Raw genomic sequence first — 70,558 nt, forward strand, 5'->3', positions numbered from 1 at the left:
TGACGGAAATGGCACAATGTATGGTCAAAAGTCAAGCTTTGCCGCATTCTTTTTGGCTTGAGGCCATCATGTGTGCCACTTATGTACTTAACAGGTGTCCTACGAAAGCTTTGCAGTCTGTTACTCCATATGAAGCATGGCATGATAGAAAGCCTTCTATTGAGCACATGCGTGTTTTCGGCTGTTTGCCATATGCTTTGGTGCCACACAAACACAGCATAGAAAATTGGATGATAAGGCTGTCAAATGTATTTTTGTTGGTTATAATGCTGAAACCAAAGGTTATAGGTTATATCATCCGCAAACGAAGCGTATTCTAGTTTCATAGGATGTAGTGTTTGTGGAAGATTCTGTTCAGTCCTTGTTGTCATGTACTAGAGACAGTAATGTAAGCTCACAGAACATTTATGACACTTTGTTGCCTCTTTTCAGTGGTGGAAATACGAATGTAATTTCCAATGAGGCAAATGTACAGCCAATGGGGGTTTCTGAAAATGTTACAGGTCAGCCTATTACTGATGCAGATGTGCATGATGTACTTGATGAGGAAAGGGCTGAAAATGAGCAGGCTAGAGATATGCCAAAATGGTTGGTGCACACTTTGCGTGACAATAAATTGGATGCATCTTTGTCTAGTCGTACTTGTTCATGCTCTCACCATGCGTCTTATGCATCAAATTGTTATGCTTTGGCTGTGTCTAGCTTACATGATGTTGAGGAGCCTCTGTCTTTTGATGAAGCATAGAATTCAGAAAATTGGACGGCTGCCATGTAATCAAAATATGATGCACTTATATAAAATGACACATGGACTTTATGTGGTTTGCCTCCTAGCAAAAAGGCGATTGGTACGAAGTGGGTTTACAAGTTGAAACGCAAGCCAGAGGGTGAGATCGATCGCCATAGGGCTCGACTTGTTGCAAAGGGTTATGCACAGAAAATAGGCATAGATTCTGAAGAGACTTTTGCTCCCACTTGTCTTATGACTACTGTGCGTTTTCTATGTGCATTGGCAGCTCATTTTGGTTGGGATGTACATCAATCAGACATTGTTACTACTTTCTTGAATGGTGACATATTTGAGGAAGTTTATGTAACGCAGCCTCGCGGTTTTGTCATAAAAGGACAAGAGGACAAAGTGTGCAGATGTAAGAAGGCTTTGTATGGGTTGAAGAAATCTCCTCGTGCTTGGTATGAGAAAGCTGACACTCATTTGGTTAAACGAGGCTTTCATAACAATCCAACAGAAAGCACATTGTATGTAAAGTGTGAGGGTGATGTACTTCTCATTGTGGTTCTTTATGTCGATGATTTGCTGATCACTGGACCAAATGAGAGAGATATTACTGAATTTAAGGCTGATTTGAATGCCACTTTCAAGATGAAAGATTTGGGGTTGTTGCATCATTACGTGGGTATACAGTTTAAGCAGTGTGATGGTGGTATTGCCTTGTGTTAGAAAAGTTACATAGAGACATTGCTATGTAAGTTTGGACTTGAGGATTGCAAACCTATTGCCACTCCCATGGAAACAGGTTTGAAATTGAGTCTACATGATGCTGGCGATCCTGCTGATGTCACTCTTTATCAAACTACTGTTGGTTGCCTCATTTATGTATGCAACACGAGGCCAGATATTCAATTTGCAGTCTCACAGGTCAGCAGATTTATGCATAGCCCAGGGTCTAAGCATTGGCAGGCTGTCAAGACGATTTTCCACTACCTTAGTGGCACTTTACATCTTGGCTTGTTTTATCCCAAGGGGGGATCATTGCCGCCAGACTTACATGCTTTTTTGAACTCAGATTGGGCTGGTTGTTTTGACACGCGAGTGTCCACAAGTGGTTTTTGTTTCATGCTTGGCAGTTCATGTATATCATGGTTGAGCAAGAAGCAACCTACTGTGGTCACTTCGAGTTGTGAGGCTGAGTACAGGGTAGTCTTCACAGCTACGGTTGAGTGTGTATGGTCAGACGCCTTATGGCTGATTTGGGTGTTGGACAAGACACTGCCAACACTGTCTACACTGATAGTCAGAGCGCATTGGCAGTTGCGAGGAACCCAGTTTTTCATGCTCGCACAAAGCACATTGAGGTGCATTACCACTATGTGAGGGAGAGGCTCTCAATAGGAGAGATCAGCTTGGCTTATGTGCCAACACAGGACAACCTTGCAGATATTTTCACAAAGGCATTGTCTTGTGAGAAGCTTGAAGCTTTTTGCAAAGCTTTGGGCTTACTCCCCTTTGTGGACTGATCATGTCCTCAGGGCATGGAACTTCCATTTATTCATGTGCCAGCTCTCATTCACCGCATCACTCCAGGGGGGATTTGTTCCCATATACATGTGGTAGTGATGTGTGTGAACACACTAGGACCGCCGGGGCATTTTTTCCCTCTTTAGGAGGTTTTTTCCCCCGTGCATTGTATATACGCCCATCACTCTAGGGCTATCTATCTTTCCATAGCACACTAAGTAATACACTCTCTATTGTGTGCTTTGAGCTTCCTTCGTCTTCTCCAAGCTGTGTGCGTTTCTCTGCAACCCTAATTCCAACAGTATCGCATCTCCTTAAACCCTTTCAAATGCCAATTTTGGATTAAACATGGAGTCATTTTAGGGCATAAAGTGTCCAAAAATGGGATTTCCACAGATGATGGCAAAATTAAAGCCATTGCTGAATTGCCACCACCTACGAACTATAAAGGAGTTCAAAGATTCATGGGCCATGTTGGTTATTACTAGCGGTTTATTTTAAACTTTGCCGAGATAGCTCGTCCTTTGTACAAGCTTCTTATTGAGTTCCATTGGACCGCAGAGTGTGACCATGCTTATGAGTCATTTAAAAAGACCTTGACTAGTGCTCCTATTCTACGAGTGCCCGATTGGAATGTAATTTTCCATGTGCATATTGATGCATCGAACTTTGATATTGGGTGTGGTCTAGCTCAACCAGGAGAACATAAACTGGACCATCCCATTAGCTTTGCAAGTCGTCAATTGAATGATGCTGAGAGAAACTACACCACTACAGAGCAAGAAGGTTTAGGTATGATTTATGCAATGAAGAAATTTCGCTACTACCTTCTGGCCAACAAGTTTTTTTTCTATGTTGATCATCAAGCCTTGTTGTATCTAGTAAATAAACCTTGTTCCACAGGAAGAATTACATGATGGTTGTTAATTCTCCTTGGGTTTGATTTTATCATTGTGGTGAGACCTGGTAAAAGACATGTCATGGCGGATCATTTGTCTCGCATACCCAATGGTGAATCCCCTACTGGAGTCGATGATGAGCTGCCTAATACTTCTCTATTGCTAGTCGAAACCATACCTGAATGGAGTGAGAAGATTGTGAACTTTCTAGTTAATGGTTTTCCACCCAAAGAGCTTCATAAGGACATAGCTCGAAAACTATTAAAAGAATAGTGAACCTTACTCTCTCATTGCAGGAACTCTCTACAAGTTAGGGAAGGATGATTTTGTTAGACGTTATGCCCGTGAGGATGAGTATTTATACATACTGCAAGAAGCCCACATGGGTATAGCCGGTGGACATTTCTTAGGGGAACTAACATCTAGAAAGGTGTTGCAATCAGGCTATTGGTGGCCTACCTTATTCAAGGATGCATCACGTTTTGCAAAAGGATGTGATGAATGCCAACGTTACAAGATCATGCAACAAAAGGATAGGATGCCCTTACATTATGTTAAAGTGACTCAACCATTTGAAAAATGGGTTTTGGACTTTGTAGGCCCAATTAGTCCGACAGCTCGTAGCACTCAATCTTGATATATTATTGTTGCCACTGACTATGTGACAAAGTGGGCGGAATCCAGGGCGACACGTAAGGCTGATGCAAGTTCAACTGCCAAGTTTCTCTTTGAGAACATTATTACAAGATTTGGTTGTCCCTTTGAGATTGTGAGTGACAATGGTACTCATTTTATAAATGGAGTAATAAAAGAACTCATTACCAACTTTATGATAGTTCACCATAAGTCCACACCTTATTATCCACAAGCAAACGGCCAAGCTGAGAGCACCAACAAGACCTTAATCTCTATCTTGACCAAAACGGTGGAAGCTCATCGCACAGATTGGGATTTAAAGCTGACTTCAGCTTTATGGGCTTATCGTACTATATACAAAGTTTCCATTAACTGCACACCGTTTAAGATGGTGTATGGCCAAGAAGCGGTTATGCCATGGGAGTTTGTCGTTCCTAGTCTTTGAGTAGCTTCTCAAGAAGGTTGGGATGGTAACCCCTTAGTTGAGCAATTATATATCCTTGAAAGGCTAGATGAAGAGAGGCAATTAGCTGTGAAAATTGCACTTGTGGAGAAGGATAGGAGGAAGAAATGGTTTGACCGTCATCTAAAGAACAAAGATATCAAGGCTGGTGATAAAGTCCTTATGTATGGAGTGCGTAACGAAAAGAAAAAGTTGAGATATGCAGGAAAAGGACCATATAGAGTATGTGAGATCACCCCACAAGGAAACATTTGTGTGGAGACTCTTGATGGAGTTGAAACCATTGGATTCCTCAATGGAAGCAAATTTTAAAGATACTATGATCCTTTAAGCCAAGAGGAGCTACGTGCCATCCATCAAAAAGAGGCAGCCAAGGCACAAACACAATTGAAGAAGAGGCAGCCAAGGCTCAAGTTGAGGCTAAGGAGCGACAACAACGCATAAGACGCCAACGAGAGGCTAACCTTGGAGATATACATGCATTCCACATTGAAACCGACAAGGATTGGTTGGACTCTGACACATCTCTACAATACCCTATTGAGCTAAACAGCACCTATGGAAAAGTGCTATATAACACCTTATTGGACACGGGTGCTAAATATAATCTGCTATCATATGGGGTGTGGTGTCAGTTAGGGAAGCCACCTCTATCTGAAAGTATTATCCAAGTCAAGGATGTCAACAAGAAAAAAACTGCGATTTTTGGAATCTGGTACACTTCTGTCAATTACGACAATGGGGTTGTAGCTCAAGACTTTTTGGTCATGCTTGTTGGAACTATGGAGGGTAATATAAACCTAGGATACACGTGGATGATAGCCAACAAATACACTATTGATTGGGGGACAGGGGGTGTCATAATGTTGAAGCCAACTCTTAGCTCTGCCACTCAAGCCATAGTCCTTGAGATATTACCTCTTAAGAAAATAAAACCCAAAACATTGCATGTCCAAGAGGTTGAACCATATGTCCCCATAGCCCAACTCTCTAGAGCTTCAACTGATGTAGTAAAAATAAAGCTTGAGACACACAAGACACATCCCAATATAGCAAAGAAAACATACAAGTGGGTCCCTAAAGCTTCTTTAGTGACCATAGCTAGTGCTAAAAGACAGGAGCCTGGTAAGAGACGTCCCATTTTCCCCAAGAAATGTAAAGAAACATTGCATTGGATTCCTTAAAAACTATTGGAAGCCCAAGGCTACTATGAAGGAAATGATCAAATCTGGGTGCCAAAACGTAAATTGTGCTCTTACTTGTCACCTGGCCCATGTGAGCCCAATCCTATGGCTCCAAAACAAATTGAAGATCGCGGAAAGAAAAAAATCACAAAACGCTACACACCCACTCCAGAGTTAGTTTGGGTACCGAAGAAAGAATGATTTGTTCCACCTAGCTCAGGAACAGGAAAGTCAAATGAAGCTTCTTGCTCTCCATGTAGTTCCTTTACGGAAATAGAAGCTTTGACACAACCTCCACCCACCATTATACATATCCATACAAACAAGGAAGAGTTTGCACCTCCCGTTGTAAGTTCACCACCTACAACAACGTTGCAAATAAAATCATGGGAGAGTATCTTACCACCCTTGCAACTAGATGAAACGCATAGGGCGGTCGAAAACTATTGGTTAAAGCCTTCACCTAACAACTTGGAACAATTGGTTTCAAAAGGTGACGACATCATTTCAAAAGGTATGATCTACCCAAGGAAGGAGGGAGTGTTTGCTGACATCCATCATTCACTTGCTTCCCTCTCAACCTTCCTCCCTGACCTCTTACAAGTTCTATACATAACACAAAATCATAAAAACACATTATGCACAAGAACACAACCTTTGTAATATTTCCACTCTAACCATCAGCTATCTATGTGTATATATATGGCTAGTACGCTAGAGTCATCCACTCCTGCCTTGGGTGAGAGGTACCCTCGTTACTTTTCATAAGTGTTTCACATGGTCTTTTTGGTGCTTGCAAGTGAATGGGATTTGGTAGGTACGCTAGCATGTAAGAGAAATTTTGAGGAGTTAAAATGGCTGATACGTCTCTTGACCACGACTGATCCATACATGGTAGAGAGTGTCTCTCCCATTGCACAAGCCTATCCTTTTGACCAAGATGACTATAGGCGTCTAGTGACTTTCTTAGTAAACATTGGTGCCTGTGATGATGAAGAAGATTTACATGATTACACGAATGGCACATATGGTCTCACAGATGATGACTTTGTTTTTCTCGACGACGAGGATAGGAGTTTAGCCTTAGGGTTCCCCCCCAATCTCTATAATATCCTATTCCATTGACTCTCTAAGGGGAGTGAAAATAATTAGGTTAGGGTTCCCTATGTTTTTTATTTGTGTTCAATAAGTGTTGAACCTTTTTCCACTGATGTGCCTCTGGAAGGTGGATGTTTGGTGGTAACTATTGTGCAGTTTGTGACTACATAAGGATGCCTTTGAAGGACAACGACAATGCATGTTTACATGTTACAACGGATGTTCTCCATTATATCAGGTGTACTACTTCCTTTGATCTATGCTTCCACATTTACATGTTTGCATCTTGTCATTTGAATTTGAACAATGCATAAAATTTATGAAGTTGTGACGTTGCCAATTTAGATGCTATAACTTTTCAAACTTCTAGTACCTTGTTCTTCTCTTTGAGTTTGGTCTATTGTTGGCTTTAAGTAGGTATCAGGACCTTAGGCTAAACTAGGCCACTTAATTGCTGGCTTTAATTCCTAAATAGTCTATTAATTGTAGTAACTTTAAAGTAATGTTTTAGGCTATGAGGATATAGTTCTCTCTAGTTTATTCCACCTAAGTGTGACTTGTGTTATGAAAGCCCATGTGTTAAGCTGATATTTGAGACCTCAAGTCTCCCGGCTAGTTTATGCTCAAGCTAGTATTTGAGACCTTGAGTCTCCTAGCTGCTGCTGGTATTTGAGACCTCGAGTCTCCCAGCTACTTGTAGCAACTATGACAACAACAAAAAAGAAAAGAAAAAAAAAAGCAAATAGCACAAACTTCCTTGTAGTTTATGTGGATTACATTTAAGTGGTATAAATGACAAAACCACTAGTTTTTAGACCCCGACGAGCATTCCTAGGGTTAACTACTCTTTAGTCGACATTTTTTAATTAACGTTGGTCAATCTAGTACTTACTTTAGCCCTAGCTCTTGTGTACTTCTCTTAGAGTAGACCTAATAGACCCTAACTCAATTGCATTTTATTCACTTACTACACTTGTTCTAGTTGGCAATGCTATAATTCATGAATTTGTTTTTGCATTTCCTAGAATATCATGTATGCATCTCAGTTATTGCACACCTATACATGCTGCCTTTGAGCTTTCACAATGTTGTTTTTCTTCTGACACGGGTACTTCTATCATGGATCTCGATGCTGCACTGTTATATTCCGAGGACGGAATCTACATCAGGAAGGGGGGCATGTTAACCACTAGCATCCACTTCTAGTAGTCATGGGCCAGGCTTGTCAGTCCAATAGAAAAAGGGTAAGAGTGATCGTCGATGAGAGGTGCACTCTAACACGAACATTCAAGGGTTAGTTGGCTAAGTATGGGCGCCCAAGTGTAAATGGGACGAGCTCAAATAAAAGTCACCTAAACCTAAAAATCATTTATTCTTTCATTTGTGCAATTGAAGAGTGCTCTTGCTCCATCTCCATCTTCTTCTTCTTCATCTCCTTGTGTGTGTGTCTGTGTGTGTGTATGCGAGAGAGAGAGAGAGAGAGAGAGAGAGAGAGAGACAAAGTGATTGAGCATTACGACGACAGCATGGGGGCGGTGAAGCGGTTGAGCATGGCGCAACGGCGGCTCCTTCTTCTTCACGGCAAGGAATCCTCCACGACAGCAAGCGTAGAGTGGTGAGTGACAAACCATCGCCATCTTTGAGCTTACTAGTTTAGGCTAGTTGCATGCTTGGAGCCATCTGTGGCTCGCACACAGTGCTAGGCAAGGCCCTTGCTTCGATACGTGCGGCAGAGCCCACAGTGAAGATGTTGCCCTAAAAGTTGTGTATGTAGTAGCACTATTTTGCATGTTATTTTTCTCCTTCTAGAATGCAGATCTAAAAATTCTTCCCACAATTCCCTGTGACGAGACATGGGAGCACAGCAAACTGAATAATAAGAAATTGCAAAGCCCATAGAGTAGACAGAGGAAATCAGAGATCTGTATTGATGTAAGTTGATGGGTACAAGAAGAGCGTAGCTCGTGTCAAACCTCCCGACCACCCCCGAGCTCTCTCACTCTCAATTTCACTCTCAATCTTGTGCACAATTCTCAATCTCAATCGCACTCTCACTCTCACTCTCATTGACAATCACAATCTCAGTTTGCCATCACAGTCGAACAACCTCCTTCTGATTATGGGGCTATCTTCTTCACGAAAAGTGTCTATTTTTGTCCTCTCCTCCAGTCTTTAGCAAAATGGTCCAAAAATAGGATCGAAAAGAGGTGTCCTGCACATGAACACATAAGAGCCGCTAAAAGACATCCCACACATGCGAGTTAGCCAAGTTAGAAACTTTTTTTTAGTCTTAAAATTCTCCGCCATTTTCAACGACCCGTAGCTCCCAGACAGTTCATAATTTTCCCGGGCTTGTCTCATATGAATTTGTCCGTCTCGTGGAGTTCTTCGATAGTCATGTGATGCAAAAAAATCCATATCCTGCTCGATTTGGTCAAAAATTTACCTGCAAGTTGCCAATTTCTACAAAAATAGCATAAAACAGCATTTTCTCACTTTTTCCTTAATCTACAGGCTGAAATGACTACATTTCCTACATACAAAACTTTTCTAGATTCTGACCATAGCACTCTCAAATTTGGCTCCCGAGAGGTGTCCTAGGTCAAAATTTGAAACTTCACGAAAACGATCAAAATAAAACCCTAGATTGTGGAATAACTCTAAAATGAATACACTTTGCTCCAAACAAAATATATGTCAAAAACTTTGCAAAATAAGTCCAATTACACCCTCCGTTTTGATGTGGTCTATAATTTTGTAGAAGAAACTTTTTGCAAATTCCTCACCGATTTGCTAATATTCAGCTCAAACTAACAATACACAAGAAATTTCAGGTTTTCTGTTCACATAGTGTGCAAGTTTGATGCACTTTTGGAAGCATGACACGTGCTCTAATTTGTGTGCATAAATTATGGGGTTGAAGATGCAATTTCAGCTTGTGTAGTGCTTGGGGTTTGAGATTTTTTGGTAAATTTGGGTAAAGAAGCACGTAGGTGTTTATACACCCCTATAACGATATGTTGAGAGACATGGTTTTCTAAGCACACACTCGCCTGGAGGTGGAGCCTTCCTCATTGGCACTATAGGTGGAGCTTCTTTCATAGGGTTTGGCCTACAGATTGTCCCCAGACTCATCTACTTGGCATGCATTTTTGTTCCCCAACAGAGACATACTTGTGCTCTTCTATGAGGTTTCATACATTTTTTGGTAGCCATTCTGATATGGTCTTGATGTATGGTCTTTGCGCTTCTGAGAGATTTTGTTCTCTAATTTTTGTGCATAGCCTTGTTGCAAGGCATTTGAGCATTGATTCAATGCTTTGATTTATGGTCATTGATGGCAATTTTCATATGGCTTTGACACTTGTTTATCAGACACTCCATTCATGTATGTTGAGTCTAGATTGCTATTGTATGTAACATTGTGGAACCATTTTTGGTGTTTCTACTCATTGACATTGAATAGTGTTTATCAATTTATGGTATTAAGTCCTTTTTTGGAGATTGTTATGGTCAAGGTTTACTCCCACTTTGACATACTTTGACAGGGTTTTGGTCATTTTGTAGTGGTCAAGATCATCTCCCACTTTGGCATCTTGGATGCTACTCTATGGTTGAGATTTGAGTTGAATTTATGCTCCTCGTGCTAGGGAAACTCTATCCATTTTTTCCCTTATTCTTGCTATGTTTTGAACATATCTTCAACTTCCTCTTTGATGGTTTGCGGTCAAGATTTACTACTTTGACAGTGATCAAGTTTTGACTCTTGCTTTGATAGGTTTTGTCAGTTTCGAACACAGATTGGTGTCTTGTATCCACTCTCACACAAGTGATATTTGTGTATGCTCATAGTGGCTACAGGTTATAAGTAATCATAGGTTTTGGTTCTATAGGTTATATGTACAGGTTCTTTGAAGTTGTCATATTATGCATGTAGTTTTGTGGGATGCATATTGAGCATCACCTTTGCTCTTTACTTATGTATATGATTATGCATTTTATACTTTTGAGAGTTGTTTATCCAAAATTTACTTATGCATGGTTTCTACTTGGGTTAGCAAAGGGTTTTGGACACTTGTTTTGTACATCTCTTGGTAGACCCACATTGAGCTATGGATTGCATATGCGAGCATCGGATTGATGCATTGATCATGGTTATGATATTTCTCTCAGTTTACAAGGGAGACTCTGCTAATTTTCTCCCAAGATTTCTTGCCATAGTTTTGGTTTCATCACCATATACTTTTGTTGCATATGTGCTATTCATTGATATGGCATCCATTATGTGTGACAATTCAAAGTTGGCAGTGACGACTCGTGAGAGACAGAGGTCTCGCAGTTACTGCGATATGTGATATTGGCATTGTGGTCACACAAGGCACATTAGGTATAAGACCTAGGGTAACTGAACTTGGGATCCTCTTCCCTACCGCCCCTTATATAGGCTAGCTCCTAGCACTTGCCCTAAGCGGATCCCCAGTCCGCACTGGTCCAACCGGCCGTGGCCTTTGGCCTAGGTCCCTGACCCCCTAGGTTGGGCCTTGCCCCGTAGGACCCTTGTCCTGACATTACTCCCCCCTTAAGGAAGAGTTTTCGTCCTCGAAAACGCAAGTAGTAATATCTTCTTAAGAATACTGATATTCTCTTTATTGACGTCCCATAAGTGAGCCAGTTGTCTGTATGACCGATAATTGGTGCAGTGAGGAGGTTCAATGAAACCAAGAGCAATATCTTGATTTTCAACATTGTTGTCCGTTTGCAACAAGTTGGGTCTAAATGGTAACTCCATTTATAACTCTCTTGAGTGCTGTAAAGGAGTAACGACAACTAAGAGTCACTTGGGTCTAAATGGTAACTCCATTTATAACTCACTTGAGTACTATAAAGGAGTAACCACAACTAAGAGTTGTCCAAAAGGCATAACCAGTTTTCAGATCTTCTAAAGGTACTGGAATAATGCAAGGAAACCTTGGCATAACTTTCCATGCAGTTGTGAGCCAGATTTCCTACTCACCTGAGTATCTTGAAAAGTCCGTAGACAGGGAATGTCCTTGTGTTGCATTTCTGAATAGTTTGGAACACAAAGAACATACTTTGTCAGCACACCCGGTAAGTCCTTGACGTATGAAAGTATTGACACAATCGCCAACCCCACCACAAGAGTTGTTCAAAGTCAAAAATCATACTTAAGAAAATTCTAGAATAGGGAGAAAATCATCTATTCAGAAATGCGTTGTGCTAACGTATGCTCTTAGCAGATCATTTAGCACAAGATTACTCTTTGTAATCTGCCTATCCCCTTGGATAACTGACAGTACTAAGGTGTGTTTTCCTCACGGTTTACAGACGGTCGTCCCAGATGACTGGTAAACGGGGAATCACAGTAGTGTTTAACATTGGTGAGGAATCAACAATGTCCAAAATAACCATAGTGATTAACTTGAAAAAATCCACAAACGCCCAAACCGAGCCATGACCTCTATTGGTGATTAGTAGACCCAAAAGTAATCTCATAGAGAGTGCACATAGAGTGCAAAATGCTTCGTAAGCAACAACCTGAGGAATATGCATGCCGTTCCAAATCAGCCTTTGCTAAACACTAGGGCCCATAACATCTAGTGTGCATGCATTTAGCAAAAACTAACCCGAACCTGTATATCCATAATGATGCGTGCCAATACTTATGGCAAATGTGATGCGCCTAGCACGTAATAAAAGGAATGTAAATAGTTCTGGAAAGAAACTAAATACTTTTAGTTGCAATCTTTTGCAAGCCTTGCTGAAACGTCTGAATCTCAATAGAAGGTGAAACATTGATCACTTCTAGATGCAGACAATGAAACTTTTTCATTAGCAACTTATAGCCTTGCTATATGTATAAACAACCATCTGTAATGTTGTTTAGCAGTACTTGTACCTTAACAAGTCATTCTAAGTATCCGATAATTTTTGGCCACGAAATCGCTCCTGATACGTCGTGCTAAAAATGGTCTAGAAAATAGATGTGACTAGCACCTAGGGACTTTGTCGTGACACATAATTGAAATAATGGCACTAGTGTCAGTCCGAGACTCATATTCTCCACATGTGGAATATGTCTCATGTAAGGATGTGTAAAAAAGAACATCCTTCAAGTACAAGATGTACTTGTGTGTGGAGGTAAATCTAAACACTCTGTGACAAGAGTGAGAGGGACCCTCATTCATTGCTCCACACTGGCTAAACCGAACTCCTTGAGTTCCGAGACCATGTTGTATCCCATGTGACAACATGTGCCAAATTGAACCCTACAAGTAGGTACGTAACAACATAAGGCAGAAAGATAGATTGGACACCTAGCCCAAAATACTTTGTGCCGACATGCCCTTGGCATGGCTCTGTAACATTCAAGCATGCTTGGACGTCTTGAAAAAACAAGTAAAGCATACTGAAAATGGAATAACACTAAATCAAGAAATGCGTACCTGGAAATTTGAACATAATGTTCACTTACCCGTATGCAAATGGAGAGGAGCATGTCCCCTACCGGAAAAACAACAAACAGCATTGCACCGGGAACCCGGGATTTTGCCCTTGCAAACCAAGCCCTTGGATTAGAATCTACGTAGTCAAACCCCTTGATAAGACTATTTGTAGAAATTGCTCAACTAGCAGATAACGATAACCAACCTAGTTAACCGTGTACAGATTGAGTGGAATCAACTTGAAAAGTGTGTTCGTCCGTTATCGTGTGGTAGATTGCGGAATTCTTTCCTTGAAAGTATAGCTGGGAGAGATCAATTGTGATCCTCAATGCAGATAAAACTGTGATCATTACTGCCTATGGGGTGATGTAGCAATCACCCGTCGGGTCTTACCCCAAAACAGTATGTCCATAGCCACTCCGTAGTGCTATAGAGAGAGTAGGAGACCCACACAAGTACAACCATGTTGTCACAACTAATTGTTGCATCTATACTCCGTGGTAGAGATCAGCCGGTGTGAGTTTAAGATTATCAAAAACTCACTTGAGCGTTGCACTAAAAACATGTAGTGCAAAAATGACACCCTAAACATCCGTAATGACATCTGTAATGACAAGATGCTTGCTTGTCAATTAACGTCTATGTGTACTCCACTGGGTAGAGTTGTTCGATCTTGAGAATAATCGTCCAGGGAATACCAACAAGTGGATCTTATCCTAGGTTTAGCAATGGCTCTTAGCCAGCATGCATGGTTCATAGCCATCATGGCAATTAGTCTCTGTGTGTGTGTGTGTGTGTGTGTGTGTGAAAATGGATGAAGCTACATTTAGTTATTAGCGGTACCTCTGTGTGTGTGTGAAACATGTAACAAAACTTCGTAGAAAATTTTCATTTTGTTCTTTAGAGAAAGAGATGAAGAACGAAAAGAAGAGCATGATGGGCTGAGGAATTTTCCTTGAATTTCTAGTGTGTGTGTGTGCCCAGAATATGTGTTCTGAGACATTGTATGCCTAACTGGCAGCTTATCCTATAAGCATGCAAGAATCTGCCTGTATAATGTTGTCAGCAAGAGAGGAAAGAGAAAAAACAATCCACAGCTTGCCCCACTTACCATGTATGGGGTCGTGACTTGGCAAAAATGACATAATATGGCACTTTACCTGGAAAATAATTCGTAGACTTAGGTTCCATTTAGTGGTATTGTGCAGTGACTGCAACCATAAATTTAAACAATCCAGAACTTAGGTTGTCAGTGAACAGAGTGTCTGGTGTGATAGCGGAAGCATACTCTGTGAAGCGGTGAAATTCATGCCACCTGGTTAGCATGCCTTGCATACAGATTTTTATGCCCTTGGCGAGAGTGATAGCCTCAAACGTTAGAGGCAAAACCATTAGTGCCTTGCACAATCTAAACTGGTAGGTATTCTATGAGGTGAGATGCCCTATTTTGCCAGTTTCCCAAACTTGTGTGCCAATGCCCTTGATGCCAAGTCATTGGGCAGGACCTTGGCACAAGGGAGAAGCCTTGCTTCCTATAAAATTGTCAAAGCACTCTGCTTTGCACAAAAGCAGTACTTTCCAATCAACGGTGTAAACATGAAAAAATAAACAAAACTGAACATGGTCTAACCTGGTCATCCTACTGTAGCCAGTTGGCTTGAGATGTCAAGGAAAACTCGCTCAAATGCAGCTCATAGCCTTGTCTATTGCACGAGAAAGAATTATTGTGTGTGTCATATACACCGTCGTATATCATATACGCCTGTCTGGTATGTAATGAAATAACCTTGTCAAGCAATTTCAATTCAAATTGTTTAGTGCCGTGTGTCGAGCATGTTTGCCGGCTTCTGGAAGCAGTGACAAGAAGTCAGCCATGCCGAGCTGTGTGCACCCTTCATGAAGTCAAGTCAAAGGGTGTGCCGATCTTCGTGAGATTCCATGGGCATCAAAATTGAACTGCTATTGATCGATCAGGGTGGCAGGTACTCATGCCATGCTTGAGTCATGTTGGCACGTTCAACATTGGTTTGATGCCAACAAAAGTGTAATGCTTAAAACTTCTGTCACAAACCGTGCTTGTGTTTGGAGTGCCTAAATTGCACGCACACCTGGTGCATGGCAAGATTAGCATACGATTCTCATACATTATTTTATGCAGAGATACAACAATTAATTGTAGATCAAGTTAGGCGGATAACAATGGAGTAGGAACATTGCAATGCTTTGACAAAGCGTACCTGAAATTGGTTGTCGAAGCATGGAAAAGCTATTTGCAAATCCGGAGTGACTCAAAACATCCGGCTTAGACGTAGCACGATAATTTTTCAAGACATGCCGTGCATGTCTGATCGTACTGATGCTATACTTAATCAAACAGGTATTGAATAGATTGATAAATACAATTGAAATTGAAGGCTTACCTCAAAATTTACCTGTATAAACTTGTCGTGTTGATGCTCGAGCTTCCTTGAACCTTAAACAGAGCATCAACATTGTCTTTGCCTAGTAGCCTTAATTTTGCAGTAGCTTCCTCTTGCGGCAGCATATCGTCCCACTGAGGGAGTACGTACTTTGATCCCCCTTATCGGCTACACGGCTTCACGGCCTGGCACCTTGCCAACATAGCCTCACATGCCTTTCATCCCTGTTGGTAACATACTTGTTGCAAGGCTTCCCGCAGAGAACCTTGCACAAAGAGTAGTGGCCTTCAAAGCCACGGTTGTAGATTCAATATCACACGAGAAGTCGCACTTGTAATTTTTCTGCATGTGACTTTTCTGCAACCATAGCTAGGCACATGCCCATGCCTTGCGTAGCTATGCACCATGCCTAACCTGCTAACACGACGATGGCGGCAAGGCTTCCCGCTTCAAACCATGGGAGGGCCCGCTTAGGGTGTCCCTAGGGCGCCCGTGGGCGGCCGCATGCAGCCAGATTGTTTTTTAAAAAAATAAAGAACACAAAGCTTACCTGCAGCGATGGTGGAAAACGCAGGCTGTGCAGGAAAAAAAACACTCGCGCCATCCCAACCACACCCCTATAGGGCTCCGGCGTGTGACGAAAAATGTTTATCTTGCCGGGGTGCACCTTTTTGGTTCCAGCCCCTTGGTTCCAGCCCCGCCCGAAATGGTGCAGGTCGATCTTCCTCTCCCCCTCCCTCAAGCAGCCCTTCCCGCCATGCGCTTCTCGACAAGCCGTATCTACACAGAGCCGATTCCTACGGCCATGGTGGTGTCGAAAACTCCAATCACGAGAGAGAGAGAGAGAGAGAGAGAGAGAGAGAGAGAGAGAGAGAGAGAGAGAGAGAGAGAGAGAGAGAGAACATGCATCCGTGCAAGGCTTCCTCCTCCTCCATAGCCCCTCCCTCCCCCTGAGCTCTGATACCAATATAGGACCTGTGGATCCCCAGTCCGCACTAGTCCAACCGGCCCTTGGCCTAGGTCCCTGACCCCCTAGGTTGGGCCTTGCCCCGTAGGACGGTGTCATTGGAAGATGTATGCATGATATATGTGATATTGGCATTGTGGTCACACATAGCACATTAGGAGTCATTATGAGGCAGCAACGAAGATGTAAGCATGATACAAAGAAGGTTTTGACACATACTAGAGAGGTGGTTTTGTATGCCAGTGATGGTGATGTCACATTTACCTTTAGCGTTCCTCCTGCTTACATGTGACATGTATCCTCATTGGTTACTATTAGATGACGATGCTACTCTCCATGTCACATCACATTGTGAGTGATTTAGCACTTTCTCTAGTGGCAGCCTTGGTTGTGTACACTCGGCTAATGGTTCGGCGTTTGAAACTATAGAAGCAAGAGATGTTTTCTTGTCATTACCTAGTGGTGCATCCTATACCCTACAACATGTGCGATATTTTCCTTAGCTGAGACAGAGTTTGAACTCAATGAGACAATTAGTAAATTGTGGGTGTCAGATACTACTTAGAGAGCGGTCTTTTCATATGCATTGCAGATCGTTAGTGATTGCCAAGGGAGCCCATAGTGGCTTGGCATATCCTATGCATGGATCTGATGTACGAAATGACATAGTCTCGATTTTTTTGCTGACATGCATTGAACGAGAGATGAGACGTGTCTCCTTTGCTAGTGATCTCCATTATGCTCACGAGACTGAGCATGTAGCCATGCAAGTCATAATTGTAGACTCTGTAGAGACAAAGGTAGAGTAATAACGCTATAGTGAGACACAACAAGTGTCATCAGAGTCTGTGCAGAGAGAGGTAGAGAGGGCCTGCTCCCTAAAGACATAGGCAAAGATGAAGAACATGGAGTTCTTTGGTATGCTCATACTAGAGGCTAATGAGTTCATACCAGGACACATAGTTCCGCCTATGCATAAGAGGGACATAGCCATCCCAATGTTGGAGATGACACATCCTAAGTGATGAGTAATTTTGACGACGTAGTCCATGCAAATAGTGCTCAGGAGGCTAGTACAACCATGTTTGTATAGATTTTGTCAGTATTTGAGCGTCACATGTACGATCTACTAGTGTCGAGTCCCAAGCTAGCAACTACAATGGTAGAATTTATCGCCATGGATTCAAACGTCAGCATGAATCACACTTTTGATTTTGAACAGCATGCACCTAACCCCCCGATGATGCCCCACGATCGGATACTCTCATGGAGGGTAAACGTGCGGCTATGGGAGTGGACGACAGTTATGAATTGCTTGATAATCAAGAATTTAGAGCACTTCAAGCACACATTTGTCATAGAGAATAATTTTGCACAATTGAATGAGTACATCACCAAATTGTTTGATATGTTTGTGCAATTTATGCAACACTCGGCAAAGGACCCAGACCATGGACATGCTAGGGTTATTGCCACCCCTATTGGGGGGGACCTGGTCTGTCGGACCAAGGCTTCATCTAGAGAGGGTACCTCTTTTCTCCCAAAAAGAAGTGGATGATTTGATGAAAAATACTAAGCCACCAATTTTTAGGGGAGGGGAGAGGAAGCACAATAAAGATGCAGTGAATATATTCCTCAGTAAGTGGGATGGGATTTGTGATCTTAAGCGCATTCCGGATGCAGTCAAGGTACTACAAACGAGCCTGAAAGTAGAGGTCAAGGCCTACACATGGTGGATGCCTACATGTGGTGGATGTCACTCAAGGAGAAGGGCACTATACCACATTCATGGGCAGCCTTCCGAAATGTGTTCAAAAAGGAGTTTCTGCCCACTAATGAAAAGGACAGAAACTAGTCTGCTTGGGATAAGTGTTCTATGCGTTTGCATAAAACACTATTGGAAGATATCTCACACTATCGAGATGTCATTCTTCAAATGGATGATCTAGATGATTTCCAGCAAGTGTGTGGGGTTTATTTGTGGGTTGACACCTGAGCTTAAGAACCATGTCAAAATCCAGGATCCCAAGATTCTTGTGGAGTCCATAATGCAAGTTCATATCCACGATGATCTTGATGATAAGACACAACACAGTACTTAGTGCCTAACACTACACATGGTAATACACATACACAATATGGACACAATAAAAGAAAGTTCATAGTAGCCACATCAAAGGCGTCCAAGAAACCCAAGGGGTCTAGAGGGCCCCTCTCTATAGAAGATTTTGAGAAGACAAAAAAAAGAAAAATTATGTTTTCAATGTTTAGGAAGCGGCCATGGCAAAAAGGATTGTCCCAAGGGGAAATCTGTTGTCCAAGGCAAAGAGAGAGCAGTGCACATGGTGCAGTTGTTGCCGCTTGAGTCTTCCTCCCATTTATCCAATGTAAAGGTAACACAGGCCGAGGTGGTGCATGAATGATATATAATGACCTCCATGTGGCAGCAAACCTTCGGTCCACATGAGCTACCACCAAGGTTACCATTGACACAGGTTGTGCAGCATGGCATAGACGTGGTTGCAAGCAGTAAACCAGTTAGTAAACCACCCTATAGAATGAGCCATTGTGAGGCCATTGAGGTGGAACGTCATCTTGCTAACTACCTCAATAGAGGGTTTATTCAACCTAGTTCTTCACCATGGGCTTCTCCCATCCTATTGGTGAATAAAAAGGACGATAGCATGTGTATGTGCATCGACTGTGGTAAATGTTAAGAACAAGTACCCATTACCACAAGTGGATGAGTTGTTTCACAAGCTTACCTATGCTCGTATTTTTACTAAGGTCGACTTGTGGTCGGGATATCACCAAGTACGCATTTGACTTGCTGATATACCCAAAACTGCCTTCCGAACAAGGTTTGGACATTACGAGTTTCTAGCTATGCCCTTTGGCTTAACCAATGTGTCCGCAACTTTCATGATGCTCATGGATAATGTCCTGAGACAATCACTTTTGGAGGACTATGTTTAAATGATTGGATATACAAATCAACCTAAGTACTGTAGATCACCCTAAAATGGATGGTAAGACTAAAAGAGTTAATCAAGTGCTAAAGGATATGCTACAAGCATACATTAGCAAGAAGCAATCAAACTGGGAAGATTATCTTCCTGTTCTTGAATTTGCTTACAATAGTGCTAAGAATGTTACAATTGGATTTTATCCTTTCATGCTTATGTATAGTTTTCAACCTAGGTCACCACTTGCGGTGAGGTTGGCAAACGAAAATCTCCAATAGGTCAAGGATTTTCTCCAAGACCATATGGAAATGCTGAAACTGGCTTGTCAAAATGTACGACAAGCACATGATCGGTACAAGAAGTATGTTGATGAGAAACGTCGGCAAGTCAACTTCATGGAAGAGGAAGAGGTCTTTTTGTGTGTGCCAAAGCATTTAATAAGTCTAAAGACTGGGCTAACACCTAAATTATCTCCAAGATACTGTGGGCCTTTCAAGATACTCAAGCGAGTTGGTGATCAAGCCTACAAACTCTCGTTACATGTACACTCTAGTATTCATCTGGTATTCCATGTAAATCATTTACGTAAACGCTTGCATTGGGACGACAATGTCATTGACCAAGAGATTTTGGTTGATTTCGTTGAACCTCCTATCTAACTGCATAAACCTGAGCGAATCTTAGAGTACCATGATTTACGTACGTATCATCATGTACGTCGACAAGCTTTAGTCAAGTGGAAAGATTGACATGAAGAAGGTGCCACTTGGGAAAACATTGAAGTTCTTAAGAAGAAGTTTCCCATTTTTGTTTTCGAGGATGCAAACACTTCTGCAAGGGGGGATTAATGTCAGGCCAAGGGCAACCTTGGGGGGTCACGGACCCGGGCCAAGGGCCAACTACTAAGCTAGGCAGGGAACCCTAGAAGGGCAAGGCCTATATAAAGGGAGGTAGGGAGGAGGGTTCTCCAAGGCAGTTCCCAAGGCCCTTTCAAGGACCCACTTATCGGCACATTCGCCTTTAAGTGGGAGGTTGTTGGGGTAAAGGCGCCATGTGCCTTGTCCCAAGATGGACATCTAGTGTCTATCACCCACTGACCTCACTAACCCACATGCTTATTTTTAATATACATAAAAGAATACAAAGTGAGTGTTGCTTTAGGACATTTTGCTCCACTCCACTCTGTGTTCTCTCTCTCTCTCTCTCTCTCTCTCTCTCTCTCTCTCTCTCTCCCCCCCCCCCCCCCCCTCCACTTTTCCCTCTCTGCATTCATGCATCTCTTCAAAAACTACCTATATAATCAAGGGAGGCGGCATGGAGCAAGTGATGAACAAGGGGAATGGCAACCATCCTGAGTCATCCCATGTTTTGAAGGGAAAGTTTAAATGATGTTGTTTTTCATGTGTATTTGGCATTGTTGTGGGCTATGTTGCGTTGTAGTTTGCTTTGCCTTACAGTATAATGAATCACGTGTAATGGGAATGGCCTATGAACTTTTAGAATAGCGAAATTAAGAGAATTAGAGTGAGCATTTTTGTGAGATCACTTTGAGAACATAGAGGGTGAACTTAATTGATGGTAGCAACATGGACATAGTACTTAATTAACTTGGCATGAACAATACTTTTGCAAGAGAGAGAGAGAGTATTAAAGAGCATGACAATAGTTGAGGACCCAATTTACTTGGAGCCGGTCCCCCCCCAAAAGGCGTTTGTATTATAGATTCTCCCATCAAGAGAGACTTGGTACAATACAATCTTTGTGCTCCTTGTGACCTTGGTGATGCTATGAAGATGGAAAGCTTCATGCATCACGAGCATAACATAAACTTTGCAAAAAGCATTAACTATCCCAAGCCTCAGTCACAAGGCCTCAAACACCTTCGAAGGTGGAGAGAGCTAGCGGGGAATGAGGGTAGGGAAGAGGAAGAAGAAACATTCCATAGGAGAAGGAAATAGTTCCTCACTTATCATCACTCTTCTTGCTTAGCATAGCATAATAACATAATAATGAAGATGAAGAAGATGGCAAGCTTAAGCATTGAAGCATGGCTCTTGGTTGGATTTGCATTCTATAGCCAAGAGTGTTGGTGTAGGCTCTCCAGTTCTCAACAAGCTTGGAGAAGGAGATGGAGCTCTTGTACTTTGCACTCTACACAATGAGAGAATGTGTGTGTGTGTGGGAGAGTATACCCCCCTCTCATGCTTGGTCCACACCTCTCTCTTTCTCTCTCTCTCTCTCTCTCTCTCTCTCTCTCTCTATTTTATTATTTCATTTGGACATCTGTCCTCTTTTTCCTCTTTAAGAGAAAAAAACTTAACTATTTTATTTTATGTATCTAAATTCTCATTGGACCCCTTTAAAACCTATCCAATAGCATTCAAGCACATCATGAGGGCCCCATGTGGAGGATCATTTGAACATGTGTCTTTTATACTTATTAAATCATTTGGTTGAATTGAATACTTCAAGGACTTAGTCAATCAAGCAAGCATGTGTCTTTTATGCTTCTTGGATCATTTGTTTTGAATTGAATACTTCAATCCCTAGTCAATCAAGCATGGACGTTCATGCCTCTTGAGAATTTATCTTTGAATTTAACATTTCAAAAACCTTAGTCATTTAAGCATAAAAATCACCTCAAGCTTTGGGCAGGGTTCCCACAACCACTTTAAGCATCTTAGCAGCTCATGCTTGGGTAGGATTCCCACCTCGAGGTTAGCACTAGCTTGCATAAGGTCAAAGGACTTTTTGACACTAACTTTTGGAGGTCTTTAATGAAGCTAACCCTAAGGTCTTTTAAGCTCCATTAGATGCATGTTGCTCTTTGATAGACTATCTCCGTTTTGGCCCCTTTTGAGATGTAACCATCTCTCCTCTTGGTCCCTTGCTGAGGTAAATCTAGAGGCACTTATTGCACATTGCTCTTTGGTAGACCGTCTCCTTTTGGACCCCTATTGAGATGCAACCATTTCTCCTTTTGGTCCCCTGTTGAGATAGGTCTAGAAGCACATATATATATCCTAAGTCTTATTCCCCTTTTATCTTCCCATATTAAGTGATCAATTTAATATGATAAAATCATTTGGTAAAGTTAAATATTATATTTTATGAAATCACGTTTTCATAACAATTTACAACTAACATTATGATGAGAGAGAGGGGGAGGAAATGAGAGTTCATTCTTGTATGTGCAAGCTATGTATGCACAAAGGCTTGGGTTTATTGTTGGCCAGGTTTACAATGCCATGAGAACTTTTGTTGAGAGAGAGAGAGAGAGAGAGAGAGAGAGAGATACAATCCCTCCTCTTCCAAGCTCCTTGCTCTTCTCCATTCTTGGCTCCCTCTTCTTCTAAGCACATACTTCCTCTTCATGGCTACAGTGTGTGCATGTCGATTTCGGAGTCCACATATGCAACCTTGTCTTGCTCAACCCTTGAGGCTTCTTGCATGTCGCATTCATAATGGGAAGAACAAGTACTGATAATGTTTGTGTGTGTCCGTGTATGTGTCCAAAAATAACAAAAAAATATGCCTTGGTTTGTGTGAGGTGTTACGCCCGTTGGGGTTTATGTGTGTATGGCCATACTTGAGTTTATCTATGTGGTCATTGGTAAGAGACCTCTCTCTCTCTCTCTCTCTCTCTCTCTCTCTCTCTCTCTCTCTCTCTCTCTCTCTCTCTCGTGTCACATACATCAAAGGTAGGGATTCTCACCCTACTTTGTGTATGCAATCAGTTTTCAAGGGGGAGAAATTAAAAGTTGAGCCACCTCCAATTTTGGAGGCAGACAATTAAAAAGATCCCCTCGCCATGGGTGTCCCATTGACATCACACGTGATGGGCTATGCATGCCTTGGGTGTTAGGGTTAAAACTTGCTATAGCAAATCTCCAACCAACATTGTGATAAGATAGAGAGAGAGAGAGAGAGGGGGGAAGGGGGGGAGAGAGAGAGATAATAATTTCTCTCCTATATGTAGTTTGTGTCTACAATGGCCTAGGTTTAAAGTTGGATGGGTTTACAATGGTCGATGTTTACATTTGATCGGGTTTATAGTATACACAAGATTTGGCACGCAAAGAGAGAGAGAGAGAGAGAGAGAGAGAGAGAGAGAGAGAGACTAACTTATTTGCAATATGGATGTGCAATGGGAGCTACCATGAGCTTGCTTTGATGGTAGTTGTAAGACTAGGGGAACTAGTGCCTTGGAGTCCACCTCCAAACCTCCCACTATATAGCAAGCTCCTAGCCCTTTGCCCTAGTTGGACTCCCTTTCCACACTGCCTAGTCCGGCCTTGCCCTTGTCTAGTCCTACCTAGTCCGGCCTTGCCCTTGGCCTGACATTACTCCCCCCTTAAAGAAGAGTTTTCGTCCTCGAAAACAAAAGTGGGAAACTTCTTCTTAAGAACACTAATGTTTTCCCAAGTGGCGCCTTCCTCAGGTCGATCTTTCCACTTGATTAAGGCTTGTTGACGTACATGATGACGCGTACATAAATCATGATAGTCGAGAATTCGTTCAGGTTCATGCGGTAAGGTAGGAGGTTCAACAAAATCAACCAAAATCTGTTGGCCAATGACATTGTCGTCCCCATGTGACCGCTTACGTAAATGGCTTACATGAAACACCAAATGAATACGAGAATGTGTAGGTAGCAATAATTTGTAGGCACGATCACCTACTCGCTTGAGTATTTTGAAAGGCCCACAATATCATGGAGATAATTTAGGTGTTGGCCCAGTTTTCAGACTTTCTAAATGTTTTGGCACACATAAAAATACTTCCTCCCCTTTCTCAAAGGTAACTTGTCGACGTTTCTCATCAGCGTACTTCTTATACCGATCTTGCACTTGTCGAACATTCTGAGAAGCGAGTTTCAGCATATCCATGTGGTCTTGGAGAAAATCCTTAACTTGTTGGAGTTTTCCGGTTGCCAACCCTACCGTAACAGGCGACCTAGGTTGAAAACCATACATGAGCATGAAAGGACTAAATCCAGTCGTGACATGCTTAGCACTATTGTAGGCAAACTCGAGAATAGGTAAATATTCTTCCTAGTCTGACTATTTCTTGCTAACGTATGCGCATAGCATATCCTCTAGCACTTGGTTAACTCGTTCAGTCTGACCATCTGTTTTTGGATGATCGGTTGTACTGAGGTTTAGTTGTGTACCCAATCGTTTGAACACAGCCCTCCAAAAATGACAGTTAAACTTGGGATCACGATCACGGACAATGTTACTTGGCAAACCATACAACTTGTATAAGTTGTCCATAAATAACTTGGCTAGTTCTGGAGTCTTAATCGTTGATTTGGTTGGAATAAACTTACATAGTTTAGTCAACCAGTCTACGACCACCCATACCGAATCATGACCTCATACAGTGGTTGGTAAACCCACAATAAAATCCATAGAGATACTTTTCCATTTACCATTGGGAATCTCCAAAGGATGTAAGAGTCCTCCTGCTTTCAGGCGCTCTGCTTTGTTAACTTTACATTTTTGGCAATGCAAGACATAATCTTAAACAAAGCCATGTAAACCTGGCCAGTAAAACTGTCGTCATACGAGAGCATAAGTCTTTCTAATACCAGGGTGCCCTGCACTTGGACTATCATGACATTCATAAAGAATTTGGTGCCGAATGTCTGTGTCCATCGATACACGACCTCTCCCCTTATGGAGTAGGTACCCATTGTCGATGGTGAAATGCTTCCATCGCCGTTGTTCATCACTCGATAGACGAAAACTATGTGTGGAGGTTAACGCTACACTACCATCATTGGAGTGAGAAGGATCCCTCATTTGTACATGGCTCCACACTTTGGAATATGCGTCGTCATGCTCATATTTGCCCTTTAGAGAATCCAAAAATTCACTGCGAAGTTCCGGAACAAGAGACAATTGATCTTCGGCATACGACTAAGAGCGTCATCCACCACATTGTATCGTCCTTTACGATATCGGAGCTTGATGTCATATTCTTGAAGAATCTCAGCCCACCTGGCTTTCCGACCCTTCAAATTAGTTTGTTGTGTAAACCATCTGATGCTTTCATGGTCAAACACAATCTCAAACTGAGCACCATACAAATAATGTCGCCATGTTTTTAAGGCAGACACTATTGCATAGAGTTCGCGTTCATAAGCAGGGTAGTCCTGCTGTGCTGCATCAAGCTTCTTTCTTTCAAATGCAATTGGCCGCCCGTCTTGTAACAGGACTGCTCCAATAGCACGGTAGCTGGCATCTGTTTCCAAAACGAATGGTTTCAAAGGATCTACAATAGCTAGTATTGGAGTTGTAGCTAATGCATCCTTGAGCGTATCAAAACTATGTTGTTGAGTGGGTCCCCATTGAAAAGCTTTGCCTTTGCCTTTTAGTTGATCCATCATGGGAACAACAATATTAGCGTAGTTTTTAACGAACCGTCGATAAAAACCTGCAAATCCTAAAGTAATTCTTCTAAATTTTTATGAGAATGCCATTGTTGTATTGTATCCACTTTGGATTGATCCATATGTAGGCCCGTAGCTGAAATAACATGCCCAAGATAGGGAATTTCTTCTTTCAAAAGTTCACACTTAGATTCCTTGGCATATAATTTATTTGTTCGTAACAATTTGAACACCTGCCTCAGATGTTGTAAGTTTTCTTCTTCAGAATCACTGTATACTAGAATGTCATCGAGAAAAATGATGACAAATTTGCCCAAGTACGGCTTCAAGACACTGTCCATAAGTGTCATGAATGTTGCAGGCGCATTGGTTAACCCAAAAAAGCATAACCAAAAACTCGTAGTGTCCAAACCTTGTTCGGAATGCAGTTTTGGGTATATCAGCAAGTCGAATACGTACTTGGTGATATCCTGACCGCAAGTCTATTTTCATAAAAATACGAGCATGAGTGAGTTTGTCGAACAACCCATCCACGCGTGGCAATGGGTACTTGTTCTTAACAATAACCGCATTTAAGCCACGGTAGTCTACGCACATGCTCATACTGTCGTCTTTTTTCTTCACTAATAGGATAGGAGAAGCCCATGGTAAAGAACTGGGTTGTATAAACCCTCTGCTAAGGTAGTCAGCAAGCTAACATTCCACCTCGGCAGCTTCAGAGTAACTCATGCGGTAGGGTGGTTTACTGACAGGTTTACTACCTGCAACCACATTGATGCTATGTTGCACCGGTCGTGTCGGTGGTAATCCTGGTGGAAAATCATTAGGGAAAACATTATGAAATTCCTTTAATAAAATTTTTAACTCACTAGCAATTTTTGCTTGTTGGGAAGTAGCCATTGGTGGAATAGATGAGAGAGAAGCATGCGGCGTTGAGGAATATTCAATAGATTCAATGCTAGAGAGAAAATGAGATAATGAGTAACACAATAACACTTGATCTATTTCATTATCAGAAACGAGTTGCATAAGCTCAGTTGTACATGTCAATGGTGAAGAAGGTACATCCTTCTCTCCTAACAACAACACATGTGCGCCATGGGATTCGAACATCAAGCTTTGTGCTCATAGCTACGCTTCAGTGATGGTCCTAGGCTATGCAACCATTCCCTACCAAGGACCACGTCTGCCCTCTCCATGTTCATAACCTAAAAATCCAAGGATGTGGAGTAGCCTTGTACGTCCAACGGGACGGCTCGGACTTGAGTATCCCAGATTTCGGTATCAGGTCCGTTCATCATTGCTACCTTGTAGCGGTGGGTACTCCGAGTTTGAGGCAATTTGAGTTTTTTCACCAATCCATAATTGATAAAATTGTAAGTAGCACCGTCATCTACCAAGATGCACACCTTGTGCCCTTGCAGAGATCCGTGCATACATACTAACTCATGTGATCCGAAGGTCTGTTGCCATATGGAAGCTGTGAGACAGCATTCATACACCACCTCGGTGTGTGTTACTTCCACTATAGAGAATCGTGAGGAAGACTCAAGAGGCAGCAGTTGCACCGTGTGCATTGCTTTCTCCTTGCCATGAGCAGCAGATTTTCCCTTGGGACAATCCTTTTTGCCATGACCGCTTTCCAAGCATTGGAAACATAATTTCTTTTTCTTAGCTTTATCAAAGTCCTCAAGAGAGAGAGGACCTCTGGACCCCTTGGGTTTTTTTGATGCTTCTGAATTGGCTACTATAAATTTCCTTTTATTGTGCTCGTACTGTGTGCGTGTATTACCATGTGTATTAGCGGGCACGTGATTATGATGTGATTTCTTTTCATCTGGATCATTGTGAATATGTGCTTTCACTATGGCTTCCTCAAGTGTTTTAGGGTCTTGAGTCTTGACGAGCTTCTTAAGTTCTGGCTCAGACCACGGATAAACCCATGTACTTGTTGAAAGGTGTCTAGGCCTTCCAACTTGAGGATAACATCCCGATAGTGAGATATATATTCAAGTAATGGTGGGTATTGGCGCATGGAACACGTGTCCCAAGCCGTCCAATTCCAATCTGCCTCATTCGTAGGCAAGAATTCTTTGCGAAACGTAGTTTCAAAAGCTGTCCAACTCTGTGGTATGATATTCTTCTCCTTGAGAGACATCCACAATTTGTAGGCCTTGCCTTCCAGAGTTAAACTTGTTTGTAGTGCTCTGACTGCGTCCGGAGTACGCCGTAAGGCGTGAATTCCATCCCACTTGCTGAGAAAGATATTCACTGCATCCTTATTGCGATCTCGGTCTTCTCCTTAAAAAGTCAGTGGTTTGGTGTTTTTCAACAACTCATCCACCTCTTTTGCAGTGAGAGTGTGCAAAGCATCGGCACATGGACCTTGCCCATGATCAGAAGGGCCTTGCCCCTATGTAGCAACGTGCTCATGCATGTGCCTGTCAGCAGGACCCTGGACTATTGTTGCAGTAATTGTATCACTAACGTGGATAATTTAGTGACGTTTTCATTTAAAGATGCAAAATTTCCTTCCATGACTGATATGCGTGTCTGAAGTGCACGAAATTCTTGAATATAAAGCAGTTTATAAGCGTCGTCACCCGCCGTAGCATCGCGGGCACTCTCCGTGAGAGCATCTGACCGTGAGCCATCACGGCAGGATCGGGCGTATTATGCTCAAAATCAAAAGTCATATTGATATCTAAATCCATGGCGACACAGTGTAGTGGAAGGAATAGCAAGAAAAATACATGATGTCGAGATGATGTCCTGTAGATGTAGGATGCACCGCAACCGGTAATTATCGATAAAGAATCCTGTAGACACCGGAATTAGCCTTGCTAATTTTGTTCGTGCTCCAAGCTTGAAGCGATCGCAATTTTGCTGGTAGTCCAAGTTGCTTGAAGCGTCCGGCAATATTGTTGGTAGTCCGAGCTTCATGAAACCGTAAATTTACCCGTTGAAGAGCACCAAGTCGATTTGATGCAGTCAACAAAAAATTTCAAAGCCACTATTTGCAGTTTTGCACCATCATGACTTTACCACGAGCGTACAGTGCCTGGGAAACAATCCCATTCATTCACGAGCAAAAGGGGGGATCCCTGCTATGGATACCCACCCCTAAACCTTCAAAAAAAATTCAGTTTGTCCACCAACCCTAAGGGTTTGGGCTCCCATGTGTGTGGAAAACAAACTGCAGTGCCATGGTTTCTTCACAGGCGGTGTCGAGATGCAAGAAATGCTCAGCACGCCACGTTTGTTGCTTGAATGCACCCGCCACAAAGACGGATAATCCCCAGTAGGGCCTCGCGCATCCGTCAAGCCCGAAAGCGGGGTGTTTTGGGTCGGTGCCACAGTCGGCCCTCCTCCTCGCAAGTGGTGTTGCCCACAGAAAAAACTCGTCAAGCACTGTTGGGTACAGAGCTTCATGGCCTCATGCACTCATGCACATGCAAAAAGATCTCTACGCCCTCCCTAAAAGTAGTTGGCTCCTGATACCAATGTAAAACTAGGGGTACTAGTGCCTTGGAGTCCACCTCCCAACCTCCCACTATATAGCAAGCTCCTAGCTCTTTGCCCTAGCTGGACTCCCTTCACACTGCCTAGTCCGGCCTTGCCCTTATCCTGACAGTAGTGACTTTAAAATCTGCATCATCTGCTTATACATGAGCGAAATTGAGTTGATTTAGTGCTTGGTTGTCCTATTGTACATACTAAGCAACTAAATGTTGTTTGAAATTAAAAACCAACCTCAACAATTTTTGCAATGGGATCGATATACTAGCTTGACACAATTCTATGCGGTGCTCATTTTTATCATGTGTTTTGAAAGGGCGGTGGTAATGCGTGTGCTAGTCTCCACCCAATTGTGCTATCTTATAGCCTCACCCTAACGTACACACTATCCGGCCGTGCCAGTGGCCGTGCCAGTGGCCTTGCCCATAGGACCCATGTCCTTACATTACCCCCCCTTGGAGAATCGTTTTCGTCCTTAAAAACGAACGTAGGAAAACGTTTCTTAAGTGCGGAGACATTCTCCCATGTAGAACCTTCTTCGGGTCTCTAGCCATTTTACCAACACCTGTCGTCTGACATGATGTCTGGTGCGAAGCTCATGAGAATCCAAAATCTTTTTGTGCTCATGAGGAATGCTTGGCGGATCAATAAGGTCAACTAACACACCTGTGCCAATGACATTATAGAATGAACTCGTGAGTGCTCTAGGAGAGCTAACTTATAGGCCACTTGACCTATACGTTTGAGAATGGTAAAATGTCCACAATAGCGTGGTGAAAGTTTAGCAACTTTTCCCGTCTTTAGACTTTCTGAATGCTCCGTAACTTTGAGGAAAACCTTGTCTCCTTCTTCAAAAGTAGCAAGACAATGATGCTCATCTGCGTACTTCTTATATCGATCTTGAGCTTGCTTAACATTCTGTCGAGCAACTCGAAGCCTGTCAAAATGGTCCTGGAGAAAATCCTTCGCTTGTTGTATCTTCTCCTTAGCCAACCCCACCGTAACGGGTGATCTAGGTTGAAATCCATATAAAAGCATAAATGGACTAAACCCTATAGTCACATGCTTTGAACTATTATAAGCAAATTCCAATATAGGTAAGTAGTCTTCCCAATTGGTTTGCTTCTTGTTAACGTACGCTCGTAGCATATCCTCTAGCACTTGATTAACTCTTTCGGTTTGACCATCCATTTCTGGATGATCAGCCGTACTTAGATTAAGTTTAGTTTCCAACTTTTGGAACACAGCTCTCCATAAGTGATTATTGAACTTTCGATCTCTATCACTAATGATACTAGCTAGAAGACCGTAGAGTTTATATATATGCTCTATAAATAGACCTGCTAATTTTGGTGTCTTAACCATAGCCTTAGTGGGAATGAATCGACCCATCTTTGTGAGACGGTCTACAATTACCCAAATGGCATCATGGCCACGATTTGTAGTAGGTAGTCCTACCACAAAATCCATAGAGACACTCTCCCACTTACCTTGTGGAATCTCTAAAGGATGTAAAAGGCCACCTACCTTGAGGTGCTCTGCCTTATTAACTTGGCACTATTGGTAGTTTAGTACGTACTCTTGAATATCATGATGTAAGCCCGACCAATAAAATTGCCGTCGAACTAAGGCATACGTCTTACAAATACCTGGATGACCAGCACTTGGACTATCGTGACACTCAAATAAGATTGGACGCCTAGTGTTTGAGTCCTTTGGCACACATACTCTACCTTTGTGGAGTAAGTAGCCATCATCAATGGAAAAATTCTTCCATCGCTTAAGCTCTTCCTGAGTAGAGGTGGAGCTCTGTGTGTTGGAGTTTCTATCTGCGCGTGCAGAGACATGTTGATCTGGTTGTTCAGAGACATGTGTGTGTGAGGAATCCCTTTTTAAAATTGCACTCCACACTTTAGCATATGATTGATCTTGTGCACACTTGCCACATAATGACTCTAAAAATCCACTCTTTATTCCCGTGAAAGCAAGAGAATTAATATGAGGCATCCGACTTAGTGCATCCGCTACTACATTATATCGCCCCTTGCGATATCGTAGCTTACAATCATAATCTTGAAGGATTTTGGCGCATCTAGCTTTACGGCCCTTCAAGTCCGTTTGAGTAGTAAACCATTTGATACTCTCATGGTCAAAAGCTACTTCAAACTCGGCACCATATAAATAGTGCCGCCACTTTCGTAAAGCGTGAATTATGGCATAGAGCTCTCTCTCATAGACAAAATAATTCTGTTGAGCTCTATCTAACTTTTTACTTTCAAAGGCTATAGGTCTTCCTTCCTGGAGAAGTACTGCACCAATTGCTTTATCACTAGCATCAGTCTCTACCACAAATGACTTAAGTGGGTCGACAATTGCTAGGATGGGAGCAGTGGCTATAGCTACCTTGAGCTGTTCGAAACTGCATTTTTGGGCTTCTTCCCAAGAAAAGGTCTTACCTTTTGCTTTAAGTTGATTCGTCATAGGAACAACAATTTTGGCATAATCCCAGATATACTGTCAATAAAATCCAGTCATGCCTAAACATATTTGAAGCTCCTCAACCGTGTTGGGATGTGGCCTTTGAAGAATGGCAGTGACCTTGTCAGTGTCCATTTTGATGCCAGAATAAGAGATCACATGACCGAGGTAATGTATCTCTGTTTTAAAGAAATCGCACTTGCTTTGCTTAGCATACAGCACGTGAGCTCGTAGTTGTTCGAACACTAATCGTAAGTGTTCTATGTGTTCATCTTCAGTCTTACTAGAAATGAGAATGTCATCAAGGAAAACCACAACAAATTTTCCAAGATAGGGACATAAGAGACAATCCATGTGTGTCATAAATGTAGCTGGAGCATTGGTTAGACCAAAAGGCATAACCAAAAATTCAAAATGCCCGAACCGTGTTCTAAAGGCAGTTTTGGAGATATCTTGTAGTAGGATTCGCCCACCTGGTGGTATCCTGAACGAAGATCTATCTTTGTATAGTATCTTGCCCCGTGGAGTTGATCAAACAACTCATCCACTCGAGGCAGAGGATACTTGTTCTTGATGTTTATCGCATTTAATCCGCGATAATTTACGCACATGCGCATAGTACCATCTTTCATTTTTGCCAATAGAATTGGTGATGCCCAAGGCGAAGTGCTAGGTCTAATGAAACCAAGAGCGAGGTAGTCAGCCAACTGACTCTCAACCTCCTTGGCTTCTTTAGCACTCATACGATAAGGTGGTTTACTCACCGGTTTAGTGCCTGGCAAGACATATATGCCATGCTGCACATCAGTGTAGGGGGTAAACCCGATGGTAAATCACTTGAGAACACATCACTATACTTCGTGAGTGAGTTAGCTTTTGCCGTGCAAAACGAGAGAGTAAACTAGAGTTATGATGGGATGGAGAATCTTGTAATTCCTGTAATGTCTGTTTTACAACAGTTGCACGTTGCTCTATAGAATTAAAATTGAGAGCACTTTGCTCGTTAGATTTGTTAACACTTTGTTTATCAGTAAAATTCATTGCACTTCATTGCAGTTTGCATACCATTACTAGAATTCACCGCACTTTGCTCTTGAGAATTCACAAGACTTGGAGACAAGCAGTAACACAAAAAGACTTCATCTGTTAAATCTGCTTTCTGCAAAATAGAAAGCTCGGTTGTACATATAAGAGGTGCAGATGGTATATTTTTCTCACCAAGCAAAAGCACATGTTTTTACCATTGGCCATAAAGGATAAGGAGTTGTGTTCATAACTAGTGTGCAATGTGTTTCCTAAACCATGCAGCCACTCCCGTCCTAAAACTACATCAAACTACATCAGCACGGTCCATGTTCATAACTTGGAAGTCAAGGGTCATCATATGATCTTGAACAATAAGCTCAACCCCTTGAACTATCGTGTCCCATACTTCTTTATCATTCCCAGACATCTGCTCCACCACATACTTGTGAGAGAAGGGAGTCTGTGTAAGCTTCAATTTCTTGACTAGCTTATAGTTCAAGAAGTTATGAGTTGCACCATCATCCACTAAAATACGAACACGTTGTCCGTTAATAGTGCCATGCATGCGAATCAAATCATGGGGGCCAAAGGTGGGCTGCCACATTGAAGCAGGCACACAACTCTAGTGCTTTTCTTCCATATGAAGAACCTCTACAACACAATATTTAGGAGATGAATCTAATGTGAGGTGTTGCACCGTGTGCATGGCCTTTTCTTTGCCTTGCAAAAGAGGACAATCTTTCTTGTTATGTTGGTCCTAAAGACATCTAAAACACAAATTCTGTTTCGTTGCACGCTCAAAATCAGCAGTGCTGAGAGACCCACGTGCAGTATCGCGTGATTGCTTAGGTCTTTGGAAGAACTAATACAAAAGCTTGGTTTTTTACTAAGGCTTAGTCCAAGGCTAACACTTCTAAGAGTATCTTTCTCACCTTGGCTACATCGGTGTCTAGTTGTGTAAGTTGATTCAATGCTACATATTGTGGCAGCTTTTTGAGATTCTTGTTGTTCTTGAAAGTGAGCTCATGGTAGCTCCCATTGCACCTCCATATTGCGCATAAGCTCTCTCTCTCTCTCTCTCTCTCTCTCTCTCTCTCTCTCAAACTTGCATATACTATAAATCCGGTCAAGTGGAAACATTGACCATTGTAAACCCATTGCAAGGAGTCTCTCTCTCCCTCCCTCCCTCTCTCTCTCTCTCTCTCTCTCTCTCTTCACAATGGTGGTTGGAGATTTGATATAGCAAGTTTTAACCCTTGCACCCATGCACAATCCATCACATGTGATGTAAATGGGTCATCTTGCCCATGGCGCAGGGATTCTTTTTAGTTGTTTCCCTCCAAAATTGGAGGTAGCTCAACTTTTAATTCCTCCCCTCCGAGATTGGTTGCATACACAAAGTAGGGTGAGAATCCCTACCTTTGATGCATGTGATCACAGAGAGAGAGAGAGAGAGAGAGAGAGAGAGAGAGAGAGAGAGAGAGGTTTTCCATTAGTGGCCACACATAGATAAACCCAAGCGGGTGTAGCACCCATCTCCACCTACAATGACAAGGGGGACATCCGCTCCATGGCACATGGCAAAGACTTCTTTTTTGTTTCTTCCCTTCAAAATTGGCGGCGGCCCAACGTCTTTCTCCTCCCCTTCTAGTAGGGCTAAGATCCCTATCTTCCATGCATGTGCATGAGATTTAAAGCTAGGCAAGCATGGAATTGCACACCCACCTACCCTTGCAAAATCTTGGTCTGCTTACAGTCCATGGAGAGAACCTTTGACCTCATGCCTTGCTTATCTTGCTTGGTATCCATCTCTTCGCACCCTTCGATGTCCCTCTCCACATCCAGGATGATTGCCAAGAGTGCCTTCCTTGGCCTCTTGTGTTGCTTCTGGTCCATAAACAAACATGTAAACCTAGGTAAGCTATAAACCCGAGCCTTCTCTTTTTTGCACATTAACAGGCATCAAACTCCATCGTTGCCGTCCCCAAGACCTAGGGAGAGGCCTCCTACAACCTGCACAACACACATGGGTGGGAGGGCTCACATGCCAAGCATGATAACCTCAAGGATGAGGTGTTAGGAGAGGAGGGATGAGCTTCGAGAAACCATGGAGAGAAGGGGAGAGGGAGCCAAGCATGTTGGGGAGGGAGAAGCTTGGGAGAGGAGCGAAGGAGCAACCATGGAGCAGAGTGGGGATCTTGAGAGAAGAGGGAAGCGAAGGAGCCAAGCATGCAGAGGAGGGTAGCCATGGAGAGGAGGGAGCAACCATAGCCATGGTGAGGAGAGGGAGCTTGGGAGAGGAGGGAGCTATAGCCATAGCCACAGGCGTATCCAAGAACCCGTGCAAAGTGCTTGGGTTCACCTGTGTAACCATGGCGACAAGGGAGGTGAGGAAGGGCACAAGTGAATTCCTACTTTTCTCTTCTCCCCCCTTAGCTTGCCTTGTTACTTGAGCCTTATACTTTAATCCATATGCCCCACTAAGCATTTAGTAATGCCACGTGTATGCCCCGTCATTGAACGTTCGCGATGCCACGTCGGCAATCATCAAGGTACCGTAAACCAAGGCAGCTCTCCGCCCTCGTTGGATGGATGGCATTATTGGCGCCCAATTTCCGTGCCGTTGATCCGATCACTTGGCCTTCCTTCCGGGAGAAGACTTCGGCATTCCAATATTTCCCGGTCGTGCACGAGTAAAGGTTTATTAGTTTGGAACGCTACATGTAGGTGGTCAGAGATTCCGACGTCGAGCGATGGCGTCGCCCGCAGAAAGAGATGGGCTAAGAACAAGGTATTCTCTGCTATTCTTTCTGCTGGTGCTGTCTTCTTCTAGGCTCTTAGCTGTAGCAGAGACAATCCATGGGTGTGGAGGCTTCGTAGAGGCCAGCCCAGATCTGGCCAAGGCAAGAAAGCCCTCCGATCCTAAGCCCGACTACTCGCACATCATAGTTGAGCTCCAAACCTTTGATGGACTAGTCAAAGACAGAGTACAATGCGCTCCCAATGGATACTACTTTCTCCCTGTTTACGACAAGGGGACCTTCTCTCTCCGTGTTAAGGGCCCCCCTGGTTGGTCCTGGAGCCCTCAGCAAGTCTCTGTTGTCGTTGATCAGCAAGGTTGTAACAACAATGAGGACATCAACTTCCTTTACACCGGCTTCTCCGTCTCAGGCAAAGTTGTGGGTGCCGTTGGTGGCCCTAGCTGTGCTGCCCATATAGGTAATGGTCCCTCCAATGTCAAGGTCTCCATGAAAGCTGTTTCCAACTCAGAAATTCTGCATCATTCAGCATCCGCCTTGACTTCCCCAAAGGGTGATTTTAAATTTGAAAATGTCATTCCTGGCATGTATCAGCTGCAGGCAGACCACCCTATGCTTAAGGTGCAGGTGAAGGGTGAGGCAGATGTTGAGGTGGGGTTCGGAAATGTTGACATAGGAGAACTTTTCCTTGTGCCTGGTTACAAAGTGGAGGGATCTGTTGTCTCTCAAGGGAATCCTGTATTAGGTGTGCACGTTTATTTGTTTTCAGATGATGTTACAGAAGTGCCATGCTCATGTGATTCTGGCAGCTCATCATCTCATGGGGAAGCTTTATGCCATGTTGTTTCTGATAAAAATGGAAAGTTTGCCTTCAGTTCTCTGCCTTGTGGGAAATATAAGCTTGTGCCGTTTTACAAGGGGGAAAACACGGTGTTTGATGTCTCCCCTGCCTCAATTGAGGTAGATGTCAGCCACACCAATATGATTCTTACTGAACCGTTTAAAGTCACCGGCTTCTCTGTCGGAGGCCGTGTCGCTGACAGTCAAGGAGAGGGGATAGAAGGTGTTGAGATACTGATCAATGACCTTCTAAAGGCAGTTACTGATATCAATGGCTTCTACAAGCTTGATCAGGTCACATCCTCCAAATATACGGTGAAGGCTCAGAAGCCCCATTATCAATTTACCACATTAGAAAACTTCATGGTGCTGCCTAACATTGCTTCACTTCCAGAAATTGTTGCCTCAAAGTATGATCTGTGTGGATCTATCTTGGTGGATAGTAGCACGCACCCTGGAAAGCGTCAAGTAGCTTTAACTCATGGGCCTGCAAATGTGAAAGCACAAACCAGGTGGGTGGATGAACAGGGATGGTTTTGCTTTGAAGTGCCGCCCGGAGAGTATAGGCTGACACCTATCACTAGTCAGGCAGAACGGTCAAGTGGGCTTGTTTTTTCACCAGAGTACCTAGATGTGCTGGTTACCAAACCGACTTTTGATGTTGTGCTTACTCAAGCAAAGTTAAAGGTTTCAGGTCTTGTGAATTGCATTGGCAACTGTGACTCAAAGGTTTTTGTTTCGCTGATACCATATGTTCATGGAACCAAATCCTTGGATTTGAGCAGGATCCAAAAGACAAGTCTGGTAAGTGGCTCAAACAACTTCGAATTTCACAAGGTTCTACCGGGGAAATATCAGGTAACTGTAAGGCATGAGCCTTCTAAGCAAGTTCCTCGTCTAAATGATGGTTGGTGTTGGGAAGAAACCAGTTTTGAGCAAGATGTTGGGATTAGAGACCTTACCAATGTACAATTTACTCAGAAAGGATATTTGATGTCTGTGCACTCTACCCATTCTGCGGAGGCCACACTTGAACACCCCAATGGTGAAATGACAGCAATTCAGGTGAAAAAGGGCTGGCAGAAGGTCTGCCTAGAGCAGCCAGGAACTCATAAGTTACGAATTTTAAAATCATGTACTTCATTCGGATTATTTCCATTTGAGTTTGATACTTCAAAGCCAGCACCGCTGCAGTTGATAGGCCAGAAATACCTACTTAGAGGCAAGATTGCTATACAGAATGCAGCTGACATAGACAAAGAGCAGCTCATACGCATTGTAATTGTTGTTTGGAGAGAGGATGGGTCTTTTGCTGATTCTAATAACCGTTTGAAGCTGGCAACTGATGCGGATGGAACTGTTCTTGAGTATGAACATTGGGCTGAGATGGATGAAAGGCTTACTTTCATCCCAAAGGATACTCTTCATACGGTCAGTTATGTCGAGCCTAATGCAAATCATCCTTCTGCGAAGCAATTTCTTTTCTATCCGAAAGAGCACCGTGTTCATGTTGCACATGATGGATGCCAACCAGATATTTCTCTGTTTGTTGGACGGCCTGGAATGTACATTGAAGGTCGTGTAACCCCTCCATTGGAAGGAGTGAGCATCTCAATAATGGTTGACGATAATAGCATTGATAGCAGTGTGAATAGAGGAGAGCTTGCTGCTACTCTATTGACTGATAAGGATGGTTCATATGTTGCGGGGCCTTTGTATGATGATGTGAAGTATGTTGTTAAGGCTGCAAAGGAAGGTTATCACTGTAAATTGACAGGTAGTCAGTCTTTTGCCTGTCAAAAACTGGGTCAGATTATTGTCCGAATTCTTCGGGGTGAGGGAGCAGAGGATCAATTACCATCCATCTTACTTTCACTAAGTGGAGATGGAGGATTCCGCAGAAATGCAATTGCAAGTTCCAGAGAGGCTTTTGTTTTTGATGGCCTATTTCCGGGCAACTTTTTCTTGCGGCCATTGCTGAAGGAGTATAGTTTCTCACCCGCCTCGTTAGCTATTGATTTAGAGTCAGGTAGTGAAGCGGAAGCGAGCTTTTCTGCTTCTCGCATCTCTTTTAGTGTTCATGGAACAGTGAGGTCCCTGACCAGAAGGCCTGAGGAGGGCATATCTCTTGAAGCGCGGTCAGAATCCAAGGGTTACTATGAGGAAACAGTGACCGATTCCGAGGGGAAGTATCGCTTGAGGGGCTTACAACCGGAGACTGTTTACATTATAAAAGTTGTGCTGAAAGAGGGCCTCTCATTGATTGAGAGAGCTTCTCCATCTTCTTACACTCTAGAAGTGGGTGCAAATGACACTACGGCAATGGATTTTGTGGTCTTTCACCAGCCGCAGGTGACTATAATTACAGGAACTGCTGAAGGGTCCGGTCTTCTAAAGTGGCAGCTATATTTGAGAGTGCGTGTGGTTTCTACTGGTGATGATTCTAAAAATGAGAGAACCATTCCGCTTCCGTTATCCCACTTTTTTGAGATTCAGGGTCTTCCAAGCGGTAAGTACTCTTTACAGCTGGTGCTTAGCCTCCCTGAAAAGACACACAGGTTTGAGTCGGAGCCTGTAGAGGTTGATCTTAAACAAAATCCTCAGATCCATGTGGGCCCTTTACGGTTTTCAGTTCAAGAGCAGCATCAGAAGCAGGAACTCGCATCGGCTCCTGTTATGCCGATTTTGGTAGGGCTACTTGTGATTTCTGTGGCTATGAGCACCCCGAAGCTTCTGAAAGAGGGGCAACAACGGGTTTGGGGCTCAACGTTGTCCAGTGCGGCCTCTGCTGTCCAACTCAAAAAGGATGTTCGAAGACCAGTGTTGAGAAAGAGAACATATTAACACAGGTCAGTACATAGTTAGATAGCAGAATGATCATCTAATTTGATTGGTAAAGTTTCAAGCTACGGCTTCTATTTGCTTTCACCAATGACAAATGGCTCCAATGTTGCAAACAAATGCAGTTTTTCTCGTGAAGACATTAGACTTGGCATGTAGATGTGCTGAGTGAGCTCTGGTCTAGCACACATTTCCAACCGAGTAGCTGCGGTGTTGTGACTTAATCAACTGAGGGAACACTTCAATAAGCAATTGTCATTGCTTAGTTTTGCCTACAATTTTGCTTGCCCATTGTAGTCAAATGTTGTATCCATTTTGTGAGTTGAGTTGTTTGGCTATTTTGCTTGCCATTGTAGTCAAATTCTGTATCTGTTTTGTGTGTGCGCTATTTTGCTAACAATGGATACCGCATGATAACAGAGTTTCTTTATTGGCTGCATTTGAGTGAGTTGCTTATTATGTTGGCATAAGCCTGCTTCACAATGTCTGTAGCTTTCTGCTTTTTTCAAGCTCTTAACCGAACAATTGAAGATGTTTTGGCGCATAACATCAAAGTCTTTTCCAAAAGAGGTAGAGGAGAGGGACGAAGATCTTTGCTGGGCCTAGAAGAGAAAAGTGGTACTGTAATATACGTGCAATTCAGTGCGGACATGTGCCATATCATGAAGTATGAATGAATTGGCAATTTTTTATTGTCACTAGTATGTAAAAGCAAGTATCAATCATTTTTGGACCAAGTATTATTGGTTCTCCTATTTTGCAAACAATGTCGGATGTGAGACATCTTCAGTGTCTTGTTTATGTAAGCATACAATGTCTGTTGGCCTGAAGCTTTTGTCCAGACTATCTAATTATGTAGACAATCTGATACATTCAATGCAAATTTTATATAAGCAACATGGTCTAAATTTTGAGGGATTAAAACTTTAATTTGTATAATTATTGGATAATTTGATTTAGTTTGTAAGCTTATCAGATGATGATAGTGCTTATATTTATTTCAAGCAGGCTAGTGTCTTGTGTTCTTTGCTGTTTTCATTACCCTCATCATCATTTGTTTCATTGTTTTCATTACCCTAATCATCATTTGTTTGATTGTTGATTTGTCTGATTGATCTTCAATTGATTGTTGATTTGTTTGATTGATCTTCAACTAAATTAGTTTTGAACTAACACATGGAATAAGGGTGAATTTGTGTGAAGATTCCTTTCACAGGCACGGAGACTAAGGTAATTTTTACCTCTTCAATTTTTGGCCTGCCATGCAAGGACTATGTACGTTTTGAAATTCACGTATCTCCCCTCTTTCCCCCCTAAAAGATCCTTTCTTGGTTTGTAAATGGGGTCCCCTTCATTAAGGGCCTCATGGCTTCCTTTTCAAGTTTTTGTTCAGATGCTTTTCTTAGTTTGTAAATGGGTCCTTCGTTCAAAAGCCTCATGACTGTGTTTTCAACTTTTGAAGGCCAAAGTGAGCCTTTGCCTTGTCTGAAAGTTTTACCTTCTCTCTCTCTCTCTCTCTCTCTCTCTCTCTCTCTCTCTCTCTCTCTCTAATAACAAGTCTTGAGTTCAACTCTCCTCGTCGGATAGACCTTCAAGGTCTCGTGCGATAGTTTCCTACGATTAAAACTCTCTTCTTCTCGGGTGTGTGTGTGTGTTCGTGTGTGTGCGCTCTAATGAAAAGAGGAAAATGGTATATCCTTTTCTATCACCCAAGTGTAGTAGATTGGTTATATCATTTCCCTCTTACATAACAGGTCTTGAGTTCAACTTTCCTTGTCGGATAGATCTTTAAGGTCTCTTGGGATAGTTTCCTACGACGTTAAAACTCTTCTTCTTCTCTCTCTCTCTCTCTCTCTCTCTCTCTCTCTGCATATCTGTCTCCAGCACTCTCTAGATCCTTATTACAATCAATGCAAACTTGTTTAAATTGGTTAATTTTGAAAAGCTAAATAAAATCAAAATAAATCTTCAAAGATAATGAATAGATTTATGGATACTCTCTCTCTCTCTCTCTCTCTCTCTCTCTCACACACACACACACACACACACACACACACACACACAACTTTGGTATAATTAGTTTTTGTCATTTTACAAAGGGGAGGTGGATTTGCAACTTGGTGATCTATTTGAAAGTTATTTTACATAGATTGGTAGCTATTAACTATTTAATGGCTTCATATGAAGCATTGATTGCTTTCTTTGTTTTAAATGGCCTATGCGAGTCTTCATCTTGTTATGTATATTGTTGTGTATGTAGCATATTACTTTTGGAGCATAATAGTACATGAGACCAAAAATATTAAATGTATCGTACAAGAAAAACTTGTTTAATTGATGTATCATGAAGTTTCAAAGAATTTTTGGGTGCTTCCTAGATTGCAGTTGTGTGTAAACCTTTCTTAGAGGATAAATTGAACCTCAAGAGTGGATGCATATCGTAGCCCCACTATAGACATGTAAACAAGGGAAGCAAAAAGTGGGGTACCTCTATAGTAAAGCCTTCTTGTTGTTTGAGAATTACAGTCATACATAAATTCTCAACCGGTCTTTAATCTCCCAACTAAAGCCTCGCCTTTTCAAGAACTTAAGCACTTGCCAACCCAAGACAACCTTTGAGCATTTTGTAGATCATCATATTTTCAAGATTGCGATTGTTTGCAGCACTCAGGATTTGCGTGCAGTGTTTTCCCTTTTGGGTGGTGCATCACGAGTGTGTTCCGCTCTACATTTTGGTCTTGAGCTGTGAGTGCTCGGTCATTTAGAGCTTCCAGTTTTGACTCCCAACTATAGGTTGAGTCTAGTACTCCCACAGGTGTTGCCATTTGCAGGGAGGACATTTTTTGCAGTGTTTTGGCTTGCATACCGTTTTCGACACATCAGTTGTCTTGAGCTTTTGCTTTGGCATGCTTTTGTGGAATAGTGGCTAGAGTTTACTGGCCATAGTTTGTGATCGAGCTTAGCTCTCACATTGACAAGTTTTGTCAATTTGGACACGGTTTGGTGTTCTTGTACCCACTCTTGCAGGAGTGAGGATTTGCATGTGCTTGTGTGGCTACAATACAGGCTAGTCACAGGTTTTACAGGTTTTTGCAAATTTCTGCAGGCAGTTTCTCTTGTGGGACACGTTTTGAGCTAGTTTACTCTCTACTTGCGTATATGCTTATGCGCTTTACGCTCGGTTGAGCAGTTTGTCCCAGTTTATGCTTGCAAAGTTTGCAGATTGTGGAGTTGTTTTATGCATATGTGAGCATCGATTTTGATGCGATTGATCATGCTTTTGAGCATTGTGTAGTGATCAAGGTATCTCCCACTTTGTTTGCCATAATTTTCACATGGATATGGAGATGCTTCAGGTTAGAGGCGGTTCTCGCTCACGATTGCGACTGACATGTTGGCACTGCGGCCACGATGGGCATATTAGGCGCCGTTGCTTCATACATATCAGGCAGCGAAAGAGGCAAATGCATGGTGCTACTACGAGGACAGCTGCTAGAGAGGTTTCATATAACAAACATGTCACTTTTGAGTTTAGCTTGCCTTCAGACTACTTTGTGTCTTGGGATAGCACATTGTCTATGCGTTTTCTACTAGACGAGCATGCAGTTTTTCATGTGACACCACATCGTGATTTATTTTGCTCTTTCTCGAGTGGGAGACTTGGTTGTGTGCAGTTTGCTGATGGTTCGGCATATGAATTAGAGGGTGCTAGAGATGTATGCATGTCTTTACCTAGCGGTGCATTGCTTACGCTACGAGATGTACGGTATGTACCAGGACTCAATCAGAGTCTCATATCAGTGCGTCAGTGCAGAGTAGTCGACATTGTGTACTGCTTGGAGAGCGATCATTTCATATGCATAGGAGATCACTGGTGATAGCCAGAGGTGTCAAGAGTGGTATGGTATACCCTTTGCATATTTCTGACACACAAAGCAGTGTAGTCTCTGTGTATTTGCAGCCATGTTTGGAGCGAGAGACAAGGCGTGTCTCTTTTGCGGATGTGTTGCATGGAGAGCAGATTGTGCATTTGTCTTGAAGTGACGTTCCGCAGATAGTGATATCTCTGGGGATGCACAGCTTTGTCAATCATCAGTTGAGGTGACATCGTTTGAGCCAAAGACCGACGCATTGTTTTATGATGCGTCTAACACGTTTGAGGGCAATAGCGTCCTTCAGACAGTTGTGTGTGATTGCAGTGGTGCTACTTTCTCGATTTTACAGTCATTTTTAGCAGATATGCCTTTGCCAGATGATGCTGACATGGTGATGCATAGTCAGGTGGTTCTTGATGAGGATGCATATGGCATTGAGGTTGCCGACAGGGATAGGTTGGCACACATAGTAGTGCATGTTTCGTCAGCTTTTGGGTCTCTCATGTCTGACCTTTTGGTCTCGAGACCTGATCTTGCTTATACGGTTGGTGCATTTGCAGTGGGAGTTGTCAGTCGTGCGATGACTAACACTGGCATTGTGCATTGTGGAGCCATGCAGGTCATCACTCGATACCTGCATCAGGAGTGTCATCGTAGCTCTAGCCCTAGTAGTATGCATGTTTCATCTACACTAGAGCGGTTACAGAGTAAGCCAATGGGCATAGGTTGAGAGCCGTCTTCTCTCACCTATTGTATATACTACTTGTAGGCTAGTCTTCTCACCACTTATCGGCACATAGCCTTTAGTGGGAGAATGTTAGATAAAGGCAGTGTGTCTCACTGTGCTTTGCCTGTGTCCGTCGAAAAAGTGTTCGGCCGTCCACATTTATCTTCTTCTTCTTTATACATACAAAGAATAAAGAGCTCTCACTCATTCTCACATTGTGCTCATACAGTGAGATTTGGGAGCTCCACTCACATCCTGTGTACTCTCTCTCTCTCCCCCCTTTTCACTCTGCACATGCACCGCATTCACGCACTCACACCAACAAGCACCATATATTTTCACATGGAAATAAAAAATAACATACGATGCTGCTATTAATTTGATATTGATTTTGATAAACTAATACAATGCTAAAGAAAGCAGTTATGTAAACCAAAGGCGAACCCGGGATGAAGTTGCCACCAAAACAATATTGAAAAAATTCATGTGAAATGCAAAACTAACCAAGCAATTAAATGCAAGATAAATCTTGTATATCAGTACGCATGGTCTTACAAGGCTAAGATTAACTTGAGAAAAAAACTAATGCTGCTACTAAACCATTAAAGATGAGCAAATGTTGCTGATAGTAGTTGAGGAGAAAATAACCATAGTAAGCTTTAGAGGATAGGGATGCATGTTGATGGGGGATATCATGTCATTGATGCATGAGCTTTGACCCCATTCTTGCTAATTGGTAGATGAATTCAAAGTTTTGATTCTACTAATACGGAAGATGAGTGATTGACTAATAGAGGTACAAGGCCAAGGCAAAGTGGAGGGAGGCATTATGCTTTCTAATTGGTAGCATGAAGTTTAAAGGTTGTGGTCGATATGGTGAAGGGGTGCAATCTTCTAAAATAACATGAACGGGGTTCATCAAGTGCATATGTGTGGGTCAATTTTGAAGGATGGAGTCAATGCATTTAAACCAAATCTAAACAGATCTATCATGTTTGGAGTGAAACCTTTGAATCGAAGTTTGGAATTCTATTGATATGGGAGATGAGTGATCAACTAGCAGAGGTCAAAGGGTAGGCAAAGTGTAGGGAGGATATGCTCTAAGTTTTGATGTGGACACAAACTGAAGAGGCTTTCTTTGGGGAATGGATTTCCAACATATAGGGTTCGGCGTGCAATAGTTTCAAGGTTAGGTGCACACACGCACGCGCACACGCACACGCACACACACACACACACAGATCATAGTATTGTACCCTCAATCAAAAAGACCTAAATTGAAAGCACACCTTTGGATTTTGTGTTGACCTTTCACCTTCCAAAATTCCATTAGTTCAGTAATGATAACTCTAAGTCTCATCATTGATGCACACATTTTTTCCTTTTCCCAAATTGGGGGCACCTACTGAATTGAAGCGAGTCCTCAATTGGTCAGACAACCAATGCTCTAGAGCCTCTTGGTCACATCCACGAATCAATCAACATTTCATTGTTGTAACCATTTGCACTCCATATGTAGGTTTTCTAAGTTCTTAGGAGGGCTTTTTCAAGGACTGGTTCTGGTCTAGCTTCTTCATGATAGCCGTATGTTTCGTTCTTCGACTCTGTTACCTACTAAACAAAGGGTGCAAGAGAATAAGTAGTCTTTTTGAGGGAATTCCTGTGGTGACTTTTCACTTTGTAGATGATGCCGACCTAGAGATACCTCCCGAGAATGTACAGTTGGGTTAATGAGGTAAAATTTATTTGGTAGACTTGAAACAGTTCTCTGCCTCTCAGATTGTTAGGGCAACCTAAGACTAGTGGTGACAAAGTTGTTGTTTAAGGGCTAAAAAAAAATGGGCCAAGGGCTATTACTGGCACCTTGGGACACATTCGGTGTTGCTTTGAGTCAATTTTAGCGCAAGGGGCTACTCAACAATTTGAGCCATTTTAGGGGTTTATCTCCAAAAGTTGACTAGACAGCTGATTCCCTACAGGTCTAGATTGACCAGATAACCTACTTTCAGGTTCAATACCAATTTTCCTCCATCAATTTAGCTTAGATCTACGCTAAGGAAAGGACACGATCACTTTGACAATATTTTGTTAGGCCAAGGACTTCAATTGATCAGAGGGCTCTTTACTGCTCTAAGGACCAGAGGCTCATCACTGATCTAAGCATCTATCCATTGATCTAAGTCACAAAAAGGGAATCAAGGCCTCCTCAATTAGAAATTGAGAAAAAAATCTTTAAAAAGTGTTGCATTCACTCATAGAAATCCATAGAAGGGGAACCCACATGTTATTAAGATTTGGAACAACCCTATCCTCAGGTTCAAAATTTCCTTCAAGAGCATCCACCCGTAGTAGTAGAGGTATTGCTTAGCCTAGGCTAGGTTGAACCAATACCCAAACAATATAGTGCCCTTGAATCTGAAGAAACTTCCACGTGGCATCCACACAAGCTCCATGGCAACGAGGTTTATGAGACACCTAGAGATATTTTGTGACTTAGAATTTTCTTAGGGCCTCAACATGTGAGGAGGTTTGAGATTTTGAATCCTCCAATGCATTGTGGTAAGTTAAGATATACAACCCTTTTGTGTTGTGGTGTTGGTAGAATTCAACATGACATGATTATTTTCTTCAATATACCTTACACTCGCATCAATTTGTTGAGGGTGTTGCTCATATTTGCTTGGAAATTAGCTTTGCTCGATTTTCTTTGCTTGTTGATTGGAAAGCCTTGAGGGGGAGAGAGTGAGCACAGAAAAGAACAGAGACACAAAGCACTAGGTACAATGTATCTCCGTGCAAGAGTGAGCAAAATATATATATATATATTTTTGCCAATATGTACATACTCTAACCTCATATTTTTCCTTTACACAAATCACTCCCACATTTTCACCCTCACCCTCGTGAAAACAAAAAATTGATTTCTACTCATTGGTTACTTTTATTATATTATTTACTTGCATACCTTTTCCTCTTTCACCCAAAATAATTCAAGGAGGGACCATATCATATGATTCCAATATCTTTCCATATCCATAACTCCTCCATATTTTTATTATTATTTTTACTCATTATTCTAACACCATGTGCTCATTGAGCTAAAGTCCATGAATAGTCCATACACTAGTCCCACCATGTATATATTTCTTATTTCATGAATAATCCTCCTCCATGCATGGGTCAAGGGCAACTCGAATGCTTTGTATTATAATATGACAAAGGAGGGGCTCACTCTTGGATGCATTGTACAAATTCAACAAAGGAGGGGGCCACTAAAAGACTTTTGCAGGCATAAAAAACAGGCTTTTTGGTGAGAATTTTGGCACCTATCTCCACTCCGAATTTGGACCGGTGGTCAAAAGAGAAAATGTAGCCCACGCTCTGAATAATCACCCCAAATTTTTTCATGATTTTTGGAGCTACCAGCTGTGAGCTATGATTTTTTTAGTGGACCCCAGTTTTCCCATGCTATGCAGCCACACTCTCTCTTCCACTTTATCATTTTCCTCTTTCACACACACTTCTCCACTCATCATCCCCATCTCTCTCACCACTCCTCTCTGCACACTACTCACCTTCTCCTCAACCTTGAAGAATAAGAGAAACCATGGTGAACTCATACCTCCCACACACAATTCCATTCCAAAATTGACCACCTAGTCTCATTTTTCCTCCTCCAAATTACCCATATCTATCAAAAAACCACAAAATTCAGCCTCTTCTCTTAAAAGACAGCATCATGGTGGTTGATTACTCAGCTTCAATTACCTTGTCTCTCAAGGAAGGTCAAGAGTGGAGAAAAAATGTACCGTCAAAGCTAGTGGATCGACAACAAGCGTCAAAATTGGCCCTACTCAAGACACTTGGAGCATCAACCTTGTAAGAAATCCACCTTTTCTTACCTCTTAAGAGTTTTTCTTCCTTATTTGTATCCTACATGGATACTCCCATTGTAAATATCCAATTCCATATGTAAATTAATACTAACTCTACTAACACTAACCCACTATGAAAAGTCCTATCACCTCCATTTCTCTCCTCTCTCTTTCCCCACCAACTTCTTGATAATTCCAAGCAAAAGAAATTAGATAAATTGCTGAAAATCTAACCCAACCATGGTTAGAGGAGTAACCCTAGCCTTCAAAATTGCTATAAAAGGAGGGTGTAGCTAGCATAACAGGGGGGGAGCCATAAGCAAGAGCACTATGCTATAGCTTGAGAAGCCAAGCTCAACCTCTCTAGAAGGAGCTCTTGAGTGGAAGCTCATTGTCTTATGCATGTGCATGTGTAAGGGAAATCTATGCCATTGTAAGAGAGAGAGTGATCATTCAATTGAGAGTAGGAAATCTATCATTTCTCCTACTAGTGTAAGCCCAACATTCGCTGAATCAAGGAGGGTGGATTTGGACTAAGCTTGGATACTTTGTCTCCCTTCCAACGTGAAGTAATGGACAACAATGATGTGTAAGTGTCTTGGTGTTTTTTTTTTTTTTTTGGTTAAGTTCTTGATAGCTTGTCTCTGGTGTTGTCATCAATCTAGCCATAAATCCCACATACTGTAAGAGGGCGACAGGGTGGAGAGGACTCCCCTGGCCTTAAGACAGTGATTGGGGTGGCTTTTCTTGTGATGTGTTGTGGTGAAATTTACGCAAGCTATGTTGAACAAGTACTAATCTCACTTTGATTTGTCATGACAGATTTGTAAGAAGGTATTAATGCAACAAGCACCCCCTCCCCCTTTCTCTCTCTTTCTTAAATATATAGTTGTGTTTGCTTGATCATCGCCGATACGTTTCAAAGCAGCCCGAGCACTATCTCTCTCTCTCTCTCTCTCTCTCTCTCTCTCTCTCTCTCTCTCTCTCTCTCTCTCTCTCTCTCTCTCTCTCTCTCTCTCTCTCGTGTTTTAGTGTGTGAGAGTATTCCATTGGTGTTAGGGTTAGTGTAAATTCCTTGCTTGTTTGTGGGTTGCTCTAACGATTCTCCTCTTTTGCGTCCTAGTTCGCTCTTAAACTAGGTGGTGCCCCTTGTGTAGTTGGGATTTGGCGGTGGGTTTGTTGTTTTGGTTTGTGTTGTGTTGTGCCCCAGCCCCATTGAGCAGCACGGGAGCCTTGAAGGGTGTCTAGAGGCCACTCTTCTTGTTGCCCGCCCCGGACCGCCTCAAATTGGTGCCCCCACTGAGGACAGCTTGTGTATTTTTGTGTAGAATCAACCTTTAGCATAGTCAAGTAGTTTGCATGAATCACGAAGCTTTGTATGATCCCTTCATTCCCATTGCAAGGCAAAAGGTACACATAATTGTTAGTACTAAGTTGCAATTTCAACGTGTCATTCGTAGAATTTTAGGTCCTCTTAGGTTGGCCGAGATAAACGCTTCAGTAAATCCTTTTATTCATCCTCTCATTAGGTACGACCTTAGTTTGGACGTCTATATTTTTGTTTTGTTTTAAGCATTAGGACATGCATAGGCCATGGATAATGGCCCAGGAATAGAGGTTTTTCCCTTTCATTTTACTCCACACATTAGAATAAACGTTGCAATTAGTAGAAAGATCCATTTTCAACAACGAATGGTGTTCATGTTTGGTGCCCAAAGAGCAGGAGAAATTCTTGCATCACCAAACCCTGTCATTCTACCTCTCATCAACTACCACACTTCTTTTGATGTACATGTGTTCATTTTATTTTAAAATGAAGTGCAGCCCGGCAAAGTAGTGTGTATGTTTGTTTTTTCTTTGTCCAAGTTGTTACAAGAAACAAAAAAACGATCATTTATTCTAACTGGGAATGTGTGTGCAGTGAAAGTTCAATCCTTAGAGATCTAGCTCTATTACCAATTGAGTTGCAGGAGCAAGTAGTAAGGCGTCTCCCTCATAACAAGAGGGTGGTGAAGTTAAGACGGAAGGTCCTACGCGTGGATTCCATTTTCCTCTTGTTGTTGGGCACTAAGGAAGACCGCGCATTCATCCAACTAGTGTGTGCCCTAAGATTGGTAAATAGAGTGAAATTTGGCGTTTGGCGAGTGCATTTCACCATTGAGGAAGACTCTTCAGGAAACTTGCGGCCAGAGTTCATGCTTCATAGACTCACATTTGGTGAATTTTTCCCTCATTTGCGTCTTATTAATAGTCTTCCTTTCGCTTTCAACAAAGGAGATAGGGAGCTATTCAGAGCTTGTCTTAATAAAGAGAGCATAGAGAAGATTGCAAATTTGTATAAATTCTCATCCTTCTCTACTTTCTATGACACTTTGTTCATAGAGACATTGTAAATCTCTTTATGCTTTTGAATGATTTAACCATAATCCTAAGGAGTTTTTGTCCAGGAATTTTGTAGCACAAGTGGAATCTTTAAATCTTGCAAACTTGATCGGACTTGATGAGGATGTTCTTTATGAAATTGTGAGAAGGTTGCCTCACTCCGACTGTGTGGAACTCGAAGGAAAGGAGCTCCTAGTCAATTGCTACTTTCTCACGGCCTTCGACGAGCATGAAGATCTAGTTTTTATACAAACCGCTTGTGCATTGGGAATTGTAGAGCAAGTGCAATTTATCACTTGGGACGTGGTTGCTCTTTTGGATCCAGAAAATGAAGTTCTGTTTATCGCCTTAGCTTTGAAGAATTTCAACCCTTCTTAGAGCTCATCAATAGTCTACCCTTTTGTTTTGATCAAACAAATCGAGACCTTATTGAAGCTTGGATAGCTGAAGAAGAAAACCTAGAGTGGTATTTTCTCACTTCTTCATTTGCAGGCGAGTGGTTCTAGATCTCTATTGTATCCCTTATTGTAACTCGTGTTGTAATCTTTCATAATAATGGAGAGCCAACGCCAAATGTCTGGATATCCTCTTTTCTTTGGAGAGCCTGGAGAGGATGCAGAATTATTTTTAGCAAATTTCAAGATGTCTTGCCGTATCAAGAGGATAGTAACCGATCAAGAACGTGTAGAAATGTTTGAGGTGGTCCTTAGGAAAGATGCTAGTACTTGGTTTGACTCTTTGCCTGAAGAAGTTAAGGGGAATTACACAGAAGTTTTAAATCGTTTTAAGAGATACTTCTTTGATCCCCAAAACACTCAAAAACTATGGCAAGACATTGTTTCTCATAAGCAAAAAGACTTAGATGACTACTACTTGTACAAGCAAGAGTTTCTACGTCTTTGGGCTTTATGGATACGAAATGTTGCTAACCCTGGTGATGGTGCAGAATTTTTAAAGAAGGAGAGGTTCATAGCCGGACTCTTTCCTGACCTTAAGGTAAAAGTTGAGGCGGGTGCACCTGCTACTTTTGATGCAGCTGAAACTAGGGCTGCTGAGAAGTATAGGAAACTCAAGTGCTTAAGGGGAGAGGTTCCAATAGAAGGTCTTAGACCCAAAGGTAAGTCACAAGCATCAACATCGAGGGAGCTTCCTGAGGTAACGACGGAAGTAATTGAGAAGTTAAACGAATCTTTAAGCAGCCTGTCAATTCACCTTGCACAAGCTGTAGGTCCAAAGGGACAAGCAAAGAAGTCTGAAGAGTGAGATCCACGACCTAGGAGAGTCTTGCAATGTTGGAATTGCGGAGAGTCTGGACATGGGATGTATAATTGTCCTTGGCCCCGTGGGGAGCCAGGGAGGCCTAACTTGAATTACCCAGTGATGAATGCAGGTGAAGGAACTGGTCAACAACCAAGGCTTCTACAAAGGCCAAATGGACCAAGACCACCTCCACAAGGGGTAGAAGGAGTTCCACCTTTGCCAGATCCAAATGTGCATGTGGTAGAGGTGACAAATTCAAATGAGGTTGACATGGAAGCCAATGGAATTAAGCGTGGCCGAGGAAAAGGTAAAGAAAAAGAAGGAGTCACATCACAGAGTGACCATGGACAAGGCAAGAAGGCAAAGGGAACCAAGGAAACCAAGAGGACTCGACGTCGTATCAACCTCCAAGACTTCCCTCTTGGACATGGTATGGCTCCGTACAACTTGTTGGAAGACATGAGAGGTAAGGGTCCTGATATTTCATGGCCTCAATTTCTTGCATTATGTCCACAAGTTAGGAGGGATTTGACAAGGGCAATTAGCACTAGGAGAAAGGTAAAAGAGAGTGTGCCTGTTGTAAAAATTGCACAAGCTGAAATGAATGAGGACATTACACCGGTGCTAGACTGTTACATCAAAGGGAGATTGGTTAGGAAAGGTCTAGTGGATGGGGGTGCACAAATTTGCATCATGACAGAGGGACTCATGCAAAAACTAGGCATGCACATCCATGAGACACCTGAAATTAGGGTCAAGATGGCAAACAATAGCAAGGCTAGGTGCGTAGGCATTTGTAAAAATGTTTTTGTGGAGGCCTTTGGCATTAAGAAGGCAGTGGATTTCTATGTCATGTCTACCAAGGGAAATGGTTACCCATTTATCCTAGGAAGACCATGGCTAATGAAAATGCGAGCTTTGCAGGATTGGGAGAGTGGAAAGCTAATTTGCAGGAATGAAAATCACAAGAAGGTTGTCTTTGACATGAAGGAGCAACGCCAAGAGGAGCTCCATGAAGAATCATCTCAAAGTGAGACGGAAGAAGGTTGGACCGATAGCACTTCAGAAGAAGAAAGTAGCGGCAGCATTACTGAAGAGGAGTCTTCCATCGAAGTCATGGGGGTAAGGTTTAAGCCAAGCAACCAAGAGACCTCTTGTCAAGGCTTGGAGGAGGTAGGTCCTCAAGAGAACGAAGGTGATCAAGATGAAGGGATGCTGGAAGGTATGCTATCAACAACACTTACAAAGGATGAAAGAGAGGAGTTCAAATGTGTGCTAAGGAAGTTTCCTAGGCTTTTTGCTAAAGACTACACCGATGTGCGTGGAGTAGATGCTGTTCAACACAAAATTGAGTTGAAGCCAGAGGCCACACCTAAGGCTCAGAAGCTACGAAGGCTAGGAGTCATCAAGGAGCAGGCTTTACTCAAGGAGGTAAGAAAGCTTCTAGCAGCAGGGTTCATTTATCCAGTGGAGAATTCAGAGTGGGTCTCTCCTGTTGTTGTCACTCCTAAGAAGAACGGCAAGTGGAGGGTGTGTGTGGATTACCGTCCCCTCAATGAGGCAACAAAGAGAGATCACTTTCCCCTCCCATTCCAGGATGAGATACTAAATGAGGTAGTTGGTCATGAGAAGTACACTGTGTGCGATGGTTACTCAGGTTACTTTCAAATAGGGATTGCACTGGAGGATCAATTGAAAACAACCTTTATCACTCCTTGGGGTTGTTATGCTTTTAGAGTCATGCCATTTGGTCTGACAAATGCTCCTGCAACATTCCAACGTTTCATGAATATGGTGTTTCAAGCATTCTTTGGAAAGTCAATTAGGGTGTTCATTGATGATTTCTGTATTTATAGCTCAAAATCATTGCATCTACAAAGGGTAGAAGAAGGTTTAAAGAAGCTCTACGACATGGGAGGTCAACTCAACCCCGACAAGTGCCATATAGGTGAGGATGAAGTAATCTTGCTTGGTCATAAAGTTTCTTACAAAGGCATTGAAGTGGATCCTTCGAAGGCAAAGGCTCTTATTGCTTCATTCACTTAGCCTCGGAGTTACTTCACCCTTTGCGAAAGTTGACACAACAAGTAGAATTTGCATGGTCTGATGAGCTTGAAGAGTACTTTTGTAAAATTAAAGTCATTTTGTCAGAGCTACCAACACTCATGCCTCCTTGTTGGGAGTACACATTCTTTGTTAGCTCTAGTGCTGGGAAAGAAACAATTGGTGATGTGTTGCTACAACAAGATCCCCACAGTACAAGGATGCGACCCATCTACTTTGCTAGTAGGGTCATGAATGCTTTGGAGAGAGACTACACAGAAGCAGAACTCATGATGCTTTCTCTCATGTTTGCGGTGAGAAAGTTTAGATCCTACCTGCTACCAAAACCTTTTGTAATTCTCACTGCAGAAAATTTGTTCCCTTGGGTGTCATCTCAAATGAATCTTAGTACTAGGATCTCAAAGTGGATTATGGAGTTGCAAGAGTTTCAATACTCTTTCAAGGTAGAAGATAGTGTGCGTGCACAATTGGCACGGATTCTCACTTATAGGGTGCACGAAAAGGAGATTAAGGTGCCTGAAGTAAAGACCCTACCATTGCCACCACCAAAAAGTATTCCCAATGCTTTTACTTTGTTCTTTGATGGAGCTTTTCGTCGAGCCACAGGAAAAGCAGGGGGAGGGCTAGTGTTGCTCAACCCAAGTGGAGAGGTGGTCATGAAAGAGAAGTTCAATCTACCAAGTTCAGCTAGCAACAATGAAGCAAAATATGACACTCTACTTCATGGTTTGAAGATGTGCATTGGCCAAGGGATACAACGCCTCATGGTAAAGGGAGATGCACTTCTCATTGTTAAACAGATTTTAGGCATTTGGGCATGCAAGAATGAGAGCTTACGGACAAAAGTTTATGCCATTCGTAGATTGTTTAATCAATTTGAAGAAGTGCAACTATATCATATTCCTAGGAAACAGAATGAAGATGCTGATTTACTTGCACAACAAGCCGTTGCATGTGTAAAGAAAGAAGTGCAGGTCATCATGGTGGCGGCTGCTGTGAAGCAACCGAGGTACCAGGGATTGGAGTCATTGGCTCCCATCATTGGCTACATTTTGGAGGGTGAGTTTCCACCAGACTTCACAAAAGCTCAGAAGAGGAGACTCATGAAGAAGGCAAGCGTATATCTCTTCCTAGAAGGCTCCCTCTATCAAAGAGGGAAGGATCAAGTGTGCAGACGAGTACCAACTATCAAGGAAATTCCAGCCATTCTAAAAGGTTTGCATGAAGAGGCATGTGGTGGTCATTTTGCCCAAGAATTAACTGTGAAGAAGATTTTGCTTTCGGGGTATGTTTGGCCAAGTTTGCATGTGGATGTTCAACATTGGTGTAAAAGCTGTCACACTTGTCAGATAAATGGAAATAGAAGGTTGGTGCATGGCCCGAGGCAAATAGTGCTTGCAAATGGACCCTTTGAAAAGTGGGGCATTGATGCTATGGGTCCTCTGCGTAGGACAAAAAATGGTAAACTCTACATTCTAGTGGCTGTAGACTATATGACTAGGTGGGTGGAAGCACAAAGTGTGGCAAAGGTAAATGAGAAGACAGTGAGCAAATTCGTCTACACTCACATTTGTTGTAGATTTGGCACACCTTTGGAGATTGTTTCTGATAATGGTCCAGGGTTTAGAAAAGGATTGCTCACAGAAGTTTGTGAAGAGCTTCACATTCTACATCGTCATAGCACACCATACTACCCACAGTCAAATGGTTTGGTGGAGAAGGCTAATGGTGTCATTGCAGGAATCATTAGAAAGATGGTGCAAAACAAGACAAAATTATGGGATGACTTCTTGGATGGTGCCTTGTGGGCATATCGAACCACATATAGGGAAGCCACGGAGTTCACACCATTTCACTTGGTCCATGGTCAAGAGGCTTTGCAGCCTATCGAGCTCAACATTCCAACAATGCGACTTCATGGCAAAGGAGCACAAGATGATCAAGAGGTATGGATGGATCGACTTCTTACGCTAGTGGAGCTTGAGTGGAAAAGAGAAGCAGCATATGAGTGCTACAAGAGGAAAGCCACACAAGCGAAAGAAACGCACGACAAGAAACTAAAGGACAAAGGCATCAAGGAAGGAGAGCTTGTGCTAAGGTATGACAATCGACTTGACAATCGTTTTGATGCCAAGTTTGAAACAAGATGGCAAGGGCCTTACATAGTCAAGAAGGCTTTCAATTCAAGTTACTATCAGCTTATGGACTTGAATGGTAAAGAGCACTCCAGGAAAGTAAACGGGTATCGCTTGAAGCCCTATTTGAGTCGCCTTCTACCAAAGGATCTACCAAAGATCTGTCCAAAGGCCGTTGTCTTATGTAAGTATTGTTACATGAAGCATGAGTGTAACTCCAGCCAAAATTCTGAGGGGCCAAACAATGAAGATCTTGTCAAGGACTCTGAAGCACTCTCTTTGAAAAAGATGCTCTATGATGGTACATGAATATACCATCATCCAGGGGGAGGGCTAATGATAGTCGTTTTTTCGGCTCTTTGTAATTGCCACAGTGAGTTACCTCACCCTATCAAAATCACCCAAACACTGTAGCTATCCCTACCATTTCACTGTACATAGGCGTGCGTGAGTCACGGGACTTTTTCCATATCTTCTTAAAAACCCTCAGCTAGCTAGTCACTGGGCTAGGTGAGCCAAATAAAAAAATAAAAATATATTATGGCCTCTTTGTGTGTAAATATTTCATTGTATATATGGCCTAAATATAGGGATTTTTTATAATTATTTTGGTATTTTATTTAAATATTTCTACTTAGGTGTATGTTTTATTAAACCTATGTACACCTTCTTTCATCCTCTTACACCATAATTATATATATATATATATATTTTTGCCAATATGTACATACTCTAACCTCATATTTTTCCTTTACACAAATCACTCCCACATTTTCACCCTCACCCTCGTGAAAACAAAAAATTGATTTCTACTCATTGGTTACTTTTATTATATTATTTACTTGCATACCTTTTCCTCTTTCACCCAAAATAATTCAAGGAGGGACCATATCATATGATTCCAATATCTTTCCATATCCATAACTCCTCCATATTTTTATTATTATTCTTACTCATTATTCTAACACTATGTGCTCATTGAGCTAAAGTCCATGAATAGTCCATACACTAGTCCCACCATGTATATATTTCTTATTTCACCAATAATCCTCCTCCATGCATGGGTCAAGGGCAACTCGAATGCTTTGTATTATAATATGACAAAGGAGGGGCTCACTCTTGGATGCATTGTACAAATTCAACAAAGGAGGGGGCCACTAAAAGACTTTTGCAGGCATAAAAAACAGGCTTTTTGGCGAGAATTTTGGCACCTATCTCCACTCTGAATTTGGAGCGGTGGTCAAAAGAGAAAATGTAGCCCACGCTCTGAATAATCACCCCAAATTTTTTCATGATTTTTGGAGCTACCAGCTGTGAGCTATGATTTTTTTAGTGGACCCCAGTTTTCCCATGCTATGCAGCCACACTCTCTCTTCCACTTTATCATTTTCCTCTTTCACACACACTTCTCCACTCATCATCCCCATCTCTCTCACCACTCCTCTCTGCACACTACTCACCTTCTCCTCAACCTTGAAGAATAAGAGAAACCATGGTGAACTCATACCTCCCACACACAATTCCATTCCAAAATTGACCACCTAGTCTCATTTTTCCTCCTCCAAATTACCCATATCTATCAAAAAACCACAAAATTCAGCCTCTTCTCTTAAAAGACAGCATCATGGTGGTTGATTACTCAGCTTCAATTACCTTGTCTCTCAAGGAAGGTCAAGAGTGGAGAAAAAATGTACCGTCAAAGCTAGTGGATCGACAACAAGCGTCAAAATTGGCCCTACTCAAGACACTTGGAGCATCAACCTTGTAAGAAATCCACCTTTTCTTACCTCTTAAGAGTTTTTCTTCCTTATTTGTATCCTACATGGATACTCCCATTGTAAATATCCAATTCCATATGTAAATTAATACTAACTCTACTAACACTAACCATCTATGAAAAGTCCTATCACCTCCATTTCTCTCCTCTCTCTTTCCCCACCAACTTCTTGATAATTCCAAGCAAAAGAAATTAGATAAATTGCTGAAAATCTAACCCAACCATGGTTAGAGGAGTAACCCTAGCCTTCAAAATTGCTATAAAAGGAGGGTGTAGCTAGCATAACATGGGGGGAGCCATAAGCAAGAGCACTATGCTATAGCTTGAGAAGCCAAGCTCAACCTCTCTAGAAGGAGCTCTTGAGTGGAAGCTCATTGTCTTATGCATGTGCATGTGTAAGGGAAATCTATGCCATTGTAAAAGAGAGAGTGATCATTCAATTGAGAGTAGGAAATCTATCATTTCTCCTACTAGTGTAAGCCCAACATTCGCTGAATCAAGGAGGGTGGATTTGGACTAAGCTTGGATACTTTGTCTCCCTTCCAACGTGAAGTAATGGACAACAATGATGTGTAAGCGTCTTGGTGTTTTTTTTTTTTTTTTGTTAAGTTCTTGATAGCTTGTGTCTGGTGTTGTCATCAATCTAGCCATAAATCCCACATACTGTAAGAGGGCGACAGGGTGGAGAGGACTCCCCTGGCCTTAAGACAGTGATTGGGGTGGCTTTTCTTGTGATGTGTTGTGGTGAAATTTACGCAAGCTATGTTGAACAAGTACTAATCTCACTTTGATTTGTCATGACAGATTTGTAAGAAGGTATTAATGCAACAAGCACCCCCTCCCCCTTTCTCTCTCTTTCTTAAATATATAGTTGTGTTTGCTTGATCATCACCGATACGTTTCAAAGCAGCCCGAGCACTATCTCTCTCTCTCTCTCTCTCTCTCTCTCTCTCTCTCTCTCTCTCTCTCTCTCTCTCTCTCTCTCTCTCTCTCTCGTGTTTTAGTGTGAGAGTATTCCATTGGTGTTAGGGTTAGTGTAAATTCCTTGCTTGTTTGTGGGTTGCTCTAACGATTCTCCTCTTTTGCGTCCTAGTTCGCTCTTAAACTAGGTGGTGCCCCTTGTGTAGTTGGGATTTGGCGGTGGGTTTGTTGTTTTGGTTTGTGTTGTGTTGTGCCCCAGCCCCATTGAGCAGCACGGGGGCCTTGAAGGGTGTCTAGAGGCCACTCTTCTTGTTGCCCGCCCCGGACCGCCTCAATAGCAGCCAGTGCTTGAAATGATTACAACCATCCACTTGGGCATAAAATTAACCGTTTCTCATTAAGAGCACTCAAGTAATGAAGTGTCCATAAATTTTTTATCAATTGCATAAGCCATAAATCAACTATGCTTGTCAACTATCATCCATGCAAAAATTAGATGTTTATGCATACAATTAAATACCATTTCACACCTCTTTGTAAAGAAATCAATTGTTCTTGGTTGCTACATTATTACCATGCAAGTCATAACTTGTCCAACACAATGGTTAAAATTATATAGGAGTAACATCATACAACAAACTAGAATCTTACAAACTTAAAGAATTTAATTTACTTATGCCTTTAATCATCCACAGACTATGTATTCTAGTGTCCCATACAATTAGAATAAGCAATATATATCATATCTTGACGTGTCATGATATCATTTTCCACAATCATCATTCAATATCCAATATCCATCAATATTATGGACAGATCCATAACTATTTCATCCTCACTAACATGAATTGAATCCAGTTTTATATTGATATAATCCAAATCATCTCCATCATGTACACGGGTTGACAAAATCACACTAGTAGCAATGGTGGCCATCCACCACAATATGATTTTGTAATTGGTGTTGTCTAAACTCGAGTTGCTTGAGGCTTAAGGATAAGGGGAATCCCATTATGATATATTGACATAAACTATGTTAAAAAAATATAGAAGAGGATTTTACTAGATAATGATTTAGCCATAGTGCAATTTCAAAAATCCATCCAAAGCCTTATATAAAAAATAGAGGCATAATAATTTTTCCACCATAGCTTTTATAAATGTAAGAACAAGCGCTATGATATCTACATACTATGTGCAAATAGGGGGCTTTTTAAGACCCTCTGCTTGTAGGTGACATGCCCTTTTCTATAAAAAGTGGATCCTTCGAGATTTCTATGACATTAAAAATTCTTGACTTTATCTCTTTTGATTCTTCCCCCAAATTCTCATGCATATGCTTCTATGAAGAGTGGATCCTCTGAGATTTCTATGATATTAAAATTCTTGAATTTCTCTCAACTGATTCTTCCCCCAAATTCTTATGCATGTACTCCTATGTCTTAATATATCAATTAATCATATTCAAATGTAATTAATATTCTCTCACAATAAACCTCTATTGTTGTATAAATTTCTCTATTGTTTTGCTTACTTCTTATATACAAACACTTGTACCTTCATACACATGCAATCAAGGCATCCAATTGCAGTTGCAATTTGAGGGCTATTCATATGTACCTTCAGATGGAGGAGGTCCAAGAGAAAACATAGAATAGAAGAAAACCAAAAAAACATTAAGTGCAAATATCATCAAATAAAGTTCCACCTAGCTTAGATACATCAATGTGGTGACAATCTTTATGGCCATAAGTTGAAGCCTAAATTCAACTCTCTCTTTTTTTGGGCATGTCTAGTCACCATATCATGCAGGTTTGTCACCTTGGCCCCTCATACCACTGCTACAAGTGGATGTGTAGAGTCCCTCCAAGAACACACAAAATAGCATAATATATGTGTAATTGGACATGCATACCTTGAGAATTGATCATACACATTTTTCACCAGACACATGAGTAGAGAGAGTGAGAGAGCACGAGAGAGCATGGCATATGCACCTCCAAGATCATGTGAGTCCACAAATATAGTGCATGTGTGGAGAAGGAGAAGGAGAAGGAGAAGGAGAGAGAGAGAGAGAGAGAGAGAGAGAGAGAGAGAGAGAGAGAGAACACACGATGTGGGGGGAGAAACTCACCACAATGTGACCCTTATTCTTATATTTAGTAAAGAATAAAGTGTAAGCGATGGGCAATTAGATGTCTCTGGCGCATCCGACCAGGGCAAGAGACGCACCGCATTTACCCCAACAATCTCCTACTTAAAGGCAAATGTGCTGATAATACAACCTTGGCCACTGGCTCTCTTAAAATCGATGCATACCATTGTATAGACTCTAGCGGTGTGCGAAAGCGTATATCCCTGCTAAAATCAACATGCATACCTTGTAGGTATCCTGTAGTGACCTACACTGCTCCATGATGCATCATGCTAGTGTCAGTCATCACACGATTGATAGCCTCAAGTGCAAACTCTCCCAATGTAGTTGCTATATCGAGTCTCGACACTAAGGGGTCGTACATGAGAGTCCCAAAGGCTGATGACAAACATGTAATCTCTATCAATGTACCCATGCCTATCGCATCAACATTATGTGTAGTGACCTCTATTAATCTATCCATAGTAGGCATCGCAACCCTCATTGCATCACCATAGGAACTAGTCACGTATGGACGCATCAAGCATGACTCCAAGGTAGTCGTCACTCTCTCATCATCCATAGAGAGTGTATCCACGTGTCTTGGCATCACCATATCAGCCTCTAGCACAAGCATGCCAAAGAACTCTATATCGCTCATCTATGTGGTAGGAGACATCTATGTCCTAAGAGGAATAATCTGTTGTGTCTTCCTAGAACATGACTACTCTAACTTTGCATCTACATCTACAAATATTTCATGCACAACACTCTGGAGCTCATCTATAAAAGATCTATGTCTAGTCCCTCGTTGACATGACTGTAATGTAATCAAGACTATGCCATCTCCCACCTGACATACATGGGAAGCCATCAATAAAATTTTGTAAGCATAGATGGGACATGGGTCCAATTCCCCTCACAAAAGGATGAAATGAAAAAAAAAAAATCTTAGTGAGAATATGCAGGTGTGCAACTTCTCTTTAGCGTTGCGGACTGGCGACTAAATAGTCCAACCGCTTCATTTCTTGCATCTCATAGGCACCCAATTACACCATCATCTTATGCGACTGTAGTAAATCAAATCGTGCTGCGATGCCCTAGCTATCATGTATGCCAATTGTGATCAACTTGGGAAGCAGAAGTGTTTCTTGACATGCATAAGAGCAAAGATGGCATCTTATGGACTGCATTGATTGTAGGCTATCGCCGAAAGGGGCAAGGTGAATGTCGTCGAGAGCAATCTTGCTAGGAAAGCACTGGACCTCTTTCTGTGAGTATTTGTGAGGTAACTCCAAAAACTATATGAAGGAGTTATGCCATAAATTCCATGAAGTCTAGATCTTGGTAGGGAGTGCAATGAAAGAAGCCCCACTCTCTCTCTCTCTTGCACTCACACACACAAAGAAAGAACACAAAAGAGAAAATCAAAACAACACAAAGATGAAAATGTCAAGGCTTTGGTCATATCTTATCATGGGTAGGATGAAAGGGTTAATAGATGACTTAATGACATTCTACCTTTGCCAGCCAAACATGTGGAATTTGTAAATTTGTGCTTACTATGATATATATATGTTTTGTCTAATGATTGGGATTAATTGTGTGTACAAATCCTCTTGGCTCATAGCAAAACAAGAGCAAAATAACTACACTTACGTCAAAAGAAAAGTTATAGTCTAGAAGGGGTAGTATGATGGGATTCGATGAACGAAGTATTTCATTAAGCCTTTCTGGGCCAAAGAGAAACACTATAAGTTGTCGAAAGTGTTTTGATGGCTAATCCATCTGTTAATTGTAATAGATCGCACAGAGTGGAAGCGAAATAAATTCACATCGTGTGGATTATTCATCTAGGATATTTCATGTATGTGCAAAATTTAGATGTGAGAGAAGTAAAGAGAAAAGAATTTTTCCTCCCAAACTCTATTCTTGCTCGTAGGCAATAAAGATACTATTGAGAGAGATGTACCTGTAGCAAAGAGAACCTAGAGTTCGTAGAGAGAATGAGCTTCTAAGAGTGAGAGAGATTGTAAAGATATGGCTACTCACCTTGTGCATTAGCATAGGTCTCCAAGAAGGTTGATCATAGCTTTGGTGGAGTATTGTAGCTTAAATGCTTTCAGCAATTAGGACAGAAGAGAGATGGAGATAGGGATAGAGATAGAAGTAGAAGTAGAGATATAGGTAAGGGTGGTTGTAGAATTAGAAGTGGCTAATAGCTAGGTTAGGAAATAACTATGAAGATAGAGATAGAGATATAGGTTGGGTTAGAGACGAAAAACAAGAAACAAATTAAATCACAAAGAAAACACACCTTATTTGACAAACCCTTCGAGAGTTATTCGCCAAGTTGATGGAGAGAGAAGGAGAGGAAAGACTTCTAGCCTTGAATGATGATGCACCAAATCCGAGTCTTTCTTTGATTACAGTTGATCTTACAAGGGATACTTACAAGATTGGCTTGTCTTCCTCAAGGAGCAAGTGTAGGGCTTAGGTTTATGTTTATGGCTAAGTATAATTAGGTGTTAATATTATCACTCTCTATTGAATGGTTTTCAAGGAAGAAGAGGTCTCCTTTTTTGCGTGAAGGCAAAGTTTGACATGGTATGTCTCTGCATGACGTTGGTAGATTGGGGTCCACCATTTTCAGCATATCTTCTCAACCCTCGATCCAAAAAAATAAAAATAGGGGCAAATAATTCAGCTCATGAGCCACGACTCCCATTTTATATACTTTTTCCAATTCGGATGGGAACCATGTGTAAAAAAATCATCAAAATAGGGTATCTTTATGGCAGCAAAAGTCTACTTATGGTCCCGTTAGCCTAGACTTCTATTTGATTCCAATGGACACCTCATGCAATATAAAAGCATGACATTTCTCCTTGACAAACTTTAGTAAGCTTTTGTCCAATAATGGATTAAAATAGGTGCATCTTGGAAAATTATGCAAGCTAGCGTTCCACTAGAATTTGATACCTTCCTATTAGCTATCAAAAAGAAATATAAGAAAAATATGAAAAATACATAGAATGTGTGTATATATATATATATTGAAAATCACACTAGCTATAGGATCTAGCTAGAGTGTGAGGTGATAATGGGATAGTAAAAAGAAAGAATGAATGTTTTTTTCCCCAAGTTAAAGAGGTGCAGCTACTGAAATTTTCTCCCATAATAGTTTCTAGAGGTAAAGTAAGATTATTTTACCCTTCAGATTAATACCAGAATGAGATAGAAAGTTTATTTTTATACCTAGATATGCATAAGTACATTATGGGAAATATACTTATTCATCTAAAAAGTCACAAAATAAATCTCCTAGCATTTGTTCCCACTACGTACGTGCCACAACACGATAGCCACCCCCTCTAAACTTGCACATCCTCTTGTATGCGCCACATTTGACTTTTTGCAGGTTCAATTCTCTTGTAGATCTTCCATGATTTCATCTTCATTGATGGATTCCAACGCTTCATCTTCACTTTGATCTTCACCTGAGTTTTGTTCTTACTCTTCCTCAATATCTTCTAGATCACTGTTTGTTGGAATTAGGGTTGCAGGGAAATGCATAGAGCTTGGAGAACATGAAGGAAGCTCAAGGCGCACAACAGAGAGTATATTACTTAGTGTGAAATGGAAAGATAGATAGCCCTAGAGTGATGGGCGTATATACAATGCATGGGGGAAAAAACCTCCTAAAGAGGGAAAAATGCCCCGGCGGTCCTAGTATGTTCACACACATCACTACCACATGTATATGGTAATAAATCCCCCTAGGAGTGATGCGGTGAACGAGGGCTCGCACAAAGAGTAAAGGGAAGTGCCATGCCCTGAGGACATGATCAGTCCACAAAGGGGAGCAAGCCCAAAGCGCGGAAAGCTTCGAACTTCTCTCAAGACAATGCCTTTGTGAAAAGATCTGAAAAACTATCATGTGTTGGCACAAAAGCCAAGCTCATCTCTCCTGCTGAGAGCCTCTCCTTGACATAGTGGTAATGCACCTCAATGTGCTTTGTGCGAGCATGAAAAACTGGGTTCCTTGCAACTACCAATGCGCTCTGAATGTTAGTGTATATGATGTTGGCAATGTCTTGTACAACACCCAAATCAACCATAAGGCGTTTGAGCCATACACACTCAATCGTAGCTGTGAAGACTGCCCTATACTTAGCCTCACAATTGGAAGTGGCCACAGTAGGTTGCTTCTTGCTCATAAATGAAATACATGAACTGCCAAGCATGAAACAAAAACCACTTGTGGACACTCGCGTGTCATAACAACCAACCCAATCTGAGTCCAAAAAAGCATGTAAATCTGGTGGCAATGATCCCCCCTTGGGATAAAACAAGCCAAGATGCAAAGTGCCACTCAAGTAGCGAAAAATCCTCTTGACTGTCTGCCAATGCGTAGACCCTGGGCTATGCATAAATTTGTTGACCTGTGAGAATGCAAACTGAATATGCGACCTTGTGTTGTATACATAAATGAGGCAGCCAACAATAGTTTGGTAACGAGTGACATCAGCAGGATCACTAGCATCATGTAGACTCAACTTCAAACCTATTTCCATGGTAGTGGCAATAGGTTTGCAATTCTCAAGTCCAAAATTACATAGCAATGTCTGTATGTAACTTTTCTGACACAAAGCAATACCATTATCACACTGCTTAAATTGTATGCCCAAGTAACGATGCAAAAGACCCAAATCTTTGATCTTGAAAGTAGCATTCAAATCAGCCTTAAATTCATCAATATGCCCCTCATTGGGACCAGTGATGAGCAAATCATCCACATAAAGAACAACAATGAGAAGTACATCGCCCTCACGCTTGACATACAATGTGCTTTTTGTTGGACTGTTACAAAAGCCTCCTTTTACCAAATGAGTATCAGCTTTCTCATACTAAGCACAAGGAGATTGCTTCAACCCATACAAAGCCTTCTTACATCTACACACTTTGTCCTCTTGTCCTTTCTTGACAAAATCGCGAGGCTGTGTTACATAGACTTTCTAAAAAATGTGACCATTCAAGAAAGCAGTAACAATATTGGCTTGATGTACATCCCAACCAAAAGGAGCTGCCAATGCACATAGAAAATGAACAGTAGTCATACAACAAGTTATTGAAGAAGCACCAAGCTCACACTTGTAAAACACAACATCAATTCCCTCACGATCTCAGACCCAAGACCTCACACACCTTCGAAGATGGTGAGAGCTAGCGGGGTATGAGAGTAGATCGAGAGGAAGGAGTATTCTTACGAGAAAGAAGTATGTCTCCTCACATGATCACTCATAATAGCTTAGCATAGCTTAGTAATTAGCATGGTAGAGGAGATGAACATGCATTGGAGCTTGGCTCTTGGTTGGATTTGCATCACAAAGCCAAGAGTTGTTGGTGTAGGTCTCCCTTCTCACAAGCTTGGAGTAGATGATGAGCTTTCCATTAAAGCTTGAGAAGGAGAGATAGTCTTCTTTACTTCACACATGAGCTTGTGTGAGTGTGTAAGTGATAATGCCTTGCAAAAATCAGTCCCCTTTCTCTCTCTTGGTCGACCCCTCTTGCTAATTGCACATGATGACATCCTATTGGACCCTGCAAAGCTTAGCCAATGACAATTAAGAAGCATAAGTGATAGCCTTGTGACATGTGTCCCCCTTTCCTCTTTTTTAAGAGCTTTAGGTATTTAAAATATGAAATTAAACTCTCATTGGACCCCCTTAGTCTTCTGGCCAACAGGAATCAGGCAAGCCATTGGGCTGCTGAATGCTCATTGGACCCCTTGGGAGACTATCCAATAGTCTTCTAGAGAGATTATTTTCTATTCGTTATTTTATTAAGTGTTTTTAAATAAATTAAACTAGATTTAATCTAGTCTAATTCTCATTGGTCCACCTCTATGGCCATCCAATAGGATTTGAATGCACCTTGGGGGCAACTGGCCTAGGGAGCTGACATGTATCCACTATGCCCTTTGTGTAAAGAGAGCTTGCTAGAGTGTGTGTGTGTTTCTCTATTATCCCCTACTAAAAGGGCTCGCCCCCTCAAGGATAGGGATGTGGGAAGACTTTTGAGTCTTCCCACAAGCATCCTATTCCCTAGGTTTTGACCATTGGACATTACCTTTGAATTTTGGAACCTTAGCATTTTGGAAGTCTTAATGGGATGAACCTTAGGGTCTTTGAGCCCCATTGATGCACATTTATCTTTTGCAGATGGCCCCCCCTTTCGATCCCTATTTTCCCTCCTTTGGATCCCTACTATGACCGATCTGCCAACCTAACCAATATTCTAGCTTTTTCTCCCCTGGTACTTGCCCATATTAAATGATCAGTTTAACATGAGAAAATCATTTAGGAGAATTAGAATTAGTTATTATGACAGCGAGAACTTGAACGAGTACGGCTAGACAAAGGTGCATCCAATTTACTATCACGCATAGTGTGCACCGGTCATTTTGGCATACCTCTAGCCTGCTCATTTTCAGCCCTTTCCTCATCAAGTACATCATGTACATCTGCATCAATAATAGGCTGATGTGTAACATTTTCAGTAGAAACCCCCATAGGCTATACATTTACCTCATTTGAATTTACATTCGAACTTCCACCACTGAAAAGAGGCAATAAACTGTCATAAATGTCCTGTGAGCTTACATTACTATCACTGGTACATGACAACAAAGGCTGAACAGAAACTTCCACAAACACAATATTACGTGAGACCAAAATATGCTTTGTTTGCGGATGGTACAACCTGTAACCTTTTCTTTTAGCACTATAACCAACAAAGATACATTTGACAATCGTATCATCCAACTTTCCGTACTACGCTTGTGGCACTAAACCATAAGCCAAATAGCCAAAAACACGCATGTGCTCAGTAGATGGCTTTCTATCATGCCATTCTTCATATGGAATCATAGACTACAACACTGTCGGGGGATAATTGTGCGAAAGGTGAGCCGGGAAAGCACAGTGCCCCTGGCTGTGAGAGGTGCGGGAAAAAAGGTGTAGCAAACGCAATTACCGACAACAGAGTTTAAAAAAAACAGTCCGTCTAATTTCCAGTTAATCGACATAATCCATGGTTAATAAATCACTATGATAGTTTAAATGCTCTTTACAAGAAGAACCTTGGCTTAAATCAGGTGCTTAAACAAGAAAATGATGAAACTCTGCTTACTCTACCTTCTGCTCCTCGATTCGAATGGTTAATGGGCTTCGAGCAGGTTTCCAATGGCTAATGAGGCTTAGGCTTGAGGGATTCGAGAGGTTAAGGATTAACTCGGCTTAAGAGCGCTTAGAGAGTAGGTTATTGGGAGCTTATGACCTTAAGCTTGAGGCTTCCTATAAGGTTTTGATGGTATGTGAGGTTAAGAGTCGGTTAAAGATGGCTTAAGAGGTTTTTAATGAAGGCTTAGGAGATTTGAGAAATCTAGGATGATGTAAGGGCGAGATTAGTTAGGCTTGGGAGATTAGAGAGCTTAAGAGATTAAGAGATTAAGAGCTTAAGAGCTTGAGAGCTTAAGATTATGAGGATTAAGAGCTTGAAGATTATGAGGAGGAGATCTCATGAAGGAGAAGAACTTCCAAAAATATGAACATCCATGATCTTTTGCTTCCCCTCCCCTCTCTTTTATACTTTGCATGCTTTTCTACTTGCTAAAAAAAGCTTGCACCCATTAGCAACGTCGCTAATGGGTCCTTCCTCTTGGTGACGTGGCAGGGCCGTAATCGAGCAGCGCCGTTTGCGACGGGAATGGTTCCGAAACTGAGCGCCTTGGCGAGCTAGGCGTTTTCCTCTTCTTCACCGGCGTCATCCGACGACTCCCTGGCCTGCGTGACCTGCTTCCTTCTTCAGTGCGCCCTGCGCGCTGCCACGCATGGCTCCTCTTTGTTTCACACTCACCTTTTATTTAATAGGGTGGCCACCCCTCTTAGGCAATGGCCGGGCGGCCTTTTAGGTTATGGCCCTTGAGACTTTGGGCAGTCGGCCTTAATGGGGTGGGCGGCCTTGCATTGGGTTGGCCCACATTAAGCATACATATCGGCCTTGCATTGGGTTGACCCCACATTAAGCATACATATTGGCAAGGCATTGCTTCCTTCATTGGCGGCATTCGGCACACTTATTGGCCATGCAGTGTCAGCTAAGGCTAAGCTTGGGATTTCAGGTCCGGTATATGTCGGCCAAGGCAAAGCATGGCACCTTTTTTTAATCTTCCAGCAAGTCGCAGCTGTGTTGGCATTTCTCCACAATCATTGCATTCCAAAACCTGGCTAAAACCTAAAATAGCACTCCGACCGAGCCGACCAGACTGGTACGCAACCGGCCCCCGGTGCATCTTAAACGGTCAATAATTTGGCAACCATAAATCCAATCGTCGATTTGAAAAGACCGATGCGCTCCATAGAGTGAGCACTTCAGCCCAACGCATTCATTTCATTTTTGTCCCCTCACCTGTCTGTTGTTGCCCAATCTGGCACGGATCTGTAATCGACTTGAACTTTAAACTACCATAACTTCTTCATCGTAGCTCCAATCGACGAGCCGTAAAGACAGGCTGGTAGAGCACATCAAGCACTGCAGTTCTAGGGCACAATACCCCATTCATGTTCACTCCAAGCATAACACTTTTTAGCATCATTAAGGCATGTTTTGGCCCTTTCAGCCGCATTTGACATACATTCAGCATTGAACTCGGCCTGCAGCCCTTAATCACTGTTCATTAAACATATAAGCTTCAAACAAACTTAATGTGCATTTTTCTGGCATCTTTCTTTGCATGGGAGCGGAGTTGCACGACATTCACCCCCTCTGAACCTGCACAGCCTCCGGTCTGTGCCAATTGCACTTAATCAGCTTCATTCAAATCATCATCAGACATATCATCTGATGTATACATAACATGATCCTCTGGAGGCGGATCTGAATGAGAATCTTCAAGAACAATCTCGTCTTCTCGCTTCTTGAACAGCTTGATCCTTTTTCCTGCAATAGGCACCTTAAGCATAGTATCATATAGTTCACATAATTGATATGTCGCATTATCAAAAACATGTTGCACCACATATGGTCCAAACCACCGTTTAACCATTTTCCGCATAGCAGAGTATTGGTTCTCCAAGGTACTATCATAGACAAGTACCCAGTCACCATCTTTGATAGCATGTGGTCGTAGTCTATGCTTTCCATCAAATGCTGCCTTGTTCTTCAATCTAGCGTCCTTAAGCTTCTCTTTAGCCTGCTCAATATCCTCTTGACGCCTCTCAAGCTGCCGAATACATAGAGCAAGCAAGTCTTCAGTAGACATACCTTCTTCCCATGGCATTATGGTCCAAGTTGTAACTGCTTCCTCGTAGGCATAATGGGTTTCTGTCCATACATCAATTCGAATGGCATAAATCCTGTAACTGAACTGTGAGTAGTGCGATCGCCCACAAAGCAAATGGTAAGAGTTTAGGCCAATCACCAATATGTCCTTCACATGCCTTTGCTAAAGCTTTAACAATAGGCGGATGTCCTCTTTCACTCTTCCCATTACTTTCTGGATTATGATGTGGTGAGGGCGAGTTTAATGCCCATACGAGCAAAAAACTCTCGAGCTTCATCTGCATCCAGCTCCCCTCTATCTACAGTAATTCTGCCAACACATCCATATCTAGAGATAACATCTTCAAGCAAGAACTTGCATACTGAATTGGTAGCTTTGGTACGCAAAGCTCTGCCTTCCACCTTATTAGTAAGATCTTCCCTGGCAAGAACAATATATCTCATCTGCCACACTCCTACTAGCATTGTAATAAGGTCCACCACCCACTTGTAGTGCATAGCCAGTGGACAGGTGGGATGCAACCCATCTCTATGTCGCATATTAGAGTACTGTTGACATATTAAGCATGATTCCACAAATTGAACCACATCTTTATACATACCTCTCCACCAATATCGGTCTTTAATCTTGACAAAGGTTGCCCAGAATCCTCTGTGTCCAGCCCATAGACTTTCATGAAACTCTTTAATCACCTGATGTTGGGTTGCTTTGTCGCAAATAATTCATTGTGGTACCCCTCCTGGGCGCTTTGGTTGCTTCCATAAATGTCCGTCTTTCAGGAAATAGCCATAGGCCTTTTTCCTGATCTTCTTGAATTCTTGATCACTCCATCCTTCTTGTCTAGTGAG

General features: G+C 42.0%; 1 protein-coding gene across 1 annotated transcript; it reads left to right on the top strand.

Moving 5' to 3' along the window:
- The first annotated feature begins 35,426 nt into the window (after positions 1-35,426).
- On the top strand, positions 35,427-39,653 carry LOC147426343 (Carbohydrate-binding-like fold). The gene is made up of 2 exons (XM_086498060.1): positions 35,427-39,222; positions 39,340-39,653. Exon 1 carries the CDS (start codon positions 35,528-35,530, stop codon positions 39,215-39,217), a length of 3,690 nt encoding a protein of 1,229 aa, XP_086354186.1. The 5' UTR covers positions 35,427-35,527; the 3' UTR covers positions 39,218-39,222; positions 39,340-39,653.
- Positions 39,654-70,558: the final 30,905 nt, after the last annotated feature.

Source organism: Adiantum capillus-veneris, chromosome 24 (genome assembly GCF_014529385.1).
Source record: "Adiantum capillus-veneris isolate H3 chromosome 24, ASM1452938v2, whole genome shotgun sequence".
Classification (NCBI taxonomy): Eukaryota; Viridiplantae; Streptophyta; class Polypodiopsida; order Polypodiales; family Pteridaceae; genus Adiantum; species Adiantum capillus-veneris.

Bases quoted from the DNA above. Each gene is read 5' to 3' on its own strand.
- LOC147426343 (XM_086498060.1), top strand. From the start codon at position 35,528: ATGGCGTCGCCCGCAGAAAGAGATGGGCTAAGAACAAGGTATTCTCTG.